This window comes from Haemaphysalis longicornis, unplaced genomic scaffold (genome assembly GCF_048455015.1).
Source record: "Haemaphysalis longicornis isolate Haplotype H1 unplaced genomic scaffold, Haemaphysalis longicornis Haplotype H1 scaffold_2, whole genome shotgun sequence".
Classification (NCBI taxonomy): Eukaryota; Metazoa; Arthropoda; class Arachnida; order Ixodida; family Ixodidae; genus Haemaphysalis; species Haemaphysalis longicornis.
In genome coordinates, this window is record NW_027526295.1 from 224002053 (window position 1) to 224063000 (window position 60948).

At 47.4% G+C, this 60948-nt stretch overlaps 2 protein-coding genes and 1 non-coding gene across 4 annotated transcripts; 1 reads left to right on the forward strand and 2 right to left on the reverse strand.

The window, feature by feature from the left end:
• Positions 1-380: 380 nt before the first annotated feature.
• LOC144170001 (endochitinase-like) lies at positions 381-12264 on the reverse strand. 2 transcript variants are annotated; one of them, XM_077699492.1, is made up of 9 exons: positions 11925-12264; positions 11240-11311; positions 9409-9609; positions 8445-8704; positions 7663-7763; positions 7456-7579; positions 5697-5885; positions 1148-1270; positions 381-758 (listed from the first exon to the last, which is right to left on the reverse strand). In XM_077699492.1, exons 2-9 carry the CDS (start codon positions 11298-11300, stop codon positions 600-602), a joined length of 1218 nt encoding a protein of 405 aa, XP_077555618.1. In that variant the 5' UTR covers positions 11301-11311; positions 11925-12264; the 3' UTR covers positions 381-599. The 2 variants fall into 2 exon arrangements, with proteins under 2 accessions (XP_077555618.1, XP_077555617.1); XM_077699491.1 differs by lacking the exon at positions 11925-12264 and adding an exon at positions 11640-11679.
• A 3635-nt stretch (positions 12265-15899) lies between these two features.
• Positions 15900-60079, reverse strand: LOC144170002 (endochitinase-like). Its single transcript, XM_077699493.1, has 8 exons — positions 59750-60079; positions 58259-58480; positions 55342-55604; positions 36866-36969; positions 34188-34311; positions 20358-20549; positions 19473-19595; positions 15900-16316 (listed from the first exon to the last, which is right to left on the reverse strand). The coding sequence occupies exons 1-8, from the start codon at positions 59853-59855 to the stop codon at positions 16161-16163; spliced, it is 1290 nt and encodes a 429-aa protein (XP_077555619.1). The 5' UTR covers positions 59856-60079; the 3' UTR covers positions 15900-16160.
• Positions 37427-37499, forward strand: Trnat-agu (transfer RNA threonine (anticodon AGU)). Its single transcript has one exon. It is a non-coding gene; the product is annotated as a tRNA-Thr (tRNA).
• Positions 60080-60948: the final 869 nt, after the last annotated feature.

Below are 60948 nucleotides of genomic sequence, written 5' to 3' on the forward strand. Positions count from 1 at the left end.
AGTGTGTCTAGGCGATCAGGTTTGTCAATCAAGCGACTGTGTTTGGTGACATAATGGTTTAAAGTGGCGCGCGTTTTGTAATTACCATATGTGTTCTAAACTGTGAACAGTTGTGTTTATTCCAAAAACACCACTCCAAATTCATAAATACAACTCAAAGGTTGTTCTAATTTAATATGAAATATAGTTGGTGTTGGTTGAGAAGGAATGTAGGAATAATGTTTTGATATTTTTGTGCAGTACGCAAAAGTTTATTACGGCAGAAAAAAAAAAACAAGTGATAACATACTTAGCCTTCATACCTTTCTCCCGTAAAAAAAGAAGGTCGTAAAAAAAGAAGGACCATGCATCAAAATAACTGTCCATTTGTTATCAATGGGTGACCACGTAAAAAATTGTTTATTATTCACCTAAGTATACCAGTTAAGCCCTCGTGAACATGCAGGAGGCAACATACGGAGAAGATCATTCCAAACCAGTGAACACAAAGTATTTGGGCATGACTCAGTTGTCATGAAGTTACCCGCTTTTTTTTGCGTGTGATTCGCAATACAGGGGAACACATCGAAGCGGACTGCACGTTCCGTTTCCAAAAGAGCCTATAGTGATCGCCTCCGCCTTGTCTCTGTCGACTCGGACAGTTTTTGATAAATTTTTTTGAGCAAGGGATGGGTGGTGCCGCACACGCCGTTGAAATCGTCCATGTCGTTGTTGAACACCATGACACCTGCGTAGCCTTCTTTGATGACGTAATCAACCTGTGAGTGGGAGACAAACACGATCAGTGAACAGCAATACAAGCTCCGATAAGATGTTTTGCCGCAATAAAATCAAGCATTCGGTCTGTGGCAATGACGGCCACGATAAGGCCCTTCGTCTTCTACTATTGCCGTCTCTGCTAACCAAGTTGGCGCTATGTCTGAATCTACATTAGCCTAACGTCCAGTGCTGCTCAAATCACACCGACTATAGAACTGCTGTTTTCCAAAGTACGTTATTACCATTGCTCTTTTAAAATGACCTAATTGGTCACTGACTTCGCTGGGCGTATACTGACGCTTTTACTCAAAACGGTCACGTATTCACTGAGAGTGAATCCTTTGATAACTTGATTGCATACAGACAACAATCAATGAACAAGATTCACCTTAATGCCAACACTTTCTTCGTCCTCGTAGCCGACCCATTGGTCCTCGTAGTACATGTAAGGACATTTGGATTCGTTGTCGAATTCTCGTGTTCCCGTACCATCTTCAATGTTGGTGCATATCTGCAAAAGAGAAAGCGCGAAGTAAGACACGTACTCAGTCGTATATATATAAAAAAAAACACCAAGACCAAACGACCTAGTCCTTTTGTGGTCGTAATGCAAATCATTATGTTGCTTCGTGAGAAGCGGGACACCCTGTTCAGCACATGTCACATACCCGAAATCCCACCCAAATATTGCTTTCCTGGACGTCGATCACGATATTGAGATCTGCTGACGTGAACGGTTCTTGTCACCTAACCGCTTAAAAACCTGTCTGTGTGATGGAACGTGCAAACACAAGACCGTGTTCAAGGTTAAACGAAGTATTGAGCAGTGCCTCGCGGTTATTGGGACCTTGGATTCATTCGAATGCTTTTTGGAAGAGAAGCATGTATTTTAAACTTTTGTGCGCTGTCACCCCCGGCCAGAAAAAAAAAAATTAGCTGTGGCTTAGCTCGGCTATGCCAGGATATACGTAGCGTGGGCTAAGGTTCAGCTGGGTATTTTTAGCTTTCCTGGTTGTCTAGGATTAGCCTGATTACCATGCTTAGTGGTGCTTCAATGACGCACACATGGTATACGCTATGTGGTACACATGTACATTTGTCAAGCGGCTTCGGCGCAGCGTCACCGATCGCCCCAGAGCTAAGCTGGTTTTACAGGTACACACCAGTGTTGCTGCGACGCGCGAGCCATCAGTTCAACATCCGGCCACCCCTCACATGATCATCAAGTGGACCGGACCGCCACGTGAGGAATGGAGGTCGGCGAAGACGCTGGGCGTGTGGGGTGTGTGAGAGACGCCGGGCAGCGAGCAACGTTCTGTGCGCCGTGTGACGTCACTGCTCCTCGCGCATGCGCAGCACGGCTCTCCAGAAGCCACGTGAAACTGCTAAACCTCGGCCAGTGTAGCTCACTCTACAGAAGCGGAGAGCTTGGTTTTGGGCTTGCTATAACCACCCTTGCATTGATCCAGCAGTCGCGGTATCTTTGTGAACAAATGCGCTGGATTTAGAATTTCGAGTAAGCGATAGGTGGTTCCCCGTTAATGCTTTACTGTCGCATCGAGCTCAAATTTATTTCGGTGCAATCACTTATGAGCCCTTAAACAACTAGTGCTTCGGAACAACTTTGCGTACATATTGTACACAATGTCCCTTTAAAGTACAGCCATATGCCATTTTCTTTGCGGTTGTTTCCAGTGGTGAAACCACAGTGCCATACCGGGACAGCCAAAACTTAGAACCGAACTGGTTATTTAGCCAGAACTCAACACGAACCGTTATTTTTTATGCCCGAACCTGAGCAGAACAGAAACAAGGAATAACGGTGTCGGAGCGAGGACGAAATGGTTCGAACATGCGCTGTTTATAATGCGCAGTCAAAGTTATTTTCAACCTACCTTTTTCACGTATACCATCAATGTGGTAGTCGCTCACACGTTTTCCCCCTTCTAAGCGATGGCGAATGTGCAAACGCTTCCTCTCCGTCGCGAAATAAAGAAAGAATTGCGCACCGACACTGCAAACGTGTGTTGCCACTGGTCACGCCCGCTGAACGCTAGGCTACGCAAGAGAAAAAAAATTCACGCATCTCCACGGAGTGAATCATGACGAGTGGGCGAAGCACTGGGGATCGTTACTACCGTAAATCACGCGTGAGAGTGCTTACTGCTGCTAAACCGATTTCCAATCCAATCAAATTCACCTCGCGCATGCGCAGCATGGCTCTCCAGGAGCTCTCTCTCTCTTTCTCTCTCTCTCTCTCTCTCTCTCTCTCTCTCTCTCTCTCTCTCTCTCTCTCTAACTTTTTGCGAACCTTTTATTTTGTTCTTGTTAACCTTTTGTGAACCTTTTGTTCACAGATGTTTCAATTTACGCGGTGACAAGCGTCGGCCTTAAGGCGCTTCGCCCCTAATAGAGAGTTTTAGCTAACCGTTTTCGACGGTCCGCTCCGGTATCGGCGGCACGCTCAGCGCAACCGGAGCCAATGCCGTTCGCGGCCGAGCGCGCCACGCATGCGCAATGGCGCTCGCGCTCGCTATCGGAGCGGAGCGGACCGTGAAAGACGGTCAGCTAAAACTCTCTAATATTACGCACCCTGTAACGTACAGAGAACAGGAATGTCTAGCGTTGCTCTTAAGAGTGAGGCATGGGTGTCACTACGACAAAGTAATCATCAGAGCTGTTTAAGCTTTTAGTTCCACCTTCGAGCGTTACCAGAAAGCAGCCCAGCCGAGCGGACATGAGCGTACGCCTAGTGAGGAGCGCCGGGCGTCGTCCAGGCTTGCGCGTGGGCTTGGGCTACGTGAGAAGCTCGCAAAGAATACCAAGAAAAATACCGAGCGCGTGTGAACGGGCGCCTCGTGAGCGAGTGTCAGGCGTCGGACTGCTCGACCTTCGATAACACTCTGCCCAGCGATCGGGGCGTGATCTCTCGTGTGCCCTTCTCCTCGAGAGTTTACGTGCGTTCGCGCCTCAAATTGGGAGCACTGAACAGCTCGCGCTACAGACCCCGAGTTCGCGAAGAGAGTTGCCGTGGGTTCATGCGCGTGCTAACGTGGTCCTCTTTGGGAGAGATGGGAAAGCCTGCGGACAAAACGATCCGGGCCTGTTAGTCGTGGAAGACCGTTAGCGGCAAGTTCGGAAATCCATGTGACGTGCAACAGCCGGGTATCCGGTGATGGAAGCCGCCAGCTCTGCTGTTTCTCAAGCCTTGCACCAGTAGTGCAAGCTGCGCCAATTTAATTGCAGGTCCAGAAAAAAAAAAAAAAGAGCCACAAGCTTGCTCTGCGCTGAATATCGGCGAGAAACTAGTTTTAAAGTGCCTACCTGTTGCCTTTAAAAATGAACTAAAAAACTGCGGTTGATTTCTCTGTCGTAGGAATCGGTAACACACGAAAGTGAAATGTGAAGCGAAATCTGCAGCTGAGCATGATTTGCGGGTCGGCGGCCGTCTTGTGGGTGTGCTTGGCGAGCGACGTCCTGCTGGCGGGTCGCTTCTGCAAAGGTGTACTGGCGTCATTTCCGTGACGGATATGACGTCAGTGAAATATTGATGTATACCTGCATAAAAGACTTTCGTGTTAAAATATAAAACCCGAAAACAAACAACTTTAAGTATAACGTACTCTTTAGTACTAAGGTTGCTTCCCCGCAAGAAGACCCTGCGGGCAGGGGTGCACCCTTTACTGGCCGCTGGCTCCTTTGTACTGGCAGGAGGGCTTGCGTTCGGGCTAGTGTGTATTTCATAACGTTCATCTTAAGCGCAGAAAAAAACAGGGACACAGTAGACAAGGACAAGCGCTTGTCCTTGTCTACTGTGTCCCTGTTTTTTTTTTTTCTCCGCTTAAGATGAACGTTGTACTGGCGTCATTTCCGTGACGGTTATGACGTCAGTGGAATGTTTGTGTATCTGGGAATAAAACTTTCGTGTTAAATAAGGGTCGACGGCAAGTAACCTGTGCTAGAGCGAACCATATTCTAGTACCCTCAACCTGAGCGCTTGTCTTCAGACAAGCAGAGCGAAGGTCCGAAGAGCGAATGAACGCGGAAGAAAGAACGATCTGGTAAAGCTTGAGCGCCGAAAGAGAGGGCATGGAGGAACGATAGTAGAACGGGGAAGAAAGAAAACCTGTGATGTCAGCCCGCACCGCGCCTGCGCAGTGTGGGAGCGCGGGGGAGTTGTGTTGCGTGGCTTGCCGTGAGGGTGTTTGTGTGTATGTGTATGACCGACCTCTGTGATCAGCAAGGGCGCGAGAGGAGGCGCCGCGACGATGCGGTGAAAGGGCGATAGGCGTAGAAAGAAAACAGCCGAGAGGAGGAGTAGGCGATCCTGCGCAGTGCCAGAGTCCTTCAATGCTGGCAGTGCGAAACAGTTGCGGAGCGCATTGACCGCGCTCTGAAGCGTACCTCTCTGCGACAGAGGGCAAAACAACAACGAAATACGCAAGGCAGAAATTTACGCTTAGTCTAACGCACACACGCTAAACATAGCTATCAAGGTTCTTTTCGGCCCGCATTGTGACGGAAATGAGCGCAACTAGACGTGCTTGCGCACATAGAATGAACCTGCATGAGATCCTTCATGATTTTTTCCCCCTGCGATGCTCAATTAAAACACGAGGCATAGCTGACGTGTACTCTTTACAGTGGGACTTGGAGATGAAGAAAGAATCAACAAGAGTTTCTACTTTTGCACCGAATATAAATCAAATCAAAATCAAACCAATTTTAAAGTTACGATTACGGTCTGGAATCAGGAGCCAAGGACATTGATGAGGGAAAAGCATGTGCCAAGGAAAAGAAAAGCGAGGAAAGTTTCCTGTCCTGTATACGACATCCAAGTCCACTCACTCATAGGAAGTTTACAAAAAAGAAAGAAGCAACAAAATTTTGTAGCTTGTATATTAAAGAACTTGAGAAGGGAAGTTTGCAAAGGGTACCTCGTAGTAGGCCATGATCTCGTTGCTGCCAATGAAGGGTCCAGGTGCGGCCGGCGCGTCCTTGATAGGAGCGCCGACGGAGTGATTGTCCTTGTCTGCCAGCACGTAGCTGCGTCCGAAGAACGGGATTCCCAGCACTAACTTTTTCTTTGGCGCCCCCAGTTCTACAAGCCGCTTCAGCCCTTGCGCCTAAGCAGTGGAAGAGAAGGAGGACGGAGGGCGGCGTTTCAAAATATGAATACGGGTGAAAGTAGCCGCGCAATTGCTACAAAAATTGCAACAACATCAATCAATCAATCAATCAATCAATCAATCAATCAATCAATCAATCAATCAATCAATCAATCAATCAATCAATCAATCAATCAATCAATCAATCAATCAATCAATCAATCGTACAAGAAAACTTGTTGACTGACAACAACAATGATGGTTGTAATAATGCCAATATTAACATAATAATAACGGTAGGATAGAGAATACCTCCTGGGTAGCAACTTCGGCTTCTTGTGTCATGATTGCTTGATGAGCCAGATCAAACGAAATTTCACGTAAAACCAACGAACGACGTCTATTTCCTTCCAAAGCCCTGCATTATGCTTTCAAATTATCAGCTGATAGTTTCATCTTTCCCTATAGCATTCAGCTCAGAGTTATCACACGATGCAAACACTGCCAACTCCGATAGCTAGCTTCGCTCCTTGCCTGAGCGGAGAAATGGGGAGAGTAGGAATTTAGAAGCAGGGAAACCCTTCTGTGAATATTATTCCCTATAGCATGCCGGATTTGCCGCTAAATTAGACGCCGATGAGCCCGAAAACTCGCACATTGACGATTTGACGGGCCATGAACTGTTCGCAGTGCGGGCGCCTCCACAAACGTAGATTTTAATCTCACAAATATTTATAAACGAACGGGCAATACTTGCAGGAGAAGGCTCAACAGGACAGTGTGACTTATGGGACGTACAGGAAAGCTTCGTTACACCAAAGTTCTCTGCACTGGTAACTGACTTCGTTACAAGCGGTATTTTGTAAAAAGAGAGACGATGAGCTCTTCCTACACTGCAGTTGGAACCACGGAAATTTTCCAATAAAGCGAGAATTCAATTAAAGCAATTTCGTTATAACGACTGTTGACTATTTGATTTCTCTGCGGTTACGTCTCGGGAATCAAAGCGACAGGTAAGGCATGCTTTAAGTGCAGATAACTTTAGGGGCTCGCCTTGTCGTCGTAGCTCGCTCGCTGACAACAGCCGCTACGGCGTTCCGTCGTAGCGGCTGTTGTCTCGGCGTAAACCAGAGGCTTCGAAAGCCAAGCGGTTTATGTTGTCATAAGCGTTCGAAACTCGTGAACCTCTGGCGCTTGTCGTACATCTCCCCGTTGTTAGCACAAAGAAAACTGTAGGTATATTTGAGGCAAAATATACGTAATTAACCGGCAGCACCGGCGTTCATTTATTAGGAACGCTCGTTGGGTTGGTTTTTGCGATTGTAAGCGAAAAAATGCGGCAGTGCAACCCTGGCATGTGCGGGAGGAGAAGCAGGCACAAAAAGAACAGAGCTCCCACTGGCGCAGTTTCAAGCAGGTGGCGCGCGAGCACTGCAACAGGCGGGAAATTTGAATTGCGTTGGTTAGTAGCAGAGAGCGGATAACGGCGCTACAGCCCATTATGGCGAATCACTGCTCCGCACTTCTGACAGCTTTCACTTTGAGTGGAACGGCTTTAAGTTTTGGCAAGAGGGACAGATGCACTTACCACGTTGAGGTTGCGAGTGTCGCCCGTTTCGAAGGACCTAGCGAACAAGGGACTGTGGACGTCAGCGATGCCGCTCCACCGGCCCCGCAGGTCGAAACCGATCACGTTGAACCAGTCGAGGTATCTGCGATTGCGAGAGGGGAAAACGTTGGTTATATAGCATCGTAATCACATCTCTCGATGCGAAATGGATGCCGCAGAACGTACTTGGCCAGCTCCTTGACGTCGTATCCTTTGTCCAGATAGTACGGCGTGATGGGAATGGTGGCCGTTACAAGCATCCCCTTCTTTCGCAGCTTGCAGAGGCTCTGAAAAGGGAAGTCCAGTTGCGGTCACTACATTAGGTAACACAATATATTGTGACGCGACGAAGTTGTTAAAGAGTTGTGGCTCTAACATTGACCCTAACGACTTTATAAACAACGTCACACTCACCGTATACGTACATAAGGCCGCGATCACCTGTTGTGTCTTAAAACCTCAAAGCTTAACGTTAGGCCTAGCGTCCGAGCGATGGCCGGTACACCACTGCTCGCATGTGCAGCTTTGCTAGTATGTAACACCGTGTGTTTTTTTTTTTCTCGCACACGGATGCCCCCCCCCCCCCCCCTTCAAAAAAAAAAAAAAGGCCAGACCAAGCGAAGGCTAACAGCTTCACCGTAAAGCAAGTGAAGCAGCTAATTCTGTTTCCAGTGCTTCGAAATTAAGGAAAATTGCTGTGGTTCTTAATGGAGAAACTTCTAAGTAAACCGTCTGTCTGTCTGTCTGTCTGTCTGTCTGTCTGTCTGTCTGTCTGTCTGTCTGTCTGTCTGTCTGTCTGTCTGTCTGTCTGTCCGAAACAGTGGATACATAACCGTACTACAACTTCCACCACGTATCAAGACATAGCAAACATACTAAATCATGGACTATTGTTAACAAGCCAACAAGGCGACAAGCCCTACACATACTGCAATCAAGAAGTGCGCTATATCGGGAAGGGAACGGACCTTTAGGAACAGAACGTAGTTCTCCCTGTCCTCTGGAACTCCACTTCTGTCTGGGCTTGCGGGGAACCTCCAGTCGATGTCGACTCCGTCAAAGTTGTTCTCCTTGAGAAACTTGTACAGGTTTCTGGTGAACGTGCACCGCCTCTCACGATCAGCTGCCACGTAGGAGAACGGCTCACTTCCGTGTTCCCAGCCACCCAGAGAGATCATGGTCTTCACGAAGAGGAACTTGCTCTTGATTCCAGTGAAGTCCTTGTAATCTGAACATTAGAGAAGGCCTGATTATGATTAATAATGCAACAAAAACCATGTCCAGTGGCGGGTGCATTGAAGTGCATAAAAGAAAAGGGAATTCGTTAGGTGGAGATGGTAATTAATGCAGGTAGGTACCTCCTTCGTTTTTGTTTTCTGTGGGTCGATGATGTGCAGAAGAGGACGGATTCAAATAAAACGAAAATAGGCAAATTAAGCAAATCAAGCTATATTAAGAGTCCATACTACGTTTGCGCTATACACTTTGGTAATGCGCTTATTTAGACGTTCGAATTATTAAAACGTACACCGATGATCTCAGTTTAACACCCGCATTCAATGTGAAGAGCTGTAAGAAAAGGCTGTGTGTGCGCAGGATTCCGCCTCTCGTTTTGACGGAAAAGTTGTTAGGTATGCTTAGCAGCGCTCAGATGGGGGCTAGTTGGTATTTTATCGTGTTATAACGCGCTGTAACAGTCGTATATGTTAGCAGTCAGCGCAGTCAAATCTAAACATACGCCAGGTAAGCACACTGGCGATGGAAATAAAATGCACGACTGAAGTGTGATTAGCAAATACCGACTGAACACCGTATGGTCTAAATGCCCGCGGAAACTTCAGATAAATTTGACGTCGTACTCGAGAGCACCGTGCACAGACTGCGCACTGCGCAGCGATGCATATGCGCCGTGGCCGGAATAAGAGCACCCACGTGAGTTGTTCGTGTAGGCCGGGATGAGGTCTTTGACTCCGAGCTTCTCCTTGTCAATGCCGGCGTAGTTGAGGGTCACGTGCGTGCAGAGGTCGCCCGGAATGTCCCGGATGCGGTAGTTCATGGGGCTGTACCGGTCCGCCGCCACGCCCGTGTAGTAGCAAACCACGGGGCTGCCCCCATTCTTGATAAAGTCGTCCTCTGCGACATGGAGGATGCGCTGACCACGTGCACCAATGCAGCTATACTGAATGTGTGACACTGCGGCGGGATCTTTAGAAAGGTTTTTTTAGATCCATGGGCAGCGAGTGCCCGCTCGAGCGACGTAAATTATTTAGGCAGCTCTGATGCCTTCATATGGAACGCCAACAATAATGCCATTCGACTGCAAGATTGGTATTCGAAAAATGTGACTTACTCAAGAACAATCGAAGAGGAACAGACGGTGCCAGCAACATATAGTCAAAATTTGTAGCGCCAGCTTATAGCTTGGTTCCTTGCGTGTTAGTCCTTTATATTTATCCATCATCTACGTTTACGTTTAATTGCACGTTTTGTTGCACAAGTCTCCAATAAAAAAAAAATGATGCACTTACTTTAGCTACCACAGGGCCCTGCTCGCAAGAATGTATTAATGGCATTGTCAAAACAGTATTTCGCCGTACATATCTGAACTTAACGCGGACATTCAGTGTCAAATGCTCTATGAAAAGATCGTATCTGCGCAGATTGCCGCTTATAACAAAACGTATTGCAGAAAAACGTATTGCATAGAAACATTTAAATTTTTGCAATAAGTTATTTACCTGAATTTCACGCACAATAACTGAAAGTTCCAACTAGCACATCGCTAATATGCAGAATTTCTGGGAGCAATGAATAACTACTATCGTGGATATACACTTAAAGGGGGGAGGGGGAGATTTTTTTAAAGGGAAAAGGTATCCCCCCTCCCCTTCAGCAGAGGGCGAGGTTGTTACAGACTGTAAATTTAGCGTTAAAGCGATAGACAACCGATTTTTGTGGAGGGCATGTCCTCTAGCTCATATGAAAGCCAGCGTTTTATATGGTGATCTAACCACAAGAAATTTTTCAATACAACTGGTGGAAATAATTTTAATTTGGCACTAAACAGTCCCAAGTCTACAATGTGGCGCCATGTAGTGCCTTAGCGTGACATAACCGCACGTATACAAACATGTCCAGCGATTTCAATGCGATATAAAAAAAAACGCATAAAGGAGTAGGAAAGACTGCATTTCATTATTGTTTTAGCTGGGAACCAGTTTTTAAATAGCTCTTTTCATCTGACATACAGTTGAAAAATATGTTGGTGCGCGGCTTTGTGGCTTACTACCACGGTTGCCAGCATTCCTTGTGGTAGCATGCGAAGGCTGGTAGATCTAAAGATTCCGCTTTCAAACGTTCTAGGGCCCAGTCAGGGAAACCGTTTCGGTTCAAGGTATTTAAAGTGGTGTCCTTTCATTTGGGATATATAGCATACACTCCACAAAAATCGGTTGCTTGTCCCTTTAACGTAAGTGCAGGAGGTTAGGTTCAGGTTGTTGATGAAAGCCTCAAAATTTTATGTGTTTACACCCCATCTTTATTTTATCAATTTCCCAAGAAAAAAAGTTTTCCGCCCTTGTAACTGCATATTCCAGAAATGATCTCACCCTTATTCCCCCCCCCCCCCCCGTACTGGAAAGATTTCTGCATACGCTTTTTTTACTATATAGAAATTGTTAGTTTTTGATAAAAACCCGTAATTTTTAACGGTTTTGTATCTTTGCAGCACCTACTACGGATAATATAAAGATGAAACATTTACCTAGCCTGACAAGGGGTAGTATGTGGGCTAGAAGGCAGCCGCTGAAGAAAGCGTAGAACATCTTGGACTCCCCTGAAAAGGCAAATGACGCCGTAGAGGTCAACACGTGGTAAACAGATGCAACGCTCAAAGAAGTCCTAGCCTTGAAACACTATTCGCGCCTTCAACCAATCTCTATGCCATTTCAAAGATACCATGCAAGAAAACGCCACCAATACGCTGCCCGACCTTTAACTATCAACTAGCAGCGCCTGAGACATGCATCTCGTGGGGAATGCTTAACCAGACGCTTCACGCGCATACAATCTCCAACCTTCACACCAAACGTGGAGCGGAGATAGCACAAAACAAACAAACAAACTTTTGTTTTTTTTATCTTTCAGCTAGAATCGAACAATACCCCACTGTTGCAACAGCGGACTCATTCAGGTGCCGATCATCGTGACAAGCACCGAGGGTTCTTGTTTTTCTTCCGAACGGCTGAAATTACTCTTCCGGGGCGCGCTTTAAAGAGTTCGCGCCTTTCTCTTGGCTTGTTCCGACCCAAGCTCCTGGCAAAGCTGTCGATGGGAAGGTAAACGCGCGAACGACCCACGCGAGCGAGCCTCACGTCCCGCGCGGGGCCCGAGGCGTTGACATGACGGGCATGCAAAGGAGAGCCGGCGAACCGGTGCACCCTACTCACCTTCCTCGGCCGCGCAAACTGTTTCTGACACGTCGGGCCGGCGTCCAGCGTCGACCTTCGCTTCTGGCAGCGGCGAGATATGACGAAACGGGCGTCTATTTTGTTACGCGAGCGGTGTGAAACCTGGCGTGGAGAAGCGGAAAGAAAATATCTCTCGGCGAGGATTTCCCCCAGACGGGACGTCGTGTACGCACGCACAGACTCGCGCCGTCACGCTCGCTGAGTTTCGCCGCGGTCTTACAGGGGTCTCCGCAAATCAGAAGACCTCGAGAGCTGCTGCTGCTCGACTACGATGCGTGCTCGGGGCGCTTCTCGCTGGAACCGGACGCGCTGGCATTGCGGTAGCTCCACTGTTTTCCCGGAGTTTGTGTTGTCGTCCTCGGCCTCCCCCGAGAGAGAGTCGCACGTGTCGGCCTGGCGGACGTGTGCACCGGCACCCCCGCGGGCGGGATGTAACTGCGCGCGCTACCCCAAGGCTGCTGCTGCTCGCACAATCTGGAACGTATAGTAGACCCGCCGAGAGCGTTTGCGCTTTCTCCTTGCTCGCTGAGCGTTCCTGCTTCGCAGGGGCGCCCGTGAGCGCAGACGTAATTGTTGGTTGTCCAGAACCGACGTCGACCGAGGGTAAGGGTGTTGCCCTCTGTAAATATCGGCTCCGTGCAAACGCAATTTGGGACTGTTGTTTGGAGCAGGGGAAATCCTACGCTCAGTTTGGGTTGCCATGCACTGCAAATTGATCTGGAACAGCCTACGCTGCACTTCCGGGGATGGGTCGACCGAAGCGACCCAGGATTGGTTGATGATGGACAAACGTTAGAGCAGTGAACCCCAGGGTGGGTTTTTAAAGCCCAGGGGGGGGGGGGGGGGGGGGTGGAATGTATAATCGGCCGGAGCCGACCACTCAAAATCAACACTTCGATTTTGCGTAAATGGTTGAGATCGTTTCGCTCTACATCTAAGATTCTTTTTGAAATGAGGGGATGAAGCTGGTGCAAACTTGCGACAATACACCGAGATAAAGAGAAACTATGCCTCGACGTTGCAATGGCCAATGAAATGCACAGTCAAAAATCGATTTAACTAAAGCCAATCTAAGGAATTGCCCGCTCTAACGAACAAATTAGCATTTTCCCGCAGTGGCTCATACGGCTGAGCGTCTTTATAAACTCGAACGAAATAAATTTAATGCAAATCCTGATTTAACGGACTATTTCGAGAAACGGACACATATAAAAAAAGGAGCAAGTTTGAATGTGTTTCGACAGAGCACCACAACGATTATTCCGCCACGTGAAAAAAGAAAAAAAAAGGGGAGGGGGGGGGGGAGCATCCAGTTTTGCTTTTACGGAGCATTACGACATAAACTCAGCAGTCCTGGTTTTATATCAGTGATTTTGAACCTGAGCATTCTCTGGGATCTTTGTTTTTGTTTCTACTTTATTCACGTCGCGCTCGAGGTCTTTTTTTCTTTTAAGCTAGCTTTTTATTTTTATTATTTTCACCACGAACTTTTAGCGAATCGCTATATTATCGGCAGCCGAGCGCCGCGGCCACCGCAATTACTGGAATGTGTCTCCCTTTAGACATCATCAAATTTACGGAATCAACGGCTTGTTAAATGACAGTCCCGATTTTACGAAGTTATCGATTTAACGAAACAATTAGCGGTTCCCCGTGACTTCGTTAGGTCCAATATTAGTGTACATAAAAAATAATAATCCTACTCATGTCCGCTGCAGGACGAAGGCGTCTCCTATTGACCTCCAACGGCTGCTATGCTGCGCTGCTCGAGTCCACAGTTTACCCCCGAATTTCTCTATTTCATACCTCCATCGGGATCACGGCCTTCCTCTTCTTCTAGACTCATCTCTCGATATTCACTCTGTTACCCCAATTGTCCCACTGCTTGTAGGTTTGTCTCAGTACATGGCCAGCCGATGTCCATTTCTTTTTCTTTACTCGAACTATGATATCTTCTACTCTAGTTTGTTCTCTGATACAGGTAGCTCGTTTCCTGCCCCTGAGTGTTATTCCTAACATTATTCGTTAGGAATAAGAGAATTCATAAGGAGTCGACCTAAGTTTGCTCTCTAGCTGTTTAGTAAGGCGCCAAGTTTCAGTTCCGTATGCTTTCCAACAGCCAGACGTCTATGGATCTCTCATCAGTAAGCTAGCGCCTCAGCTTATTCCTTCAGTACCGCGCGTATAAAAAATCCCGGGCCATCTCCACTAACGTGAAGCCTGGGGAGGGCGAAGCATGCAGTGTATAAGTGTATTCTTGGCGCCTTGGCGTTTTTCTCCACGGAGATGAAACCGTTGGTGGGTAGAGGTTTACAGCTTGGCTGTAAGTCTCGTGCCTTTGGAGCACGAAGCGTTCTAGCGCGAGGCGTTGGAAAAAGAGTGTCCCGGTGTTTTATTACCGTGACTACATGACACTACGACGAGATACTCCGACTGCCCGAGCCCGTAAGGGGCTTCGCCCCTAAAAAAAGGAAAATTGAGAAACGCTGGCTCAATATCACTGCAGGCGCATGCGCAGCAACGTCGTCCGCGGGAAACGTATCTCGTTTTCTGTTTCTGCCTGCTCGGGAAGTAACCATCATCCCGGATACCTAAGGGGCTACACTAGAAAGGTTCTACCATGCTAGGAAGGCTTGTATGAGCACAAATAGCCTTCCCTCACAAGAGAAGGATCTGGCTACCCTGGTGTAGTCGATGGCCGCTGCCTCCCATGACTGACCACCTAAACTGTATTACGACCTGTAGTACTGTGAACTGTAGTGCGGACCAACTAAACTGTAGTACACCACATCAGAAGAAGAAAGCTCCGCGACTCAGAAGTTATCCATTAAAGGAAGCTGAACCATCACTGCGTACCCGATCATGCCGCCTGTCATCACTGGTATCTGCGCTGTTCAACTTCATACCTGCATATATTCAAGCAAATCCGCTATGAGCGCTGTAAAGCAGCATCAACGTGGAACGCTATGTCGACAACATAGCAACGAGGTTTATATATACGTACATATCCGCCACATGACTGGGTGTAGAATGGCGTAGCTTGCTCTGATTACCCTTTGTAGCCCGTTTTATTGCGAAATCTTTGTCTAGAGCAGGTGAAAACTATGCTCTCACAAAGAACCTTAATAAACTTGATTTACAGCGAAACAGTTTTGTTTGCATTTATTTGCGACTAAAGCCGTTTTAGTATATCATCTATGTTGTATTTCTTTCTGCGGAGTCTCATGCATTGTACCCTTGTTTTTATTGTCATGTCATTCCATTCCGGTACGTCCCCACGCTCGGGCTAGCAGAAGTGGTACATAAATAAAAATATGGATAGATATTTGTATCCGTTGTACAATAAGCCTCGACAAAGGCAATTCTACTGCCTTTACTGTTGGCGAATACAATTTTGTAATGGAAGAGCAAGACCCTTTTCACTTAACATTTATCCATGACAGTTGGTTGACACACCATGCCCAGGGCCTTAGATTCCTTGGAATAAAAATTCTGGGCTGTTCGGCACATCTCGGATTGAGCATCCATCGCATGCAGCAAGTACAAGCTATCGTGTGCTCCAGGTTTAGGTCGAACGTCCCCCCGGTGTGGGTGGAAAAATTGACGTCTTCTTCTAGGTAACGGTTGAGACGAGTGGCCGCCATTCCTTCTAACAATTTAAACAGGGTCGGTGTTAGCTAGATTGGTCGAAGGTTGGTATTGTCACTCTGGGTTCCTTGCCGAAGACTGGTGTTTGCGTTACAACGACGTCAACTGGATCTGCTGGTACAACGGCAGACTATCAGGTTTATTGTTTGACGTAAACAAGAAGCTGAAGCGTTCTGTTTCCGTTATTTGAGGCACTTCGCGTTTCAGTTTCAGCACCAATAACTCTCGCATTCGTTTGTGGTGGCCGACAAAACGCCGCAGACAGGAGCTGGTACACTGACCAAAACATTTTTGACAAGTGAGGATGTCAAGTTCGCAACTTGGAACGTACTTTATTTCACAGAAATGGGATGAGAGAGAGAGAGAGAGAGAGAGAGAGAGAGAGAGAGAGAGAGAGAGAGAGAGAGAGAGAGAGAGAGAGAGAGAGAGAGAGAGAGAGAGAGAGAGAGAGAGAGAGAGAAAGAGAGAGAGAGAAGATGGCTGAAGGATTAGAAAAAGGAGGCACGGGGAGGGAAATTGAGATATGCGTTGTAAACAGGAGAGATGACAGTATCGTGCCTGGAGCCATCACGTAGTCTGCAGCTCAACTCGCGCTTTTTCTCCGACCTTATTGAAGATCACCTTAATGAGCGGGTTTTTCGGGCCGCACACACCGCGGAAGTCGTCGAGATCATTGTTAAACACCATCACGCCACCATACCCCTCACGCAGGATGAAGTCCATCCGTAGAAAAAAGAGAGAGACAGTACAGGTGAGTTACGAACGCAAACGATGACATTCACAAACAACGCAATAGGCGACGCAAGAAAAAAAAAAAAATAAACGGGACAATGTTTCAAATTCCACAATTCTCAACGAATAACTCCTAAATTTAATCTATTTTGAGAAGCGGCCGAACGTTTCAGCCATATTTTCTATGGTGCTGCTTGTTCGAAAAAGGTGTTTCCAGAGAAACGTCAGTTCTAATTTTGTGCTTAACAAATACGTTTTGTATTTTTTATAGTTATTGTAGAGACAGGATGCTTTCACTGATTTGTGTGTTCCATTTTTTTTTTTCACGGTCACTTGGTTCACATTAAGTGGCGCCTCATTCTCCAGAGGAAGATCATTTAATGAGGTCTTTACCTAATGCGGTAGACCTCAACCTCAAATGGAGCCTCACCTCACCATGCGAGGTGCCGTTGAGGGGCGCTCAAAGGCTGTAGTCTGGTGATGAGTAAGTGAGATCGGAGCTGTTCATCTCACTCTCAGCCGACGAATTTGAAGTGTGATTTGGAGTTTAAATGAGGTCCAAAATCAGAATGCTTATTTATCGGCGCCGACTCTGCACACTTGCGACCTTCATTGTGCATACAAAAATAAAACATACTTAAAGCAAACGCCCTGTAAACTTGTGTCCCAAAATTCCTAGTATATAGCTACGGGAATTTGATTAAAAATTCGCTATTAATATTAATACTGGATTCCTGGACTACATAGCCGCTATTTATTTGTGTTGTTTTCATTTGGCATTGGTGTTACCCGCTTGCACGAATCTCTTGACAGCCGTTTTCGAACACGGTAGGACTCAAGTGCTTAAACAAGGAAGTTGTGAAAGAGAACATGTTGAATGGCTGCCATACAGCTGACCGGTTTGATAAAGACATGAAAACATCCTGCACCTTCGGTCGAAAAGGTCGTCAATCAGCCACAACGAATAGAAGGGCTTTCGAACAAACGTTGTTAATCCGCGAAAACAACCCATCAATACACCTATTACGACGCATTAGGAAAATATTGAATTATACTTCCTGATAGGAATTGAAGCTGGTTCTTACCTTTCTTGGCAAGACAAGTGTCTTCCACGACCATACAATCTTTGCGTTTTTTGTTTAGAGTCAGGCAAACTTTTTTGTTGTTCAGTGTTCTATATGCGCTAAAGCACTTTAGCGCCTTTGAACTACTTCACGCTTTCGTTAACTTGGTGAAAATACGTAGTGTGTCTTTTGCATTGACATACGTAAGATGAAAGGAGATGAGCCTTACGAAAATTCTGTTCTGAGTTTCTTCCTGCAGTGTTAAGAGACGTTGCAACACAACGACGACTTTGCTGGAGAAGTTGAACAATAAAGGAATTCTGGTGTATGAAAAAACCGAGATGAGACCCCACATTTTTGGGGGCTTGTGTTAATCAAAAATACAAAGGCGGTAACTTTAATACCGAGCGAGAAACTCCTGTTATGGGATCAAGCTGCTCATTGTATCCCTTTCAAATCCGCATTCGCAGCCCGGGGTGTATTCGAAATTCTGAGCACGAAGACTCCAAGAGCCATTAAAATTTAAGAAACTGAGCATGCAGATTTGTTTCCACGATGTAAAATAAGAAGACACTGCGCGTATGTTGTGTTCTCTGAATTTTTCTTGAGGTTTCCTGCTTTGCTTCCTCTTGGCTGATACCAACATGCACATTTCGTTTACTTTAACGCCTGTAGCGTTCCGTACGTAAACACCACGGGTTAGGCTAGGAAGCATGCAGCATCGAAAATCTGCTACTTCAAATAATTTACACTTACACGTACTCACCCACAGACTCCGATTTGCCTTCTTTCGCCATCGCAATCGCTCGAACCTTTTTCTTGTAACAAAATACATTTCCTATCGACATACCCTTAACAGCTTACCACTAACTGTTCTTCGTGAATATAAAATTTGTAAGTTAATGAACGTTAAACTGTATATCGACCAGATTTAGAGAAAATCCCCAAGGTGGAGCAAGTTTCTGAGAAGAAAAATTTGACATATCCACCTCAGTGCAGCCGTAGGGCTGCAAAGCAAAGCTGTACAGCTTTCTTCTGTAATCCTACGGCTGCACTGAAGTGGACGGGAAAGTTTCCTTCTCATTGAACTGCATAGCTGAGCTAACAAGGTCACAGGACAATTAAGTAAAGCTATGCGGGTGCGGCGCCCAGCCACATCTCAGGTGCGGGAGAGGGCAATTATTGTCCTGCACAGTGGACTACGCTTATGCATAGCTTTCACCGGACTAATAAAGTGGCATTGTTACCAACTATATGAACAAAATGAAATAAGAATGCAAGTTACCTACACCAGGTAGAATGAGTTTTTTACATGTGTGTATGTCCATCATATCTTCAAAGGAAGTTTCAAATCATATTCCGATAACAAAGGCACTTATTTTAAGGGCTTGATGCTGAGGTATAGAAGAGTTATAGAGTGAACTTGGAGGTTATGTGAGGTTGGAGGAGTTGTATGCGGCATAATCCATGCTGAGGTGAGCTTGCTTGCCTTGACCTCCACCTAAATAAACCTCAAATGTGAGGAGGAGGTTTGAATCAAGTAGAGAAAACATTTAATTTGAAGCTGAGGTTTAAGCTGTTGAGTACATTTTGCCATGTATGCAACTCACTGCACTCGTTGTCACTTCATGCCTAGCGTCACCGCCCCGCCAAATTTCCGGAAAGCAAACCAAATACGCAGTGTCCCCCTCCCGACCACGGACTGAACTTCTTGCACCTGCCCATACGTAACCTTAAAGCGCCAGCAGCGGGTAGACCGCCAGATCGAACCGGGTTCCTGGCTTCTCCCGTCTCCCTGGCCTAACCTTGCAATGGCATTTTCTGATAGCCTTTTACAGTGGCCTCATACAACACACTGTTTGTAGCCAGTCCTTCCCTTTAAAACGTGATGCTTTCCTTTTCCCACAAACATGATTTTGATCGAGGAGGGATCGTTTCCTCAACTTGGAATTCTAGAAGATCTACCATTTGTGCTCTATGTTTGCCGGCACATGGCCGAAACGGACATGTTTGACGCTTGTACCAATTCTCAATGGGGGAGGGGATGAGCGGTGGTTCTTGTAGTTTTTACCCACGGTCTCACCTTGTGTGCCACGCTGTCTTCGTCTTCGTAGCCTACCCACTGGTCTCCTTTGTAGGCGTACGGACATTTGGCTTCCTCGTCAAACACCCGCGTCCAACCTCCTGACTTGAGAGCTGCGCATACCTGCCACGCACGGTAACGCAGATGCAACTCATGAAAAAATAAAGGACATCACTGTACGTTACGCATTACATTGGTAAATTAAGAAATTCATTCCCTGATGTTGCCATTGATGGGCTTTCAGAAATTCGGTATCTAGCTTTATGGCTCAACCCATGAAGGAATTACTCAAACCGGTTGCTTCAACATTTTCAAAGCGCGTAATGCACATCAACCTTCACCCGCCCGACTTCTCTGATCAAGCGAAAGCATGCTCATATTTTATTCATTCTTGTACATGCTTTATTAATTTATTGTCTATCCTTCATTATTATATTAACACAATGCCACCGGTAAGCAAAGCATGGGCGTCTTTTAAGAACCCTAACGGATGTGAGATAAATATTTAGCCCGTGGATTCTATACTACTAACACAAGAAATTAAACTTTCCTTGAGTCTAAGTTATTGTGTTAAGCACTGAGTTCCTGATAAGGTTGAATGTGGGAATAATTACCGCCTTTAAAACGTAGATGGGTTCTCACGAAAATTTCAAAACCATACTTTCAAGATTTTGAGCTGTAAGATGCTCAAAAAGGTTGCCACATATATTTACATAATAGAAACAGAAAAACAACTAATGATTTAGGAGAAGTTAATCATTGTATACACACGCAAAGTAAGCGAATGCGTATATTAAGACAAGCCTTTGCGTAGAAACCCTGTTATTTAATTGCCAATGTACATCTCCTTGTGTTATATAATACTTAGAGATAATGCGTACCCACCTCGTAGTAAGCTTTAATGGCGTAGGACCTCACGTAGGGGCCTGGGTCGGGATTGGTGCCAAACTTGATGCGTGCCTTTACCCCGTTCTTCGTGGTATTTCGCAGCACGTAGGAGCGACCGTAAAAAGCGATTCCCAGCATCAGCTTCTGCTTCGGAGCTCCCATGCGAACGAGCCGCTTCATGCCTTCGGCCTGAAACAGTTTATGTTCACCGCGTCGAGTGAGAGCTGAGGCCCCTGTTACACAGTCACGTATAACAACAAAATCGTTGCACAGCACCATGATCATTGCAGATACACTTGCGTCGAGTGAGACTTAAGGCCCCCTGTTACACAAGCACGTATAACAACAAAAATTCCCCGCATTTCCCCGAGGGGAAGAATGTGAAAGTGCGAATGCACGAGTTGAATTTGCGCGGTTCGGTAATGTTCGCGAAAGAGAGATCACACACACACATACAACTACAAAGAAAGAAAGATGCATTTATTCACAGACACCTATTTGTGTTGTCGCTGTACTTGATTGCTAGAGCGGATCTCAGCTTTGAAATTTCGTGTCAGTACTCCTTTAAGCGGGTGCGTTAGCCCTTCTCACGCCCGATTCTTGGCCAATCCCCCACGTGCGTATGTGCCATGTCAGCGGCCAGGCAGCGCGCGCCCATCTCCCCCCGTTGCCAAGGTAGACGAGGAGATTCCTGACCAATCCCCCACGTGGGTATGTGCCATGTCAGCGGCCAGGCTGCGCGCGCCCATCTCCACGTGCGCGGACATCGCCGGTGGACGCAGGTTCAGGGTCGCTTAAGAAGTGCATTGCACTTAAAATCGTTGCACAGCACCATGATCGTTGCAGATACACTTGCGTCGAGTGAGAGCTGAGGCCCCTGTTACACAATCACGTATAACAACAAAATCGTTGCACAGCACCATGATCGTTGCAGATACACTTGCGTCGAGTGAGAACTAAGGCCCCTGTTACACAATCACGTATAACAACAAAATCGTTGCACATCACCATGGTCATTGCAGATACACTTGTAATAAGCTAAATTCAATTTTTAATTCCTGTAATGCATACCGTGCCAACTATGAAGGTAATGAACGAGCTTCTTTTTTATGATTAAGGCACCTAAAACTGGCGTCAAGTTTCTGTTTCAGTCCCCATAAGATGACGTTTATTATTATTATCATTTTGTAGGTAGACTAATGGAGAGGAGGACGCCGACCATGAGTAGCGAGTGCGTCAAACTTATTAAAATGTTCGTAATCAATGTTCGTGCCCCGGGTGGATGACTACCTTCGGCGAAGTGCCCGGAATACCGGAGGAAAATATGAAGCCCCTTCAATTTTCCTCTGTGCAGTGTTGCGCGAGTGCGCACGCACACACGTGTGCGCGTGTGCGTGCGTGTGTTTTAAAGCAGCTGCGGGCATTTTCTCACGTTGCCTAGACTGAAGCTTTTCCTTTCGATTGGCCGATTACACTCCCATCCTCGGGCAGAATTTATACCCACGGCATTGGCCGTACGGTGAATTCCTTGCTCCATGTCGAATACAGTCTTTAAAACTGACATCCCGTCCCTTTGTACTCAGTTTGGCGAATGTGAAAAGATGTACTTAAGTGCTTTTCTGCACTGCATACTCAATCACATATTATCTGTGCGCGTTGTGTGGATTCCTGGAAATGAAGGCATCGTGCTCAACGAGAAGGCGAATTCTTTAGCTGGCTTTCCTTTAGGTGGCCCTGCGTTGCAAGTGTGCGAAAATGTTACATCCGCAACTTCGCCACAATTTTGGTAATATGTCCTGCTCAGTGGCCGTTGTAATGCTATCCTGGGTAGACGAGAGTATGCTCACTTAAAAATGCAATAATGTGGGAGAGATGGTTACTGGAGCAGTGAAACATATGAGAACAGTGTGGTAAGGACGGGACTAAAGCACAAGAGGACACACAGAACTAGCGCTGGTCATGTCTGTCCTCTTCGCTTATTCTTATCCTTACCACACGGTTCTAATATGTTTCACTCTTCAATTGAAATTTAAAAGGAGTTCATCCCTGTGTGTTTCTTGTTGGTGTAAAGTGGCTCTCATAGAACTGAGATGCCGCCTTCCAAAATTCAACTTGCAATTCAGCAGATACAAATTGGCATCAACAGACTCTTGCCTGACTTGTATAAGGGTGAGTGCGTCAGGACATTATTTATTTGAATGTCGCTTCTCTTCCTTCTGCAAGATTTCTTTTTCGCCCTGTTTTAACACCTCGGCCTCGAGCTAAAAACTCCTGTACCAGTCTCATTCGTCACCAGCACTTTCCCCCACGCATAAAAAAATTTACTCATTCTTTCACGATTGCATCTTGCTCACCAGAACACTCCCCTACAAATAAGGGCTTTCTTCTGTGCTCCCTTCGCGCCTACACACTGTGCCGGGTTATTTTTCTATCTGTGCTTCTTCTGGTTCTTCTTAACTACTCTGTTTTAAATAAATAAACCCTTCACAAGCCCTAGCCAATCGCTCTCTGTGGGTATTTCTTTAATGTATTTTCTTAATTACCGAGCCCGTAGTTTCTCTCTTTGAGCGCCCCTTTTCTCGCCAATACCCTGAGTGGGTATGAGCCATTTCTACTGGCACCACCACACCAGAAGGGTCCTGCGAACGCTGTTCTACCTTGGATAACGATTTCAGTCTGGCGTTTTCTCCCCTCTATAACTTGTGGAAGCTTCTCCAGCCCTGTAGGGTAGACGCTGGAACTGCACAAGGGGACGTTCACCCCAATAATGTGTCCTCCTGTACGGTGCGCATGTCTACGCCCTCCGCGGTTTACATTTACTTGACGCGGTAGGCCAGCTTGGAAATGGACTCGACGTTTTTTCGCTCGACCCTGCTGGTGGGCTATCATCGGCGTCGGGTCTGCTAGCACCTAAACACCGTAGAGCGCAGTAGGCAAGACAAAGGACGAAGGGTACACGGACAAGCGCTAGCACGTCTGGATCTCCTTCTGCTACGTCACCATTAGTTTCGAATCTCTCGTCCGCTTCCCGACCACCCTCTTCACGGCCGGGCAACTTACTACCCAATGTTTATCGAGTGCTCGTTGGCCGCAGTCGGCTGCTGTTCTGTTTCGACTTCAGGGGCTCGAGGAAGAGGACGCTATATCGCGTCAAAATCTCCATCCTGGTCGCAAACCGCCAAGACACGATCGACATAATCGGAATCGTAAGCCACTGGCAACTCTCCCACGCATGCGTGACAGTGATGAAAAAGTGCTCCCTGCATAGCGACCCTGTCGATGTCCCCTAGGCCTTCTTTCCGGCCGAGAGTGCGTTGGTCGAGCGCAGAAACATCCAGCGCGGCCGCCAGGCGCAGAACGCCAAGCTGAGCGACATCAGCGAGGGCGAGTCGATGCTGTTCGTGTTTCGCGAAGGAACAAAATGTGGAACCCAGGATTCTACCTTTCAAGACGGGGGTTTTCTACATGGCGATCCGGTGCCAGGTGACCACTGTCCTTGTGGGCTTTTCGCGGTACCCGAGTTTCTTGGGTGCCAAGAAAAATATTTTAGGGATCAGAGAAACCATAATGACTGTGTTGCCGCCGGGGAGCATGCGAGGCCTAAACATCGACGAGGTCATCGAGACCATCCACAAGGCTCTGGATATCATGCAGGGTACGCAGACCGCGATTCGGCCACCGGCTAAGAGGACGGAGAAGCCAGGGAATCAGGGATTTAAGTAAACTGCCGAGATGGAAGGAGCCATGGTGGCGGAGACTGGCGCAGTCCACTGTGCCCAAGAAGAAGAATGGTGACGGACGACTCTTTCACATCAGAATACTTGCCACTGCTCGCCATCTCACACTGCCTGTATATATGCATTACATATTCAAGGAAACCCTAAATGAGCTATGAAAAGTAGGATTAACGTGGAAAACAACGTTGAAAAAATAGCATCGAGGTTTATAATAAAGTATTTGACATAGAACTGGGCTTACAGTAAGACTAGCGTACTCTGGTTATTGTTTATAATTTTCTTTATTGCTTATTGTTGTTTATAATTGTTTGCTTATTGTTGTTTATAATTGTTAATAATTTTCTTTATTGATGATAAGAATGACCTCACAGGGAACGCCCAGAAAAGTTCACTGAAAATGGACGAGCAATGTTTTTGTTGATGTGTAAATCAATATTTTGTTTGAATTCAATTGTTTAATGCTGGGGCTTGTGCTGTGTACCCTTGGTTTTAGTGTCATGTACCCCACTACGCTGCGGCCCTATGCTCGGCGTAGCGGTGTTGTTAAATTAACATGCGCATAGAAGATTTGTCGCCATTGCACTGCTGGTTTGATGAAGACAGTCCCACTGCCGGAAATGTTTGGGAATAAACAAGGGTAACGAAAGTGCGCCAAGCAATCGACTTTCTCATTGTCTGTCCACAAGTACACATAGAAGGACACAGAATCCTTCTCTCCCCGACAATCATAATACTTGCATAATGGTTAGACCTAATGAATTGAATGTACTCCTAATCCAGAGGTTAATTCAAGCCGAATTGCAAGATACTACGAATAATTGATGCCAATAACAAAAGAATTCAGGAAGCTGACATTCAAGGCTTGTTCAGTCCTTCATGATTTCGCACAGAGTGTATGCTATTTCATACGGCACTCTCTCCAAGAGGAAAGGAGACAAAAGTGGGGAAGCGATAAAGGCCTACAAACATGCTCACTGATTACCCGTCAGCACATCCAGCGGAACGTTGATTCACCTGGGAATCCGTAATACAGTCGAACAACTCATAAAGGAGCACCTGTCCGGCCAATGCAATTCGACTACGCACCGCGGCTGTGGGAATGATCCTTTTTGCGCGCCTGGGAAGGTCCTCCCCTGATTCTGGCCGTGATAAATCAAACTAAGCGTCCATGAACCCGACTCACCGTGCAAACCGAAAAGAAGCCAGAGCAAGAACGGGTACTACACCATAAATATATATGAGGCCATGCAGGGTATACAATGACGCAGCAGAGTATACGGCAGCAAAAGAGCGGGGATACTCTTGACTACCACGACAAGGGGACACATTCCGCGCGTGATACTACTTCTGCGGGTCCCCATAATACAAGGGGAAGAAGCGACGATAGCCTTAGCCATCACTTAAGCACATGTGGACACGGTAATCGGAGAATCACAGGAGGCCTGCCGTAACTACATAACAAGAAAAAAGTTCTGCCCAGGCCATGATCACCACAAGCCAAAAGCCTCTGAGTTCAAGTCTGCAAATGGCGTAGACGCCTGCCTGCACGGGACCCCTGGCAATGCAACTGTCCATCAGCTAGCACGAGAATTGACTTGTTGGACAACTCGGGAATGCATGCCGGGGTCTGCACACACCTTGCAGTGTCATATGAGGTGATTGCAGATTTATATAGGTTGGAACGTAGGCATTACCCACCCCCGTATCAATATCTCAAGCAAGAGCAGGGTCCAATCTTCTGTCTCCAAGTAAGTTCCCACACCCGACAAAAGCCCACTTCCTCGCCTCGAACCTGTGTTCCCTGCTCTGCCGCTTCAGCGGGGAGACGAGTGCACTCAATGACGTCGCATAAGTGCGCAGCCAACCCTGATTTCAAATCTATACACCGTTCATTCCCATGAATAGCTGAAGAGAGTACTGTCGGCCACGTACATGGAAGACCAACTTCGGATGGTGAGGAGAGTCGTCGAAGCGGGCAAATATCAAGGAGTCCGAAACTGAGGACCCCAGTTGATATAATAAACTTTTATGGTGTCTCGGGAAGAAAATTCTAGAAGAACTAAGCCTTCCCCATGATTTAGGGAATACAAAAAATTACACCATCTTTCCGTACGGAACCATGAGGAGGATGCGAAGCAAAATGGGGGTTCCGTTTAGGTTCCATTGTGTTGCCGTTATGTTGTTTCATTTATCGGAGCACGAATGGGAACGTCGTGTGAATCCCCATATAGAGACAGAAAAATGTAGAGAAATGTAGAGAAATGTAGAGGAATGTAGAGGAATGTAGAGACAGCGAAGGGACCGACACCCGCGTTACCTGATCGAGCACCTCCTGGTTCTCGTCTTTCTTTATTGCGTGCTTACGCTCCTACCCCGCTGCCCGCCCTCTTCGTCCTCTTTTCTGGTTGAGCTGCAAGGCGCGTGGCGCTTCCCGCCTCAGCTTTCCCGCAGGAAATTCAACATCCTCCTCTCAAGTTTTCAGTTCGTCGTTTCCGTTGACGTTCAGCTTCGCGTGCCTTCGTGATCGAAACCGGCTATTTCTTTTTATAGTGGACTGCGCTGAGGTCAGCCCAAACGCTGACGGGGCTGAAGAGACGCGCATGCGCAGTAGAGTGCGGAAGCGGACAACAAGGGAGGGAGGGACACAGCACCGAGCATGAGGTGCTTCGCATCTAAAACATTTGTTTTAAGTTGTCGAACCGATATGTCAGTACTGTGCTCTCCGCCATGTTTCACGGCTGCTGCTGCTGCTGCTGTTGATGTGCAGGTGGCTCAAAGTCCATCGCCGCATACACCGCACCGATGGGATTTGTAGAACAAACGTGGCGCGAAAGGCAACGATTTCTTTCTGTGCAAGGTAGTGATGGGGTGCCTACAGTGGCACGTGTCCAGTCGTGGGCAGATATCCTCTCATTATCGTCATAATCTTTTTACATTTGCAGCGTTACCATCCTTTTTCGGTCTCTCTGACTGAGACGCTTGGTCATTCGCTCTTGTGAGCCTTACCGGAGTCCCTCAACGCTTTTCCGGTCACGAAACTCCGGCCGCAGTTTGATACAGGGACAAAAGCTACCGCAAGGGTTGCCGCTGTCAGGGAGGGGGCACTCCGCGCCACCCGCGCGCAAAGCGCACCGCTCAAGCGGCTGCCCGTTCGAGGCAGTTGTTAAGTGCGCGGAGAATAGTGTGCTGTCACTCACCTTTAGTTTGACATACAATGGGGTCTCTGTCTCTCTGTAGTGTCGGGGGAAACTACCGCATTAGTGCGTGATAGGCGCGGGTGCGTCCTGGTCGGCTGTTTCCTTGTAAGTTATGCATGTTCATTAATTGGTAATTTTTGTATTGTAGCTAGATCGTGGGGCCAGAGCTGAATTGGGAAAGGCGCGATGCCGCATCAGGAGTTGTAAGGCCCAAGGTACGCAGTTAGTTTCCGTTTCGTTATGGGCCTAGAGTGTCGGAACGACGGCGGAGGTAAGTGACGAGGGACTGACACGTTCTTTTGTTATGCGCGCGCTGTGTTGACAAACGCGGGAATTTCGTCGGCGTTTGGCATAATTTCGGACCGCCCGAGGGTTGATGGCCAGCGCTCGGAGTTGCTTTTAGTAGGTTTGTTTTTGTCGGTCTTGTACTTGTGCATATATGTTTATGAGTGAGAGTGTGGATCATGTGATCATTTCTGCACGAACATTGGGTGAATGTTGTTGGGGCCAATCAGAGCCCTAAATTGCGTTTGTAGGGCCTCCTTCTCACTTTGTGCCGGGACATGCCTTTGGAGGCGTAGTGTTTGTGTAATAAAACCGAAGTGTTTGACGCTTTTTGCAGGTCGATCGAAAGAGGGCAAATGCTGGGAGGCCCTTTGGAGATAATTATGTTTAGCTAAGTGCATTTAAGAATTGTTTCCTTGTAAATTATGTATGTTCGTTAATTGGTAAGTTTTGTATTGTAGCCAAATGTCGTCCGTAGATTATCGGCTGATGCACTGAGTACATGAATATAAGGCATACAAAAAGACAACAAATAGGAAGGGAAATAAATACAAAATAAAAAAAAGTGTGGATACATAAAAAGAGGAAAGCGATCAAGGAACGCAAAACATTCGCTGAACAACAAGATGTCAGAGGTTGTGTGCAGCGTGTGCACTAATGGACACATAGTCGAGAAATATAATCCCACCCAGGGAAAGTTTATCAAGGTAAACACGCATGCCTACATCGACACGCATGTGAATCAACTTCCCCAACTTATACAGCAAGTCATTACTCGCCTTCCGCCCATTGACCCATCCAAAGAGCCCCCGAGAAAGATCCCACCTCCGCGTCCGCAGATTAATCTCATGACTGCTCCAATAATTGCACTGCAATGGAACTGCCGCAGCTTCCAGCCCCAACGCACTACTTTACTGATGAAGATTAAACGAACCCAGCCTTCATTTATTCTCCTCCAAGAAACACACGGAACTCCAAGCATCCCCGGTTACGTTGCACACACAAACCCATCAATCACTCAACTAACACGCGGTCGCTGCAAAGTAAAATCAGCTATCACCCCAGGGTATGCCGCGATTCTTGTACAGTCTCATATCGCGACCTCACCGATCGTCCTCCCTGAGTTCTCTTCCTGTAATCACGAAGTCGTTGCAGTTCTCACGTGCCTTCCTACTGGCCGCAAAATTATTCTGGTCTCAGCCTACTATAAACCTATCGAGAGTAGCTCACGCTTCTCCGAGTTTGCCTGGATCCCGGCTCTCATCACCCATCACCCAAATATTCCAATACTAGTTGGTGGTGACTTCAACGCCCCTCACCCTCAATGGGGTTACAGCCGCACCTCTGCTCGAGGAAGCTCTCTCGCCGACACCATGGATATCCACAATTTCATTCTTATCAATGAACCATTCCAAAAGACAAGAATTGGCCTTCATAAAGCCCAGGAAGACACCACACCGGACCTCACTTGGGCAACGCCCGGTCTCATCAAGGGCTGGTCCCCATACTCTACAACTTGGGGTAGCGATCACTTCCCCCTCCTTATAACGTTTCATGGAAAGAAAACGCGTACCAAGCAAACCCTATCACGACTTGAGTGGGACATTTTCCGCGAACATATAGATCAAAAAGACCCTCCCACCTCATTCGATGATTTCACGAATCTCATTCGAACTGGTACCCAAGCAGCCACCGAAGAAATCGAGTGCTCTTCAGACACACCGGCCCTCGATGCCCACCTCACAAACCTCTGGAAAAAAGTACACTTTTTCACACAATTGTACCGAACTACCGGCAAACGCCATTCAATCCTTGTCCGCATCCGCCGCCAGTATAAACTCATCACGTCATATCAACGTCACCTTTCTCACAACCACTGGAATAACCTCTGTGCAACGGTCGGTCATGGAAAAGGTCTTCGGGCTCTATGGAAGATCCACCAAAGTCTTGGCCCTAAGAAAAAACAGCGACTTCCCCTCTTTTCTACTCTCACTCTCACAAAAGACCCTGTCACCGTTGAGCATGATATTATTGTGGCTTTCTTCCCCCACGCCCAACTCAATCCCCCTACCCCTCTTCCATACATACCTATTTCCTCGCCGCAGGACGACCTCGACCTTCCCTTCACCTTCCATGAACTTCACACGGCCATTCATCAAAATAAACCCAAATCTGCCCCTGGACATGACGGTGTAACTTGGAAACACCTCCGCAACTTGCCGAAGACTTCCCTTGTTGTCTTACTTGACCATGTTAACCGCTGCTGGGAAACTGGTGAAGTTCCTGAACCTCTTAAGTTAACTCTCATCTTCCCTATTCCTAAACCCAAGAAGCCTGGTACTGGCCCAACTGACCTCACAAACCTCCGCCCCATCTCGCTCACTCCTGTGTTCTGTAAACTCATAGAACGGCTCATAAATAACCGTATGACCCATTACCTGGAATATGTACGGCCATACTTTCATCCTGCGCAGACTGGCTTCCGCCCAAACCTGAGCACTCACGCCTCTGGCTATTAAGCCGAGTGATAAATCGCTCTCATCATAACCACTCTCCTCCTGACCTGATACTAGCAGTGGACATACGTAAGGCTTTTGATCGCGTCAGCCAATTCGCCATACTAGAAGAACTGGCACACGCCTACCCAAGCGCCCGGGCTCAAATCTGGATCCGCAACTTCCTGAACGCTCGTCCAATACGAATTCAAGGATCGCACCCAGGCTGGAGTCCTCGCACATACTACCTTGACCGCAGGGTACCTCAGGGATCCATACTTTCATCCGATCCTATTTAACCTCGCCATGGCGAGGGTAACTCGAAATCTCGAACGTGACTCTGCTGCCCGCTTCACAATATATGCTGATGACGTAACCATATGGACTGAATCAGCCGACTTTTTATGCCCGGAAGACATGCAAACCGAACTCCAAGCCGCAGTAAATAGCCTTGAATGCTCCTTGGCCACTCTTGGTCTCGAATTGGCCCCTGAAAAAACCGAATTCTTACCCGTATTTGGCCACAAACCCCCTCCGCACTATAATCCTCTAACTCTTCTTCTCGCCGGTACCCCTATAACCGCTAGTTTCCAACCCATGCGATTACTCGGAATCCCAATCGGACACAAAAACAGCCCGTCAGTATGGCTACAACAACTCTAACCTAAATGGAAAACAATTCAACATGCCATACGTCGCCTGTCGAACAAATTTGGTGGAGCAAGCCAGAAGGCGACCCAAACATTAGCACAAGCTGTCGCCATTGGTACTATAACTTACGCAGCCCAATCCTACGACCTTAACAAAACGCACATGAGAATACTTCAAAATCTGCACAGAGCCACCCTTCGCACCATCAGTGGACTACCCAAACATACTCGTCTTGAGAACCTGCAAGCTGCAGTTGCTCTTCCCCCTTTGGAAAATATCATTCAAGAGCAAGTACATCAATCCCTTCATAAACGCTCATTAACTCATCAAGGTGTCTCCATCATCGCCTGGGACAATCTGAAGCCGTTACAACCCAACGACATCCCACCGCCTTTGGCTCCCTGGAACCGCCCTTCTGTCACGGACTCTACAGCCACCCATCCCGTCCCGCGTAACGCCCACCCCGTCCGCGCAGCCCGCATCAACGCCCTCCGGAACAGTAAACGCCCCCAAGAAATTGATATTTACACCGACGCAAGGATAGCTAATCCACTAGTTGGCACCGCATGGACATCACCTCATCTCCCCTCCATCCAAGGCAAACGAACCCTTAATATTCCATGTGCTACCATTCTGGAAGCGGAACTCCATGCCATCATTCAAGCCATCGACTTCCTCATGTTCGACTTTCACTCCTCCGTCCCTTCACAAATACGCATCCTGACGGACTCATTCGAAGCCCTAAAGACACTACAAATTCCCACATCGACCAATCCCATTGTCAACAAAATCCTGCATCAGATCTCCATCCTAAAATCTAGCGGCATCCGTCTTCGCATCGACTGGTCGCCTGGACACGAGGAGTCCTCACCGGGGAACCAGGCAGCTCACTCGGCTGCACGGGAGTGTATAACCTCCAGTCCTCCGCTGCTACCCAACTTGGCTCCTCCGCCTCCTGAGTCATTACCGCCAGCCATACAGATTCTACGGTACAAAAAAGACAAAAAAGACCGCCTCAAGACCCTCACTCCAACCGGCTTTTTATCTGCTCTACCCCCACTCCCAAGATCAGCCGAAATTTTTATGAACAAATATTTTGCAAATGATAGCTTAACCCCAGAGACATTCCGTAAATGGTACACCCCATCCCTGCCGCCTCGATGTCCCTTCTGCGCCTCCCTCACACCCGCCAATCTCCGGCACCTAATTTGGCACTGTCCCAAATTTACGCGTTACAGAAACTTCAAGCCTCCCCCAAATGCCTCCTCCTCATACATCGACCCTCGAACACTGGAACCCTCCACGCTGACTTTAATTGCCCACTACTCTCTGGAAAGCGGTCTAGCGCGAGCAGTTTAGAGCCGTGAGCCTGCTCTCCTCACCCCACGTGGCCTCTTCCGCCTTCGTAAGGAGCCAACTAGCTTCAACTTGAACGGTTTATTTTCAAGATGTCCCAAGCCTCGAATATCCGACCCTCTACTCCCACTTCCCCCACTTGACCTAGTGTCTTCCAAATGTAATAAAGGCTATCTCCTCCTCCTCCTCCTTTTCGGTAAGCCGCACCTTTGTAGTGTTTGGTCCAAGCGGCGCCGATGGTGCCTTGTGACGCCAGCAGAAGGTCTCTCTAACTACCGGGGGTAATTAACGCATTAGAGCGTGCAAAGCGCGGGTGGGTCCTTATCGGTCGGGGGGGTTACGCTCGATGCGGCGTCATTCGTGGGGCCAGAAATGAATTGGGAAAGGAGCGCAGTGGCACCTAGAGAACTTGTACCGTCCAAGGCGCGCAGTGAGGCTCAAATTCGTTACGGGTCCACAGTGTCACCACGACGCGTCACCATATATGTGACGAAGGACTGACAGCTCATTTTGTGATTCCAGAGCCCCGCAATGCTTTTGCGGGACTCTGGCAATGCACACGCCATGTTGACAAAGGCGGAAATTTCGTCGGCGCTGAGCATAATTTCGGCACGGGTCGCAAAAATAATACTTTAGAGAGGCTCCCCGAGGGTCGATTGCCAGCGCTCACAGTTGCTATCAGTCGGTTATCTAAAAGTTGCGATCGACGAAATCCTTCAAACGTCGAAAATAACCTGCCGACGCCGTTCGATTCCGAGGGAAGCTAGCGTCGTCGACGAAGTGCGCCGGTATCGTCTGCCCCCTCCGTGCTCCCAGCGCCGCCGCGCGGCGGCTTCGGTGACATATCAAACTCCTTCCATAGCGTTACGGCGGAGTTTCGTGACCAGAAAAGAACGGAAGGACTCTGGCTTTACGCATACGTAATTAGCGGAAACGTGCTTTGCTACTTATTGCTACTTGTGTAATGCTCAAGTTTCAACAGCAGTACGCGGTAAACGTCTCTAACCTACGTTTCCAAGTCGAATGCCAGAGCTCATTCGCTAAATTCCCCTTTAGTAAGCTAGGATAATCGAGCTGAGGTGGTCCAGAGTTTCCGTGCTCGTTTCGCATACCGAAGGAACGTGGTTTTATTCCGACCCTGCGCATGTATCTATGCAACATTCTCAATTACCGTATTTACCCGATTCTAACGCGCACCTTTTTTCCGCAAAAAAAGGCCGAAAAATCGCATGCGCGTTAGAATCGGATACGAAACCGAAACTGCCGAAACAGCTGAAATTATGTTCCACCTATCGCCATCGCCATCTCGAGATAGCGCCAAAGCTTTTAGCAACAATTTTTCGGATCTAGGCGCCTAGGCTTTTCTTTCGGCGTTCACACAAATCGTCAAATTATTCCACTTGCGTGCTTGATAACAACAATGGCAGCAGCGGCAACGAAGGTGCGCCGCTTCCGCGGCTTACGAGCGGCTCTCGCGCGTTCACAACGAGCGGTTGGCTGAAGCGTATGCCTCTGGAGAAGCTCGCGGGATGGGCGTGCGAGGCATGGGCCACGATCCCATGGAACATGGTTGAACGTTCGTTCGGAAGTGTGGCATCGCGAACGCACTTGACGGCACCAATGCCGAGATGTTGTGGTCAGCGGAGAGCGACGAGGAGTGAGATGAGCGAGATTACTGCGGGAAATAAATCGCCTGTTTTTCTCGCATTCGTTTTTCTTGCTCACAAAGTTCCTTGCGCGTTACAAACGGAGGTGCAAGTTTTTTCGTTTTTTTGCCTGGAAAATCAGGTGCGCGTTAGAATCGGGGGCGCGTTAGAATCGGGTAATTACGGTAGTTACTTTGTTTATAAAGGCTTCGAGCAAAGAATAGTCCGAGCGTATATTCTTTGAACTGTTTCTTTGAGCAGTCGGCGATTTTTGGTACCGTCTATCAACCATTTCGTGGGCCATGGACGCTGGATTTTCGAAGAACGTAGTTAACGAATGCTTCCGCTTTTCAAATTGTCACAGCGCGTTTTTATAGGGTCAGATATTTGTGTTCATAGAGGTGATTGTGTTCCAAGAATACATGTTTGAACAGTGTCGGTTTCATAACAACTTACTTACTATGGTCAAGTCCTGAAAGTAAGGCGAATCGGCGGCTCTCTTGTACAGAATGCTGTGCATGTCGGTAAAGCGGTTCCACTGCCCTCGAAGGTCGTACGCCAGGACGTTGAACCAGTCGACGTATCTGCGAGGGAGAAAGAGGGAGAGAGAGAGAGAAAAAAGAAAATCACGCAAGTTTCTCTTTACCTTTACATTCACATTTAGCGTTACGTAAACAAACATCAACCCTTGTAGCTCTGTCATTGACGTCATCACTTGGCTTGTACTCAAGAAATACTCGTACACAAATATACTTTCTAACAAAACAGAAACGAGTAAATTGTGGCCACCAGGTGCACGTTTGTGATTCCGCGGTCATTCGAACCACTTTTCGTGTCCAATGATGGCGACAGGTGGAGGCGAGAAGTAACTTCGTTTACTAAAAACTACCAATATTCCCATGTTTATTGCACTGTTTTCGACGACTGATCTTCTCAAATTGGCCTGGTAAGCGGATTTCCGGGTTATCTGTTCATGAGGGATGCTGTTAGGGTCTCACTGGGTGACTGTCTTCTTTACACAGGACTCGTGTTTGTGAGGTGGCTCTTTTTTGCCCTATGGAAATGAGACTGCAGCCTTTCTGGCGTCTAAATGTTCGCAGTCTGACACCTTTCCCACTTTGGAGGCTTCGGAGGTCCTGGCACCTAAACGCGCTCCCCGGACTCGAGCGCTGTTCACTAATAAGTATACAATTTCATATAGCGCCCGCTTTTGCGCATCGCGATAATTAACAGGGCTCGTCGCGAATTCACGTGCGCTTGCCTCTTCAGAGGTTCTATTTCTACCTCTGCTGAGCAGCAATGTCTGTCGCCCATCTTAGAGAGACAGTCAAATCATCACTTCTTTGCTTCTCGGTGGATTGAGGTCAGCATTAAAAGTCAATTTCGACCGCGCAAGTTCACGCTTTCTGCACGGGTCGTTCTTTTTGTTAGCAACAAGTAGCGCACTTTTTTTTGGCCCCAATAACGATATGCCGCGATGGAAATACCCTGAGAGCTGCTTAGGATTTTTTGACGCCCTCCTTCGAAGTTGTGAAACATGCAAATTTAAGTACCGGAAAAAAGTGTGGGTCTTCGATTTGTTATAGTCCTCGAAATGGGAAATTAAAATATGCTCTTTTCGGTCCAGCTTGCAGCTGGTGGGGAGTTTTGGTGGGAATTCTGAAGTGATTCATGGAGTAATGTCCCCAGAACACAGCTGAATTTTTCTTCTTGCTGAACTTTTTGAAGCCAGGGAATCTCGTATATGACATCCAGACCTGCAGGTCATATGACCTGCAGATCGTCAAACCGTCATTTCGCAGACCTGGAAAATGACCTGCAGTATTGTATACAAAAATGTGAAATGGGAGGCGAGAAAACAAAGTGACAAGCGTAAAAAAAGGAATGACTTTATTCTTGAACCGCATACCGATATATCTGCCCTTTTAGAAGATGCGCTGAGTAGAGGAAACGTGGTGATGAAATGGTACGTAAAGACACAATGAATAAACAGAAGAATAAAATAACAAGAAAGAAGTATAAAAATAAGAACTTGAAAATATCGTCGCATGTCTTTAAACTTCGTTTGTTAAGAGGACATTGAAGTGAGTTCTAGCCATTAATTGCCTAGCTAGAACAAAGCCAAGAATACAAAGCCATGCTCTGGGTTTTCCCGTCCTATTTTTATGCATTGTTTAATTAACAAGAAAAGTTCTCCATGTTCTCCTTCTCCATGCTGAACTGCTGACGTCGGCCATGAGGACGCACCGCCATATTCACAGAGGTAACCTTAGCGCAGTGGTTCTCAGCCATGGCTGCGCCTAGGGGCCCCTTTTGGGCTTGTGAAATTGATGGGGGACCCCACCATGAAATTTATGTCGATCGGTGACATAATGTCACACAATTTGCACTTGCAGCTTACGTCTCCCACACACTTACTCAATGCCCACCTTTTGTGCTTAACTTTTATGATGATGCGCGTCATAACGGTAAACAATGTGCTCTTAAATCTAAGTCTTCTAAACGCTAATGTGCTGCCTCTTCTGTGTCTGTTTCTTTTCCCTCATAGCTGACGTGTTGTGCAAAAAGCCGTTGTTAAACATACATGTTATGCGGCGAAGCCACCTTTTTGTATTGTCAGCAAGTTCTGGCAAAATGGAGGAAAGAACGGCAGGAGGAAAAGTTTTGGAGGAGGTTTCGCGGACCCCTCAAATGCTTTCGCGGACCCCGGGGGGTCCGCGGACCCCCATTTGAGAACCACTGCTTTAGCGGATTTAGGGAATGTCTAACATGTATAACCCGTGCGTGAATAAATAAATATTCGAGATTCACTTTAATATAAATTATAATTAAAATTGCTGAGGCTGAAATAGTAATTAATACATTGATGACTATTGTGACGCCATTAGAGTAGTTGGCGTGTGTCGTTTTTTTTCTCTTACTGCTCAGGTCACATAAACTATGTCTGTTGGGTTACCAAGAAATTCAAATAATTGAACTAAACAATGCAGCCACAAATAACCATCAGTTTAAGCCAATTCAGTGTACTCTTAAGAAACACCTTTCCGCCACCGTCGTTAAGAGCAATCGATGGTGTACCAATGTCACTCCCATGAGCATACCTGCCAGCATGCTGTGGACTTCTGGAATGCTACTCACATTTCCATGCCGGCGATGTTGTAGCCGTTATCCAGGTAGTTCTCTTCCAAAGGAACAGCAGTGGTTAGGTACAGTGGGTGAGCAGCGAAGGCTTCTTTCAGTTCCTGAGAAGTAGAGACAATCCCGTGTCATGCGCAGGGCGGCGGTTCGTGCAGTGTATATATATATATTCCACTTTTTTTCTTTCCAAATTCTTTATCTGTTTCGATGACCCACCACATCCTCCCCTTTGCTTTCCGAGGTTTTTTTGACTGCCAATCCTTATTTCAGGCTTATTTCAACGAGCCCCTCATTTCCTATTCTGATTCGCTACATGCATAGCGAGGGCCTCTGTTCTGGTAGTCTTGGTGCCATAAGGAGCTTAAGAGGGTTCAACGCTGTTCGACCACTCTCGACATGTCGTAGACACTCGAGTCACGGCCCGGGGGTTAAAAAGAAGGTCCCATTCACCCCGAGTAGTCCGAGTGGCGCTGGCTACCACTCCAAGCGCAGCAAAAAAAAAAAAAAACAACAACAAAAACCTGAACATAAATATTCGAGAAACTGGAGGGGAAAATAATCTCGCTGGTAGCGTAGTGGTCATCGCACCAGACCAGTATTCTGGAGGTCGTGGGTTTGGATCCCACCCGGCGGGCATTTTTTCTCCACTTTCTTTCTTTCTTTCTTTCTTTCTTTCTTTCTTTCTTTCTTTCTTTCTTTCCAAATTCTTTTTCTGTTTCGATAACCTACCATATCCTCCCCTTTGCTTTCTGAGGTTTTCTTGACTGAGGTTTTCCCAGAAACTCACACAGAGCGCGAAAAAATAAGGTAAGCAGAGACAGAGACACACGAGAAAAACATTAGAAAATAAAAATAAAAGTTTTCTGACGTTTCAGGAAGAGGACTTCCTTTCTTCAGAGTACAGAATAAGTTGGTTTCAGGGTCATGTACATACAGAAAATGTAGCAAGGCCAAGGGCAGGCAAGGGAAGGGAGAGTTTGAACAATGGGATCATGGTTGGTGGGCAGAAAAACAATGACAGAAGTGGAAGAGGGAAAAAAGAATAACAAGAACCCACAGTCATGCGGTACGAACATGAGAAAAAAGAGCGAAACAAGGAAAGAAACAGAACGAAAAAAAGAATATAAAAAATTAACAAGGTAATTTCCCCTTTTCCTCGTGGCAACAGGGGTGAAAGAGGGGTCAAACAAGATATGCCCATGCACGCATTTGACATCGCCCCCCCCCTCAAAAAAAAAAAATGAAACAGAAGGGGGGAAAAAGAGGGGTGAAAACAAGATATGCCCTTCCAAGCATTTTGCATGGGCGTAAAGAAAGATAACAAAGAAATCACAGTCGCCTGGTATGAACATGAGAGAGAAGTACGAATAAAAAGAAATTAACAAGGTAAGTGGTATTTTCAGTGTCCCGTGGCAACCGGGGGCAAGAGAGGGTCCAAAGAAGATATGCCCATGTACGCAAAAGGCGAACATCTGGCCATACACACCCGCTCTAAGTGTCAGAGTCAGGTGATTGAAACGTGAGAATACTATACTTGGCCTTGGCTTCTGTTGGTGGGAGGCAAGGGTCGCGCCCGAAAGCAGTAAGACAGGCAGTTTCGACAGGAAATGAGTGTACATTCGTATACAAAGAGCAGAAATAAGCAGGAAAAAAGAAAAAGAAAGAAAAGACAGGGTCAAACAAGTCCTTCCGAATGCGACCTTCAGAAGCCTATTTAGGGCCCCTTTAAGGCTGGGTTGCGTGGGTTCCTGCTTCTGGCACACTACTTAATAAGCTCGAAGTCTGCGAAGCGTAAAAACACGGCGTCATAAAAACGCCTGCAAATTTTCCCTCACTGATTTATATGCGTGAATTCTAGAGATTTCTCTGCAGATGTGTGTACTAGTTTGCACAGCCCGACAGCTAGCGCAAATGGCTAGCTAAGCCTGCCTTTGTGAAGGACACAGAAACTGACACTCCCTGTCAAGCTATATACATATATTATTCTGTCTTATTTCACTGAGCCCCTCATTTCCCATTTCCCATTTCTGATTCGCTATATATATATATATATATATATATATATATATATATATATATATAAGGTTAGTAGAGACAGAGACAAACGAGATAGACGTAGAAAATAGAAATAAGTTTACTGACGTTTCACGGAGAGGACTCCCTTTCTCTGAAACTTCAGTAAACTTATTTCTATTTTCTACATCTTTCTCGTTTGTCTCTGTCTCTACTAACCTTATTTTTTTCGCGCTCTGTGTGAGTTTTTATCTTTTCAGACTATATATATATATATATCTGTGTGTGTGTGTGTGTGTGTGTGTGTGTGTGTGTGTGTGTGTGTGTGTGTGTGTGTGTGTGTGTGTGTGTGTGTGTGTGTGTGTGTGTGTGTGTGTGTGTGTGTGCGTGTGTGTGCGTGTGTGTGCGTGTGTGTGTGCGTGTGTGTGTGTGTGTGTGTGTGTGTGTGTGTGTGTGTGTGTGTGTGTGTGTGTGTGTGTGTGTGTGTGTGTGTGTACTTTGCATTCAGTGTGCATCGCTGCCAATTTTCGATAGAAAAGTGCACTTCTCAAACGAATATTCATGCTGCTAGTCATCATCACCGGTCACAGTAATTGGTTCAAATATTAAACTGGTTAATCGGAGTTGACGAAAAGCGAAGCAGTCGCGAGTGCGTCGACGAATAAGAGACGTATTTAGAGACGTTCAGCGACAGCTGAATACCCCTAGATAACACGTGGTCAATCACACCATCAGGTTTTAAGAATTCACTGCACGCTTATCTTCAACTGAGTGTTTTTATGAACACGGAACAATTTGGCGCCTTTGAATACTGCTGCTCTGGGGTCAACACGCTCGTTTCGGTCATTAAATACTGAAAGCCGCTGAAGGCTGACAAACCGCATTATTTTAAAAATTTATATATAAATGTCTACGAGGAACGACAACTACTATTGATTGTGACGTTTCACGCACCGAAGCTACACAGGCGATGAGGCGCGCTGTAGTGGAGGGCTCCTGTTTAATTTCGATCACCTGATGATCTTCAACCTGCGCCGAAATCTCGAACAGAGGCGTTGTCGCTTTTCGCCTCGATCAGAAAAGCAGCCGTCGCGGCCGGGAATCGAACCCGCGTCCTTGGACTCAGCAGCACAACGCCATAGCCACTGGGCCAACACGACGGACTAACTTCTTTAACTTCCGGCGCTATTTCATTTTCCTGTGTGTGTGTGTGGGGGGGGGGGGGGTGTAACTGTGTATGTGAGCAAATGAAATCCTATGTGGAAATTTTATACTTGATTGACTTTACCGAGAATGTATGCACTATAGTGACGGCCCTCTTTTATTTTCATGACGATTGTTTCGTGGGTCTTCTTGGTGGGACACTCCGTCCGAGCCCTGGTCGCTGTGTTTCATACCTTCAATCTCAACGTCAAACCAAGGAAGCCTCTCGTCGTCACATTAAACAAAACACAGTGCCTTGTTTTCCAATCCTCCCTGGTTTTTCACAACCGTCGGGAAAGTCATGCCACAAGACGTTTTTTTTAAAGAAAACATGATTGTTGAGACATCATATGTATTTGGATTTCTGAGCCATATTAACTTGCCCGGCGAGACAGCTTTAGCACCTGGGCAACTCAAACTACGTTGGGCAAGCTTAAAATACGGCTGTTTTCAAACTGCGCTGAAGGATAGCTTCAAATAATTTAGCGTAATACATGCCAGCAATCATAGTTTCATTTAAGAGCCACGGCCACTCGATGGAAACAAGGACCTTGTTTCCATCGAGTGGCCCTGTCAGAGTATACACCTAAAATAATTTTTAAGCCACATTCGCATGGCACCGGGCTGCACTGCCGTTTTCCCAAACACCACCTGGCCGCTGAATGGCTGCTGAAGCGGCGGAGTCATCGCAGCCGTCTGAAACCATGATTACCATTTACAGACGGCATTCCATGAGATCACGTTTGTAGAGATGGCAGAGTCATCTTTCCGGTCACTGGTAATAGAATTAATTTGCATACGCGAGACAGGACGTTAGTGGAAGCTGCTTTCATGCGCGATGATCCCGGCAACTTCGAAGGCGCTCCGAAGCGGCACCCGGTGAGGCACCACCGATGTTCGGCGCCCCCGCGGAAAGTAGCGGCCGCAACTGGGAACTCCGCGGTCAGGCGCTCGCCCATTGCCGGCGCGCGATTCGGCAGGACGGACCTTGTTTCCATCGAGCGGCCGTGCCTGGAGCTTTCACTCTCTCCTCACGCCTCCGAAGAACTGTGGAAGCTATGACGTCACCAACCCGTCGCAAGACCACGTAGAGAAACAGGACAAGACCCTTGCGGTTTCGAGATACTCGCAGCCATTGGGTCCGCTCTGAGGTACGTCACGCTTTCTCTTTAGCAGCCGATGCGCATCCTCCGTCTACTACTTACTGCCCATCAGGGTCGACTGGCGGTCGGCCCGCTCACACTGCCGGGGGCCAGGGCTTCTCGCGTAGGCTCTGCTTGCGTCGGCGCGTCACTTTAAGAATGGGGGAACGAGCGCTTCAAGGCCAGATAGGGGGTCCAAACATAGCATGCTCACCCACGACAGTAATTGAATAGTTACACCGACGGCTAGCGGCCCGCAAGCGGTAGCGCATGCAGCGCTTTTGCACAGCCCTCTGAGGCCGGGTCGGGTCGAAAAGGCTTAGCATCGCCGCAATTATTCAGTCACCCCTTTACGAAGCCGTTCCGACTACGAGCACCAGTGGAATCTTTCACTGCACTATCACATGAATTTATAAACTAAACTTCACCATAAGCCCAGTTCTGGCGGGCGGTCCCAAGTTGTAGCTGCTGCGGTGTATGCCGTATTCTGCATACACAACACAGTGGGCTCGCCCTTGCCGACCGTTCAGGCAGATGCAAGCATGCTGCGGTCGCGCTTGTAGCGGCGTTCCCGCCTGCAGAGACGCTCGTGAGCGCTCGTGAGCACGTGTTTTGCGGCAACTGACGAATCTCTGGCTAGCAAAAAAAAAAAAAAAATCCAGCGCTGTTGTGAAGTGCTACCGCGCATCTAAAAATAAAATCCCAGCGCTAACGCTAAATATGAAAAGACAGCCTGCTTGGGAGGGGTCATCGTTGCCGCCGCATTCTCTAGAAGCCATTATGGATAATTGGAGACATGGGTACAAGTGTGCCACTTTTTCCCGAGATCACTTGCAGATCCCGCCACTGCTGCCTGCAGTCGATGACAAGCTGGTGGAAGTCAAAAATGCCGAGGATGACTTTGCATCCGCCACTCGCCGCGAAGAAGACGACGACCTCTGCGATGCATATGACGACGATTACTAGCACCGCAACTATGCAAATAAACAATGATATTGAACTTAACTATGTGTCCGGAAGCGCTCACCTACAACAGTTTCTCCATTGAAGTCTTGCGCGTCAGTGCAAGCTTCTCTGAATGTTCCCCTGGGGGCGCAAAAAACATTCTACCATAGGCATAAGCAGAATAATAGCCGTCATCACCATTATTATTGTTGTTGTTACTTTGATATTATCATGATCATTTACTTCCTTTGAGTACTTATGCAGGGGCTGCATTACAATGATTAGTGTACATAAGTAACCATAATCAACCCACAAACATAAAACCAAATCAAACCAAACCAAAGTGGCTAAGTTCTTCAGTTGAGCTTTAAGAAGCTTAAAGATTGTACATGTACGCCATGTACATCTACAAGTACGTCCATGTACAAGATAAGAAGACCTGGGGCTGTGGCATCGGCGCCCTCGTTCTTCCTCTGACGAGTTTAATCTGGCTTTCCAGATGATAAGAACATCTCCGGTCGGTGTTTACAAAGGATTTGGTGAGTGAGTTTGAAGAGGTCGCCGTGTTTAAAGTGTCTGTAGGCCTCCGGCGAATCAGGCAAAATTATTGCTCTGGGGTTGGAAGTCACGGCCAGGGCGACGGTTGTCTCTTACCCCTGGGCGGCGATTTCGTCTTTAGGATAGCCGAGCTTACAACTTTTTTCATGTGGTGTTGCAACTGCCACTGCCATCTTTCCCTCTTGCGGTCCGGCGACTTCCACGTATAAGGTATTCCGGTTGCTGTCCAATAGCCTTTCCAGGGACTCCACCCTGGTTGTTTTCCTCTCAACATAATTTAATGCGCGCATATTTCTAGCTATCCGGCTGATTGTAATGTTCGCTTTCATGTCCGCGATGAGACATAGCGGCTCTGGCTTCCCACCAGGGATGGTAAGTCCTAGCTGCTTCAGTTTTAATTTTCCATTGGTTGTTTGGGTTAGCAGCTTAATTTGGGCTTTCTTGTGCACGAGCTTCCCACAGGTTCTCCACTGTGTTGTTAACCCCGAGCTCCAGAAGTCTGATAATGGATGTCGTGTTCGGAATACCCAAGGTTCTGTTGCTGCCCCGCGTTCAGCTCCATCTCCTATGCCTTGTAGAATGTGTTGTTCCAGGGTCTTGATACAGTTGGGTCGAGGGACCAGCTCACCATTGATGTGAACCACCATGTTTCCGCTTGTTTCTCTTCTGGGGTTCTTCAAGGTTAGTAGAACAGACTTCTCCGAGGCGCATTGCAAACCCCTCCTTCTACTACAGGCATACTATCCCTCCTCCTCTCTTCAACACACCCTCCCCCTCCGGAGCTTCATATCTTGACAAAAGAGGGCGCATATTGATCATTTAGTCTTCCCAGCAACGAACCCGTGTCTAGAAGTGAAGGCGAAAAAAAGATCGCTTTAAGCTGCGTTTTTGTAAGCTGGCTTTGCAAGTTTTTGCGTAGCACAGTGAAGCCTACCCATGGAGAAAAAGAACGCAGCCTGGGGTTAGACCGCGACTGAAGGAGACCAGCGACGACCGTGGGGCCGCGGACGACCAGCGTAAGCACGATGCCCGTCGGGACCACCCCGAATAGTGCTAGGAGGAAAACGAAAAACATCGAGAGGCTACAATCCTCTGAACGCCTCGGCGGCGCGACCGCCTGGTCAGAAGGGGAGTTTATGGAAAACACATAACCAATAAACCGATCCGCTGGGACACTGGCGTATCACAGAATCGGTCATAAAAATATGTTTAGGGACAGTTATGGAAAGGATTTTTCCCGTGCACGCCTATTATTCACTTGCTCTTCTTTAAACTCCCTGTAGTTCGGCACTAATTACGAAGAGAAGAGGCAAAAGTTCTCAAAGACACGGTGATGAACGTGTCAACGTGCAGGAAAGAAGACGAAGTAAGAAAAACCGTCACTGAGGTTGGATTATGCCGTCCAGAAGGCAGTCAGTTTTTCAAGCACCCTCTACGTCCTTTCATACTGCTGTGCCGAACCATCAGGCCCAGACAGAAGACGACGGCGACGGCATACCGCTGGGTGAGGGCAGATACCAGCTCCTGGTTCTGACGACCACGGTGCTGGCTGGCATTTCTTTCCTGGTGCACCTCGTCAGCTTCCGGATCACGACGCGTGTCATGGACCACTGGTGCCGGCCGCCGGAAGCCTTCAACAATCTTAGCGTGACGGATTGGCGGACGCTGGCCACCCCGCTCGAGATTGACGGCAGTCGGAGCCAGTGCACGCGCCGAGAACCCCCGGACGCCGGCAGCCGGGCACGCATCGTGCCGTGCGAGGCGTGGGAATTCGACCTCAACCGCTACGGAAACAACATCATCAGCGAGTGGCGGCTGGTGTGCGACAAGCGCTGGCTCATCGAGTTGGCCGTGATGACCTACATGACGGCTTCGGCTGTCGCCCTTCCGCTCGCCGGCCTGCTCGCAGACCGCGTCGGGCGCATACGCGTCATGGCGGTATCCATCTCCGCGTTCCTCATCACAGGACTGACCACCAGCCTCGCCAATTCGTACTTCATTTTTGTGGCTCTCCGCATTATCGTGTCGGTGACGAGCAACTCCTTCTGGCTGGTCCTCTACGCCGTCCTTTACGAAGTGACAACTCGAGCACGCAGGGAGCTCTACTGCTTCGTCGCCATGGCGGTAGCCTCTGTTTTGGCCCCCCTGTTCGGGTTGGTCACGTCGCTGCTTCACTTAGGCTGGCAGGCGACCCATCTTTTGCTCATGGTTCCCACCCTAATGATGGCCGCTGCATTTCACACTGTGCGGTACGAGTCTCCTACATGGCTCGTGGTAACACGTGACCTAAACAAGGCAAGAAACGTCGCCCTGAAGGCAGCCACCATGAACCACGTTGACCTCGACTATTGTCACACCTGGTTCGAGGCCCACAAGCTAGCGAGGCCAACTGACGAGCATATCTGTGATCAACAGAGGCCTTCTATCGTGCCGGCTGATATCCGGAGGCGCTTCGCTCTCCTAAACTTCATCTGGGCCTCCTGCTCGTTCGCCTTCAACCAGGTGAACCTGAACGACATTGTCGCCGTCAACAGAGCGGTCGCAGCAGCCAGCCTGTTTGCCTTGGTTCCCCTGCACTTTGTGACGTACATGTGCGTTCGGCGCTTTGGCGCCAAGCGGTCTGGCGTCGCCACAATGCTCCTGTTCAGCATTCTGTGCGTGGCTCTGACAGCCACATTCGGCGAGGAAGCGGCGCAGCTCAACGGCATGCTGCTGGTGGTGCTTCGTATGTTAGCCAGCCTATTCGTCGTCCTGGCCTTTCTAATCACCGTGCAGCAGCTGCCAATCATGAATCGCTGCACGGGACTGAGCACGGGTTTCGCACTAGGGCGAGTTACGGGATCCTTGGGCGAGGTGCTATTCCGCCTGGCGCCGCGTCATCGAAAGGACATCATGATCGCCTTCGTTGGAGTCGTTGTCGCGCTGGCCTCGGTGGCCACGGAGTATTTGGCTGGTCCAGAGACAAGCTCCGCCGATGGCGGGCTTTGTATGACAGCGGCGGGCCCTTCATCCAAACGGAGCAGCCTTCTGTCGGCTGATGAGTTCAAGCGCACACTGCAGGAGTCGCTGATTACACCGAAGTCGCAGAAGTTTTCGAATACACATCGCAAACAATCAGGCAGTGGAATAAGTTCTAGGAGTCATCGCTCCGGAGAGCGAAGGCTGTCAGGGCAGCGTAGAGGGTCCACCAGCTCCCTGCCGTCAGGCACTCAACCGTGAGGCACTCAACCAGGCTTTTTTCGGCAAGTTATTGAACTATTCGGCTGAACTATTGTGGCGTGCTTCGAACTTTGTAAAACGTATCCCCTTAAACGTTTCCGTTTGAACCGCAGTGCGTACCAGTGTGAACCAAGAGCGAGAATTCCGTTTAGTGCGCGGAGCGTGTTTTCTATGGAAATTTCATTTGTGTTTTTGTATTGCCAGGGTGAATCGGGGATTCTGCAAGCTTTTTTTTTCGTGAACGGTTTTTTGTTTAAGAATAGCACCATTTTGTTTCTGATGTGTTTTAGGTGAAATTTTTTGTCATCTTGAATGTTTCAATTAGGTTTTTTATGTTGATGCGTACAGCATGATGAGAACTTGCAGACTCATGCATCGCGTACTTTGTGTGCGGGTGCTTCGTGCCCTACTTAATCAGACCCTTTGAAGGCAGTAATTTTATGCATCTTTTGAAGAAAAAAATGGTGTTCCGGAAGTTTCAGTTTCTATCGTTCCAAGTAACAATACATGCGGTAGTTGGCTCACACCTGCAGCCATTACCTGTCATTTAAATGCGGCTGCGTCCAGAGCTTCGTCCAGACTGAACGATAAAGAATGCTAAAGTTCAGTCCAGACGGAACCGACGTTATGTGTATCTAGTTCCGTCCAGTCGGAGTGAAAACCAGCTGATTAGATCGCTCTATTTCGTAGTGAGTTTTGCTAACGGATGTTATAGTCGCGGGATCGATTCTCTACAAGCTTGCTTTGTTTTGTTTTTGGTCGTGGCTACCGTTTTGTAAGTTATGCTTCCCTCTCGCTTTGAATTCGCGGGGTGAGAACAATCGGTCTTCATGTTTACTCACTCGGTCGATGCGCTACCGCTCACTGGAGCCAAGGAATCTAACCATCGCTGGAATTACGTCCGATAATCATAAATTATAAATAGGGATTAATAATGGACAATTACTCTGGCTAGTCAGTGAGCAGAAGCGGTTTTACGTTTGGGTAAAAATCAAGGCAAGCTGCTCTTACCGCGAGTTGCATTTCCTCTGAACGGAACTGTAGTGATAGCTGCCCTTCCATCTGGACGGAGTGCTTGACGCAAAGAGGCAAAGGATTGAGCGGATATTGCGCACCTTTGCTGGTTCGACCTCGCTCCTTTTTTTTCCCCACCACTTCCGGCGGGGAAAACTATTTGTCATAAAAAAGGTTAAAGAATTCAGGAAAGCTTAACACTCACACGCAAGACTTGAATGGCGAAGCTGTAGTAGGTGATCATTGAGGGACACTAAGTCGAGTTTTATTATCGTTGTGCTGTCGTGGCTGACGTCGGCGGAAGGGCATTTCAATCGCCTTATGTTTAGCAAGGCCAGAATGAGCTCGTCGTTTTGGTCGAGGTTTTCGTACGCCACTCTGCAAGCGCGACTTATCGTCTCTAGCGGATGCTTTGCACGCCGCCGAGCCTCTGGAAGCGTGGCTTCTTCCTCGGCCGTGCGAACTATCCGCGGCCGGACCATGTGGAGTCAATGATCACCTACAGCAGCTTCGACATTCAAGAAGCGTGCTTCTACTGTGCAGAGCGCATGCGCAGGGCGACACGAGGACGAACGAACGAGGGGTGTACGCTATGACGTGTCTTTCTCGTTCCCAGCAAGTGTTGCCATGATTCGGCGAACGCTGGAGTATTTCTGGGAGCAATGTTTTGCTTGACCAATGCTTGGCTTGACATTGGTCAAGCATTTGGCTTGCCCAGTGCTTGGATTGACCAAAGTGCGCTTGAGGCACGCTGCATACGCTGGAGTTTCTTTTTCTGTGTGTGTGTGTGTGTGTGTGCCCAATATTGGCCAGAGTGGGTATACTTGGCTTGACGAACGTGCTCGCGAGGCACGCGTGCATGAGCGCTCGGCATTCGCTTGCTATTTTTAACTGCGGCCGCGTGTATGCGTTTCCTAGTCAGTACAGGCGCCGTCACCTGAGCTTGCTTATGGAGGTTATATCACAGCATAAACGTACCTAAAGCATACAAAACCACCCGAACTGAAATAACTAGCAGCCAAAACGGACCTGCAATGGTTGAAAACTACGGTGTAGAAAATATTTAACAGAAATAGCCGAAACCAACCTAAAAAGGGAAAAACCACAGAAACGTGCAAGAAGCAGTAGCTCAAACTGACCAAAAGGCAACGAAAATACCCGAAATCCCATGCATAAAGATGTCATTAATAGATTATATGCGTGATAACAAATGTTAATATTAAAATATGACAAACCCTTGAAAAGGAAAAAGGAGCGGTAACGGGAATTGAACCCGGGTTAGGATGTTTGCTTCGCAGGAGCGGAACTGCTAAAAAAAACACTACGAGACCAAGCGGTTCTGATCGATTAAATTGAGTGCCACATGCACGTGGACATAGCTTCAAAAATGCCCCTAGATAGCGCCATGCGTCGCTTGGCTGTGCTGACTAGGAAACGCCTACACGCACTGCAGCCACCATAGACAAACGATTGATTGATTGATTGATTGATTGATTGATTGATTGATTGATTGATTGATTGATTGATTGATTGATTGATTGATTGATTGATTGATTGATTGTAGGGTTTAACCAGGGGCCCAATTCTCCAAAACGACGGGCCGTCGCTTTGAAACGACGGGGTAGCGCCATTGAAATGTATGTGTTCTGGGGTTGGGGCCGTCGCTTTGAGGTGCTCAGCGTGAAGTATGAGCTGCAAGAAAAGCACTGTGGCAAGGACGCGAAGGGACACCCCACTGCCCTCCGTCATTTCACTTGTCCCTTCCCGTCCTTGCCACAGTGCTTTTCTTGCAGCTCATACTTCACACTGAGCACCTCAAAGCGACGGCCCCAACCCCAGAACACATACATTTCAATGGCGCTACCCCGTCGTTTCAAAGCGACGGCCGTTTTTTAGAGAATTCGGCCCCAGTTTTGAACGGAACGGCGTTCATGGAACTAGTTCCTTTTTGGAGGAACGAAGTAACGCCACCGTTCCATTAAGGGTCGGTGCACCTGTAACGGGAACTCGCTAGGTTTATGAAGGAACGGCAGCAACGGCGTTCCTTCTGCAAACGTTACATCACTAGGAATTGGCTGTTTTTGATGCCAAGGCTCGATTACGAAAATCCACTAGTTGCTGCTGTGTTTCTCTTCCTCTAAACTGGCCAAGTTGCCCGTCCTTCAGCGGAACGTGTTTCTTCGAAGGTCAAAGGCAGAGGAGTAGTCACACAGCGGGCCGCAGCTTGTGCTTGCTTTCACGCCGGTTGAGCTCACGCGGCGTTCGAAAGGGTGAATAGCGCAGCCGCGAGGATGCTTTTCCCCTGTCATCGTTTGTCTCGGGAGGCCAGGGTGCGCGTTTTGCCGATAGATTCGGGGCTGATAAGGTGTCGGCACTCCACGCCAGACAGTTTCGGGCCCTTTTCTTACCCCCCTCACCCCCCCCCCCCCCCCCCCCCCCCCCCCTTTAAAAACCTCATCGCATCGCATCGCCGATAGAATTGTACCCTCCCGGGTAAAGGTTGTCGAAGTCCGAGTGGCACTGCGCTGTCCCTTGTGAAACCACCGTATACCTATACATTGTCACGGGTAATTAACGAACTACCGCATTAGTGCGCGTGAGGCGCGGGTGCGTTGTTGTCGGTGGAGTTGCGCTCGCTCTGCGGTCATTCGAAGGGTCACCGGCTACCAATAGAGCTGGGCGCAGCGCAGTGTCTTGGGATGTTGTCCTGCTCGAAGGTACAGAGTACGCGCGCAGTTCATCATGGTGCGGCCTGCCGCCAATCTGGCGGGAACAGGTCGACGGGAGTGCCAGGTCCTTTAGTACAGGAATTTCGTCATTGTTGGGCTAATTTCGTCGCGCGCCGTATGGACAATACCACAGGGAGGCCGCTCGAAGGTCGGCGGCCAGCATTCGGAGTTGCTTTAGCTGGTCGGTTTCAACCTGTTTTATACTTTTACTTTGATGAGCAACTGGGAGTTTGAGTGAGAGTGAAAAGGCGGATCACGTGATTGTTTGTGTACAAATCTTCGGCTTTTGTAATGTAATGTAACGTTAATGTAACGAAGCGTTCCAATGTTGGAAGTGGAAACGCGTTCCTTTCGCTATAAAGGGACGTGTAACGGGAACTCGTTTCAGAATTCGGGAGGAACGAGGAACGAGCTTTCGTTCCTGTTTTAGAGGAACGTGTGCAACACTGGGTTTAACGCGCCGACGCAACGCAGGCGATTAGGCGCGCCGTAGTTGAGGGCTCCGGATTAATTTTGAGCACCTAAGGATCTTTAACGTACGCCGAGATGTCGTACAAACGGGCGTTTTTTTTTTTTTTTTTTTTTTTGCTTTTCGCCTCCATCAGAAAAGCAGCCGGCGCGGCCGGGTATCGAACCCGCGACCATTACTCCTCGACCGCCTGTTCCACCGGGGAGCCAACAACAAGGCGATAAACATAAATTTCGTGATTGACCTTCGTTTTTTTTCAAATTCAAATTGTCTGCTCCGAGAAGCCGCGGACAAGCTCCGCCGCGCCGTTACCTCCTAGACAGCTTTTCTAGGAGGTAATGGACGTGCTTGCGTTACGTCACATCCGGTTGTTCGCTTTTCGCCAATCAGGACTCGCTCAAAACAGGCACTTTTAGAACGGACCCGAAAGAGACAAAACACGAGAATACCGCCCCAGATGTCTTACGAAACGATTGCAATCAACCGCAACAAGAATACGGCATGTTTACAAGTCCGGTCATAAGCTGAGAGCACACAGCGCTCCTTTGAGCAGTATTGTTGCGCCACCTAGAAACGAGGACAATAAACAGGGTAATGTGGGTGTCTGTGAGATTGCGGCAGCACCGGTCAACATACTACTTCAGTGTCTAGAATAGTAATACTACCTTTTGTTTTAGTACATGCCCTATACACTCGACTCCCGCTTATACGATCCACAGGGACCGCAAAAAACTTCGAATTAACCGAACTTCCGAATATCAAAATAGCCCAATAACAACATTGTTACTAGTCCGCAACACATCCTCCCTCTTGATTCCGTTCAGAATCTCGACTTCCGTCCCCAAGTCTAACGTTCGACCAGTGATGTTCTTTGCGGGGAATGTTCCCTTTTTCTAGGAATTTTCGGCTGTAATTCTGGCCAATAGTGAAAAAGGGAATCTTCAATAGATGCAGGGAATTTTAGGATTCTTGGAGTAAAACAAAAAAATATTGTCAGTAAACCGGGCCTTGCGTCATTTAATAATTTTTTTTAATGTTCCCTTACCACTTCGTCTGTGCTATGTTCAAATATTCGCGGTCGTGTTCCTGCAAGCCAAAAGCGTACAAGACCGTTCCCAGTCTAGTTCTTAAATCTTGAGGGAGCATAGAGGAAAGAATACTTCATGAGAAACAGCTAGCAAAGCGTGAACCGGCGGGGGACTGTTTGCAGGTATACCTGCGCAATATACAAATAAGTATTTTGGATTTGCTTTAGTTCCCGTGCCGTCAACAAGAGATAGCGCCAACACTCCCCGCCCTGAGCTGAGATTACCTCAATTTACCCAGCAATGCATTGTTCTTGTCGTACGAGCAGTTTTAACTAAGAGTTTTAGCTTCGAAAGTATGCATGCCGTTTCGTGCAAAACGTGAAATGCATAGTCAAATGCTACTGAGCGGCAGATGTAGTGGAATTTAGTTAACGCTGAAACTCTCATTCGCAGAACGGCCTCTGCGTCTCGAAGGCTACGGAAAATATACATATGCGGCCCTGGGTAAACCCTAGAACCGAACAGAAATCCCTGTAAAGATCTATAAGCTTCAAAAAAAAAAAAAAAAACGCAGGGAAATTTGCAGGGAATCCGCGACTTGCTTACGGGTAAAAAATGCCATAAATAGGGAATTTTTGGACCTAGAAATGGGAATTTTTCCTCCCCGTAGGGAACATCACTGCGTACGACACGGTTTTACTTATCCCTTAAATAGACGCCGGAAACATCTCCCCAGCTCACACGGCGCTGTGCGCAACAACAAGATGAGAACTCCAAAAAAGACGGTTACCTCGATGTTTTTTATTCAAAATGACTTCCAATTAGCCGATGTAATGGGTTTAAGCTTCGAAGTATCGAAAGATGTCTATCATTAGATTGCATCTAAAATTGCCAGGGCCAGCACATCACTTCCAGTTAAACAAATATTCCTATTCAGCGACTTTGAATTATCCGGAGTAGACTGTACACGCCATTGCTAACTTCACGAAGCATACGATTCAGCGGGAGAATTAAGAGTTTGACCTAAATTGCTTAATTTCTTGGGTAATAAAGCACAATTTGCTGGAGGGTACCATAAAAAAAACCAAATCTTTTGAATAAAACGAACTTCTATTTTGTCTTCATGGCCCCTTTAGATGTGTTCTAATACGGGAGACTGTAGGCTTTTGACGTGGAGTTACATTTCTGTGTAAACTTTTGCGCGAGGCCGAGTGTGTGCTAACACGCAAACCGTCCACCTACGGCTGCCTCTGCGCCGCTGATTTCCTACATTTAACATCGATTTTTACAACCTGATGTGACTCCATCCGTTTCAAAATGACGAAACCCGGTGGTAGGAATAAGCAGTGTTCAATTTTTCTGGCCTCCACAATTCACAACCTTATAATCTATAGTAAATTCGCTTCTTCGGATCAGACTCCGTGCCGGCCTATGTAAACTTTTGTCGTTTGTTTCCCCATCGCCAGCACGGAGCGGCACTGCGGGATTTGCTCATCGCAGCAGAGCCACCCGCCTTCCATTTCTGCTTTGCTTTTGCGGTCTTTCTTAAAGGGACCCTGCAACACTTCCGATAAGCGCTTTCACTATTTCCTTCGCGTCTGGGACCACTGCGAAAGATGCAGTTATCGCCAGCACGGAGCGGCACTGCTTCATTTGCTCGCCGCACCAGCTACGCCTTCCGTTTCTGCTTTGTTTCTGTGGCTTTATTTTTAAAGTTGCTACCGAAAAGCGTTCATTGCTGCAACTGAAGGAAAACCGGCCAGCAGCCGCTACATGGCCTTAGTGACGTAATTCGAGCCGTCGAAGAACGTCAAGACCTGGAAAGAGAGCAAAATCTTTTGAGCGAGTTTTCAAGTTATCTGATGGGCGACCCTCTAATCTAGGTGTGCTTGATGACTACGTTCTGCAAGCATTTAATATTTCAAAAAAAGTAGAAAAAACTGTTACAGGGCCCCTTTAAAAGCGGCTGTCGAATGTATGTGTTGGTGCAACTGAAAGAAAGCCGGCCAATAGCCGCTACACCCCTGTGATGACGTAATTCGAGTGTTAGAAGAACGCCACGACCACGAAAGAGAAGAAAAATTGTTGAGAAAGTTTTCAAGTTACCTGATGGGCATGGAGCAGTAATTTTGGCTGAGGTAATTTGTGACCTCCTATTCTAAGTACCGGGTGTGTTTGTTGACCACGTTCTGAAAGCATTTAGGATTTAAAAAACTTAAAAAAGTGTTGCAGGGTCCCTTTCACGCCATGTGATACCTGCTCAGAGAGCATAACTTGGATTCTTAGGGAAGGACACAACGGAAGATAATTACAGTATTACCGTTCATTCGCACTTTTAACAGCGAAGCTGTTTAGCAAATCGTAATTTTTCGTGTCCGCAGCTAAAAATACCAAGAAATTGCCAAGCGCGCACGTGAGCGCGGGCCTCGCTGCGATTGCCCGCCAGTAACAACAGCATGGCTATTCAAGGTGGGCTTCGTGCGATCGCCTCTGTGTTCGTCATGTGCAGGGATAGGGGATGTACACCACTACGTAATGTGTTGCCCAGAGCATGATGTCGAGTGGACTGCAATGCTCTCAGCGATTCGAAAGCTGGCAGCTCCACACAGCACTCTGGACCAAATCGTCTTTCCAAGGGGACATTGGATGCTGCGAAGAGACGTGTCACGCCTTCTCCTGAGCTTCCTTGAGGAGACGGAGCTGGCAAACTTGTGATAAAAGGACACTACCTTTGGCTAATTAGGAGGACCTTGGGCGGAGCAATTGCCGGCATATCCAGCCAGGCTAACGCCGCCTGATCCCACAACAACCACCACCACCACCACCACCAACAAAACCATGAAAATGCTGAGCGTTCGTGTGTGCGTGTCTCGCGGCGACCGCCCAGCGTCCCGGGCGCATGTTTGTCAAGCCAAGTATACCAAATAGAAAGATTGGCCAAGATTGACAAAAAAAAAAAAAAACTGAAGCGTTCGCCGTAACAGTGGCAACAATTGCTCGGATCGAGAAAGACACGTGATGGCGGACGCCCCTCCAAGATGATGTCCAATGATTACCACTTCCAAAAAATGAAAGAATCTCACACTTATTGCAACAATCATGGAGTAAAGATCGTTGCGGCTGCGATGAAGAAGCAAATCGGCTGCAATCGTGTACCGAACCTTCTTGATGGTCGTGAATAAACTGAAACTGAAGGTTGCGTCCAGCTTCGCTACCTTAAAGTCTTACGCGTTAGTGTTACCTTCCTTCTTTTTTTTTTTTTGAAGTTGTTTCGTGGGAAGATTAACACCAGCAATGTTAATTCCCGTACGTTTCGCCATCAGGCTGTTGTGCCGCAGGCTATTATGTTATTATTTCCAATTTGTGGTAGTAATATACGGGATCGAATGAATGTGTTACTACCGGCGTCAAGAGAACAAAAAGCCGAGTTGCCAAATGAGAGGTCCTATTTTCGGTATCTTTGGCCTTGCCGTACATTGGAATGGGTTCCTTGAAGCAAAGGCACTTCGCATGTACTAGGAGGTACTTAACCTCTTTCGAAGCAGCTGAAGCTCTCTTTCATGTACTGATAAATTCTAAGGTAAAAATTAATTCCCACAATGTACCTCATTGAGGAGTTCAATGCGCTTATCAAACGTACCGCTCCAAGACAATTTGACGTTGAGTTTGCCTCGGTGAAGTATTTCAGCAGGTGGTAGGCGGCATAACGAGGAAAGGAGTTCAGATACTAGTGAGTAGGGACACGCGGGCAAATGCATCTACGCTATTGACGCAGGGGCGGGGAAGGGTAGGCTAGATAATCATCGGCATCAGCGGAGATTGCAGACTTTAAACTTAGATTCCTCTATAAAGTCGCCTTATCGTAGAAGTGCTTGTGCGTCTGACCACCATGCATGGTGACAACTTGTACCAGCTTGGGCAAGCACCCAGGCGATGACAATTATTTGTTTGCACTGCCTCGGCCAACCCTTTGAAAGACGGCAAAAGCGACAACGGAAATGCTAATTATCGTTTGTTGCCGGTGAGCAGCGAACAGGCTGAATACCAACGCAATATATCCAGGTACAGCTTCATCGCAATGGACATTAGCGTAGTCTATTGATATATGTTGAGTCTGTGGACACCCCGTTTCCAATATCCACGTGGCGTCACTTACCTTTAGGAGAAGCACAAAGTTTTCCTTGTCTTGTGGCTTCCCGCCGCGTTTCGCGTATCCGGGGTACTTCCAAATGATCTCGAGCCCATCGAAGTCGTACTGTAGGATCCAGCGAAGCGCGCTGTTGACGAACACAGTCCTTTTCTCCGGTGTGCTAACCATGTCGGAGAAAACCTTTCCCCCGAGGTCCCAGCCCCCAACAGCTAGCATTGTCTTGAGGTACAAATGCTGGTTCTTGAGGTTCGTGAAGTCGAGATATTTCCCTGGGGTGTGTGGGAATTCAAACAATACGAAATATGTCAGCACACTGGAAATTGAGTTCTTAAATACGGTAGTCTTTTTTGGGCTACCTAAGTGCGGACATTTTTGTCTGTATGTGACGCAATTCGATAGCCTCAATAATAACAGTTGAAGGAATGCTTTAACACAAAGTATATATATATATATATATATATATATATAGAAAAGACCATTCTAAACTACTGCAACTACTGGCATGTCTCATACATGGCGACATAGAAAACATTAAACGTATTTGAGGCAATACATATGTACGTTACCGAGAATAGTAGCATTCTTCTAAATAAAATAGACGTCGGATTCGTTTTAACAAGCAAGTATGTTTGTTGACCTCAACCAACACGCTCAGCAACACGTTCTCTTGTCGTTTTTACAGGGGTAGATAAAAATGGGGTTAAATATGCTGTCAGAGAGAGACAGTAATAAAAGCAAACACTGAAATAAAACATGCCGGCACGTGCCATTTCTAGCACAAACAAAAAATGTTTCCAACAGACAGCATGCGAGCAGTGCAAAGGCGAGAAATTTAATTGAACTGAGCAAACCTTCATTGAATTTTAATGGGAGGAGCCACAGGAGACAAGAGGAGAGTGAAGGGTAGGGGGGGGGGGGGGGAGCGTGCTACGTGGTAAGGCGGCGGTATCGTCTTTTGACTACATTTGCAGTGGGGCTGGTAAATACGGGCCTTTTTATATTTTCATCTAAGTGGCAAAATATTCCGTGGTTAAATTATATTATGAAGGGTTCCGTAAAGGCACTTGGTAAGATATAAACTTCCTCTAACAAAAGGCACCCAGCTCTATGGCTAACATACCGCATCGACGTGTGTGTGTGTGTGTGTGTGTGTGTGTGTGTGTGTGCGTGTGTGCGTGCGTGCGTGTGTGTGCGTGTGTGTGTGCGTGTGTGTGTGTGTGTGTGTGTGTGTGTGTGTACGCGATCGCTTGTCCTTGTAATTTCTTTTTCATTTTTATTCCACTATATGATATTACTATTCCTATTATATATCGTATCGTATTATATTAATTTCACTCATACTTCACTTACTGTTTTTTACCCTTTTTCTTTCCCTTTTTGTCTTACTATATGAATCCACAACTCAATGAGCAAGTTCAGCAATTAGAGGGAGTATAACCACTTCAGCATTTATTTTTTAACACAGCTCTCTCGCTCTTTCTCTCTGACTCACCACGTTTGATGGTATACAGTCGAACACGGATATATCGAACACGGGTATATCGAATTATTGTCTATATCGAACTCGTAAATTATCCCCTTGAAAATTCTGTGTAAAAGTATAGGAATTCGTACGTTTATATCGAACCGTATTTTTCCCGACATCGGGTATATCGAACGCCGCGGGAGCTGGTAGGTGCTCTTCGGCGGTCGCTGCAACCCCGATTGAGGTTGAGGAGGATGTGGAGGAATGCGCGGGCATGGCGAAGGTCGGGTACAGGAGGCGACTCCTCGATAGGCTTTTGATGAACCTCCGCGTGGGCACCGAGCTTAAGGTTGACCTGCTGGGAGCCATACATATGATGACATGCGCTTGGAACGGCGTGAACAAGGAGACGGTGGCCAACTGCTTCCGGAAGGCAGGCTTTGTGACGGCCGAACTTTCCGAAGCTTGCGAAGACGGCGACGACGACGACGAGTGCATGGGCGACACGTTTCGCGGGTTGTCGTCCCTTTTCCCGGCTGCTGTTCCAGCCGGAGTGTCTCCCGACGACTTCGAGAACGCTGACACCAATGTTCAGGCTGTTTCGAGCCTCGGTGACGAGGATATTGTAGCTGCGGTCGCAGGAACCCAGGTTGATAGCTCGAGTGGTGAAGATCGTCCGGACGAGGAGGCGGCTACACGATCGTACTCCGCGGGTGAAGTGGCCGCTGCGTTCAGCTTGATTCGCCGTTGTTGCGGCGACATGGAAGGAACTGGGCTGTCGCACCTGGACGGCCTCAAGAAGATTGAGACCAGCGTCTTTAATTTCATTTCCAGGACGAAGAAGCAGGCCAAGATCAGCGATTTTTTTTCACGGAAATAAAGCGTTCTGTTGCGTCGTGAGTGCGGAATTAGTTGTCATTCTTGAATGCGCCCATCGGTAAGTGATCGTTCGCAATAGGTGAGGTCTCAGAGCCAATATTTTTTATATCGAATTTTTCATATATCGAACTATTTCGCGATCCCCTTGGAGTTCGATATATCCGTGTTCGACTGTATTTGACATTCTAAGAAAAAATTACGATTTTTTCGCTGTTTTTTTAAGCAAATTTTTTTTGCAATTTCATGCCTTTCTATAGGCAGGAGGTTAGAAATTATGTTCAGGCCATTGTTTTACGACATCTGCGATCACCGGAATGCTGATGTTAACTATCACCATTGTTAACAGTAATTGTTACGGAATGATATTTTACTGGTAGAGTGACAGGCGACCGATGCTACCAGCGGCACGGAATTTAGAAGAAAAAACACCCTGCACGCTTCGATCAGGAACTTGTCGAAAGTGGGAATATAAACTATGCATTCCATACTGACTGACCGGTAGCCCCTTAAACACGCTCCTGGGTGTACCAAGAGGCCACAGCAAGGTTGGGAAATGCATAAACCCGAGGTATAGCTCACGTTCGTCTTCCTGGTACTCCGGAATCATGCTTTCCAGTTCGAACGTTGTCTCGTTGATTCCGGCGAAAGCGAGGACGACAAAAGTGCACATGTCGAGAGGCACGTCCTCAACTCGGTAGTTCATGGGGCTGGGACGCTGGCTTGCCCATCCGTAATAGTAGCACACCACGGGGACCTCAAATTTGTTGCGCGGAATGGTGATGCCCTGTATGGCGTCGTTTCCTATATCGGTGATGGTGGCCAAAGCAAAATGCAAGTAATTACAGTTACGCAAGAAAGGACTACCTCAAGCACGTTGCAAACGTCAATGTCGCTCTTTCTATTCTAGTCATATACGTGCCATAACTGCAGCAGCCAGATATCCTTCTCCAAGTATGCAGTACACAATTAGCCTCGCCGACAGCAGAAACAGTAATCGGAGCCCATTAAGATGACGTGTTTGCAATGAAAGCTAGCCGCCGTGGTATCTCAGTGGGCATGGCGTTGTGCTGCTGAGCCCAAGAACGTGGGTTTGATTTCCGGCCGCGGCACCCGCTTTTCCGATGGAGGTAAAAAGCGAACATGCCGCGCTGTCAAGATTTCCTCGCGTCTTAAAGAACGCCAGTGGCAAAAAGTAATCCAGAGCCCTCCACTACAGCGCACCTCATCACCTGTGCAGCAGCGGCGCGTTAAACCTCACAGTCAATCAATCAATCAATCAATCAATCAATCAATCAATCAATCAATCAATCAATCAATCAATCAATCAATCAATCAATCAATCAATCAATCAATCAATCAATCAATCAATCAATCAATCAATCAATCAATCAATCAATCAATCAAAGCTAGTAACCGGTCCCTGGGAAAAAATAAATTATGCACGTAATATAAATGTATACAAACACCGGGAGTAAATATTTATTAAGTAGTTAGTTTGCGCCAATATAGATAATTTAATTACGTGGACATTGAGGTGGATTTGCGAAACATTCTCGCCAGTGCTAGATCTTAAAAAAAATTTTTCGCATGTGGGGCTGAAAAAATTACTGTTCCCATGGACATTTTCCTTCAAAGTTTTTAATAGGATATCAGCTTTATAGCAAGGGAACTAACAAGTCTATAATTTTGAAAAATTCTCCTTGTTGCTACTTGCGAGTAAACCTAAATGATTGTATAACGGCACAAACACTTGTAATTCATAAAAAACGTGGTTGCACGAAAAAACAAGAAAACAAGTACAGTGCTGAGCTTACAGTGATACATATTTGGAAGCGGAGCACCTGCAACGTGCCCATATTTGTACATGTTACCCATTCAGGAAAGTGCAATCAATTCATTTCGGTGACTTTTTTGCTCTCATTTGTATTTTTTCAATTGCAACTATATGCAAAATATACGCCACACAATGTAAACAAATATAGCCGGCACATACTACATACACTTCGAAGCAATAGCAACTTCTCCTGCAATTTTTACGAAGTGCGAGGGGGACAGGTCATGACACGTTACCTTTGGTCACCGCTGACGCACAATGAAGAAGGTGTGCCAGCAGAAACATCAGCGCGAACAGACGCATCCCGCAGAGCTGGCAGATCCAACGGCTGTGCACTTTCATTGCCACTCGCCTAATAGTAGCTAACGTGAGCAGGGCACAGGCGATTGTCTATCCCTCAGGGACAACTTTCGTGAACAGCCTGAGGTGATAAGAATATCGGTTAAAAATCACAAAACGCCCCCAGCTGATTATCGCCACTCTCCGAGTTTCTACAGCCAAGACGTGGGTAATGACATTATGCATTGGAAGCACGAAGCCAACTGGCCTGTGTAGCAACCACTGCTCTGCTGGTTGCCAGAAAGCTTACTCAACCGGCGGCCCCCATCTTGAAGCAAGCGACGTATACTCTATCTGTCGCACGTGTCGGCGAGCCGAGCTCCGTGTGACATCACAAGGCCGCTTGCTACTTAAATATAGCGGGTCTTGAATTTCTCTCGTGGTTGACCTCAATTGCGTTTCTTGTCGCTTGGTAGGGTTCTCAGTAAAAAGCGTTAAAAACGTTTTTCATCTCAACTGTAGTTTTATGATTAGCGAACCACTCAAGCGGTCGTAGCAGTACCGTTCCACGTTTCATGACTTAAATACGCATTGAAGTGATAGCGTCAACGACTACACTGTAAGCTGGGTAACCATTAATAGAGGTGCACATTTTACAATTTTTGTAACCTATAATTTTTAAGTTACAAAAGTAACATATCTCATAGTGACCGTTATATACGTACACACGTAAAGGTTACTTAGTGTTATGTTACTTTGCCGCTTTCAGCATGTATACCTAAAAATAGGTGACATCTACCGCCGTCCAAGGCCACACACCTGGAAGGTGTGATGTTGCGTGCCACGCGCGCTTTTGCCGGCGACGCTGTGGCGAGACGCCGAAGGCGCCTTTCTCGCGTGGTAAACAAACATCGCGTCAGTGGAAGACGATATGTGCGACCATGCTGTCCATTGCGCCGTCTAAAGTGGGAAAGCCTCGGGTGTCTTTTGTTCGTCCCTTGAATAAACCGTCGGCCACGTGGCTGTGGCCAAAACAGAAATATTTTATATTTTCTAAAATTGCGGTGCCAGAAAGCTTAAAAATGTTCTCGTAATATATATGCATTACATGAGATGTTCGATAATCATTAGTTGCACTCATGAATATTGGCAACGC

Bases quoted from the DNA above. Each gene is read 5' to 3' on its own strand.
- LOC144170001 (XM_077699491.1), bottom strand. From the start codon at position 11,664: ATGAGTCCGCTGTTGCAACAGTGGG. The intron at 11,312-11,639 runs GTATTGTTCGAT...TTGCCTTTTCAG, and splicing joins TCCGCTGTTGCAACAGTGGG to GGGAGTCCAAGATGTTCTAC. The intron at 1,271-5,696 runs GTACCCTTTGCA...TCTCTTTTGCAG, and splicing joins AGATCATGGCCTACTACGAG to ATATGCACCAACATTGAAGA.
- LOC144170002 (XM_077699493.1), bottom strand. From the start codon at position 59,855: ATGAAAGTGCACAGCCGTTGGATCTGCCAGCTCTGCGGGATGCGTCTG. The intron at 58,481-59,749 runs GTAACGTGTCAT...TCACCGATATAG, and splicing joins TGCGTCAGCGGTGACCAAAG to GAAACGACGCCATACAGGGC. The intron at 34,312-36,865 runs GTGAGTAGCATT...TCTCCCTCGCAG, and splicing joins AACATCGCCGGCATGGAAAT to ATACGTCGACTGGTTCAACG.